At 43.8% G+C, this 72,089-nt stretch overlaps 1 protein-coding gene across 1 annotated transcript; it reads right to left on the bottom strand.

The window, feature by feature from the left end:
* Positions 1–19,440: 19,440 nt before the first annotated feature.
* On the bottom strand, positions 19,441–67,313 carry LOC124775483 (allatostatin-A receptor-like). The gene is made up of 2 exons (XM_047250315.1): positions 67,017–67,313; positions 19,441–19,570 (listed from the first exon to the last, which is right to left on the bottom strand). Exons 1-2 carry the CDS (start codon positions 67,311–67,313, stop codon positions 19,481–19,483), a joined length of 387 nt encoding a protein of 128 aa, XP_047106271.1. The 3' UTR covers positions 19,441–19,480.
* Between the last annotated feature and the right edge of the window lie 4,776 nt (positions 67,314–72,089).

The following is a 72,089-nucleotide window of genomic DNA, read 5'->3' as shown; positions in this document are numbered from 1 at the left end:
GTGATCTCCTCGGGAGTTATAAGTAGGGGGAAGCAATATATTCGATACCTCATCCAAAAACGCACCCTCTCGAAACCTGGACAGCAAGCTACACGGCGATGCAGAGCGCCTCTCTTGCAGAGTCTGCCACTTGAGTATATTAAACATCTCCGTAACGCTATCACGGTTACCAAATAACCCTGTGACAAAACGCGCCGCTCTTCTTTGGATCTTCTCTATCTCCTCCGTCAGACCGATCTGATACGGATCCCACACTGATGAGCAATACTCAAGCATAGGTCGAACGAGTGTTTTGTAAGCCACCTCCTTTGTTGATGGACTACATTTTCTAAGCACTCTCCCAATGAATCTCAACCTGGTACCCGCCTTACCAACAATTAATTTTATATGATCATTCCACTTCAAATCGTTCCGCACGCATACTCCCAGATATTTTACAGAAGTAACTGCTATCAGTGTTTGTTCCGCTATCATATAATCATACAATAAAGGATCCTTCTTTCTATGTATTCGCAATACATTACATTTGTCTATGTTAAGGGTCAGTTGCCACTCCCTGCACCAAGTGCCTATCCGCTGCAGATCTTCCTGCATTTCGCTACAATTTTCTAATGCTGCAACTTCTCTGTATACTACAGTATCATCCGCGAAAAGCCGCATGGAACTTCCGACACTATCTACTAGGTCATTTATATATATTGTGAAAAGCAATGGTCCCATAACACTCCCCTGTGGCACGCCAGAGGTTACTTTAACGTCTGTAGACGTCTCTCCATTGATAACAACATGCTGTGTTCTGTTTGCTAAAAACTCTTCAATCCAGCCACACAGCTAGTCTGATATTCCGTAGGCTCTTACTTTGTTTATCAGGCGACAGTGCGGAACTGTATCGAACGCCTTCCGGAAGTCAAGGAAAATAGCATCTACCTGGGAGCCTGTATCTAATATTTTCTGGGTCTCATGAACAAATAAAGCGAGTAGGGTCTCACACGATCGCTGTTTCCGGAATCCATGTTGATTCCTACATAGTAGATTCTGGGTTTCCAAAAACGACATGAGACTCGAGCAAAAAACATGTTCTAAAATTCTACAACAGATCGACGTCAGAGATATAGGTCTATAGTTTTGCGCATCTGCTCGACGACCCTTCTTGAAGACTGGGACTATCTGTGCTCTTTTCCAATCATTTGGAACCCTCCGTTCCTCTAGAGACTTGCGGTACACGGCTGTTAGAAGGGGGGCAAGTTCTTTCGCGTACTCTGTGTAGAATCGAATTGGTATCCCGTCAGGTCCAGTGGGCTTTCCTCTACTGAGTGATTCCAGTTGCTTTTCTATTCCTTGGACATTTATTTCGATGTCAGCCATTTTTTCGTTTGTGCGAGGATTTAGAGAAGGAACTGCAGTGCGGTCTTCCTCTGTGAAACAGCTTTGGAAAAAGGTGTTTAGTATTTCAGCTTTACGCGTGTCATCCTCTGTTTCAATGCCATCATAATCCCGTAGTGTCTGAATATGCTGTTTCGAGCCACTTACTGATTTAACGTAAGACCAGAACTTCCTAGGATTTTCTGTCAAGTCGGTACATAGAATTTTACTTTCGAATTCACTGAACGCTTCACGCATAGCCCTCCTTACGCTAACTTTGACATCGTTTAGCTTCTGTTTGTCTGAGAGGTTTTGGCTGCGTTTAAACTTGGAGTGGAGCTCTCTTTGCTTTCGCAGTAGTTTCCTAACTTTGTTGTTGTACCACGGTGGGTTTTTCCCGTCCCTCACAGTTTTACTCGGCACGTACCTGTTTAAAACGCATTTTACGATTGCCTTGAACTTTTTCCATAAACACTTAACATTGTCAGTGTCGGAACAGAAATTTTCGTTTTGATCTGTTAGGTAGTCTGAAATCTGCCTTCTATTACTCTTGCTAAACAGATAAACCTTCCTCCCTTTTTTTATATTCCTATTAACTTCCATATTCAGGGATGCTGCAACGGCCTTATGATCACTGATTCCCTGTTCTGTACATACAGAGACGAAAAGTTCGGGTCTGTTTGTTATCAGTAGGTCCAAGATGTTATCTCCACGAGTCGGTTCTCTGTTTAATTGCTCGAGGTAATTTTCGGATAGTGCACTCAGTATAATGTCACTCGATGCTCTGTCCCTACCACCCGTCCTAAACATCTGAGTGTCCCAGTCTATATCTGGTAAATTGAAATCTCCACCTAAGACTAGAACATGCTGAGAAAATTTATGTGAAATGTATTCCAAATTTTCTCTCAGTTGTTCTGCCACTAATGCTGCTGAGTCGGGAGGTCGGTAAAAGGAGCCAATTATTAACCTAGTTCGGTTGTTGAGTGTAACCTCCACCCATAATAATTCACAGGAACTATCCACTTCTACTTCACTACAGGATAAACTACTACTAACAGCGACGAACACTCCACCACCGGTTGCATGCAATCTATCCTTTCTAAACACCGTCTGTACCTTTGTAAAAATTTCGGCAGAATTTATCTCTGGCTTAAGCCAGCTTTCTGTACCTATAACGATTTCAGCTTCGGTGCTTTCTATCTGCGCTTGAAGTTCTGGTACTTTACCAACGCAGCTTCGACAGTTGACAATTACAATACCGATTGCTGCTTGGTCCCTGCATGTCCTGACTTTGCCCCGCACCCGTTGAGGCTGTTGCCCTTTCTGTACTTGCCCAAGGCCATCTAACCTAAAAAACCGCCCAGCCCACGCCACACAACCCCTGCTACCCGTGTAGCCGCTTGTTGCGTGTAGTGGACTCCTGACCTATCCAGCGGAACCCGAAACCCCACCACCCTATGGCGCAAGTCGAGGAATCTGCAGTCCACACGGTCGCAGAACCGTCTCAGCCTCTGATTCAGACCCTCCACTCGGCTCTGTACCAAAGGTCCGCAGTCAGTCCTGTCGACGATGCTGCAGATGGTGAGCTCTGCTTTCATCCCGCTAGCGAGACTCGCAGTCTTCACCAAATCAGATAGCCGCCGGAAGCCAGAGAGGATTTCCTCCGATCCATAGCGACACACATCATTGGTGCCGACATGAGCGACCACCTGCAGATGGGTGCACCCTGTACCCTTCATGGCATCCGGAAGGACGCTTTCCACATCTGGAATGACTCCCCCCGGTATGCACACGGAGTGCACATTGGTTTTCTTCCCCGCTCTTGCTGCCATTTCCCTAAGAGTCCCCATTACGCGCCTGACGTTGGAGCTCCCAACTACCAGTAAGCCCACCCTCTGCGACTGCCCGGATCTTGCAGACTGAGGGCCAACCTCTGGAACAGGACAAGCAGCCATGTCAGGCCGAAGATCAGTATCAGCCTGAGACAGAGCCTGAAACCGGTTCGTCAGACAAACTGGAGAGGCTTTCCGTTCACCCCTCCGGAATGTCTTTCGCCCCCTGCCACACCTTGAAACGACCTCCCACTCTCACAGGTGAGGGATCAGCCTCAATGCGGGCAGTATCCCGGGCAACCACAGTTGTAGTCCGATCAGGGGATGCGTGGGACGAGCTGGCCGTCCCCGACAAACCCCCATCCGGACCCCCAAAGTGATGCCCATTGGCAACAGCCTCAAGCTGTGTGACCGAAGCCAACACTGCCTGAAGCTGGGAGCGAAGGGATGCCAACTCAGCCTGCATCAGAACACAGCAGTTGCAGTCCCTATCCATGCTAAAAACTGTTTTGCAAAGAACGTCTGAACTAATCTACAGAGAACGCAAACAAATCAACAAAATTTAAGCGGTTATTAAATTACAAGATTGCCTAGTAAACGCAGTAATGCTGCTACTTGCGCACTGCTGACACTGCTTGGCGGCGGAAGGAGACTACGCGAATTTATACTATTCAGGTACTAAAACGCGATGCTACACTCTCAAATACTATAATACGCCCGATATTTATGAATTAAACAATGCAAGTACCAAAAACACGCAAAGAAATTAAGAATTAAACTATGTAACAAATGAGTGAGCTAGGAGTATACGACTTGCTGCTCAGCTGCTTATCCAACGGCGGCAGGGAGCAGGAATCCTCATGACGTCACGAATCTCTTGCAGCCAGTTGACAATATAACTAACTCCTTTTAAAACTACTTTCCTATCATGAAATTGTTCTAGATAAAGGGAAACTCGCTTTGATTAAGTTTCAAGAAGATGAAGTGACGATATGTGTCCCAGTGGACCGCCAGTGAAGCAGTTGAACGTATGAAGTGAATCCGTCTCCACATCTCTCCGCGCACTGCCTCAAATGTGTTATACCTTGATAAACTTTAGGACTGATGTCGATGAACTTTTAAAGTAGAACGATGAAGGAGTTGGCGTGTCCTTCTTATTTGCTGTGTGCAATAAAGCAATCCATGTGAAATACCGCGCAGCAAGCTGAGGGTTTTGCGTATTATGAACGGAATTAGATAATGATAGCTGATTAATAATCTCTAGTTAGGACGAGCAGCTTTCATGGTTGAACATTACCAACGTCATCTACCAGCCGACATTTCCACTTTACGTAACAAATAGCGTTTACCGGCTCTGAGTGGCCATTGTTTGGCAGGAACATTTCTATTATTCTACTTTTACATCAATTAGAGAGTGTAGAGAAACTGGTCGTATTGGATGTGAAGTTATTAATTCAAGAACATTAACTTGTTGTTACACAGAAGTGTATTGGGGCTACTACTAGACAATATTATTCATCTTCGTAGTGTTTTATTCTTTTGCCTTTATGCTGTACCTACACAGGCCAGCATGTTTATTATTGGATGTGGCATTGTTATTATTAGACAATGGCAGGGTGCCCTTTCCGTCGCCACCTCTTTATCCTCCAGGACCAAATGTGTGTACAACAAATGTCTTCGTGTAATATTGTCCATGTGGAAGTGTGCCAACATTTTCAAAATATTTGCGAAAAGAGCAACTGAGGCGCAGCATGGGTACCAGCCAGGTATTCAGCTAGTCAGATATGGAAAATCGCCTAAAAGCTATGTCTAGGCTGGACTGCCCACAGGCCTTCGTCGTTAATCCTCTGGGCTGTTCGATCTGGGGATGGCGCGCCTGCTCGCATCCCGGAAGTGGCGCGCTAACACGAGTGACTACTGATCGGCTATTTCCCTTCCTACTAAAAATTTATGAAAATAATTTCTGTGAGGGAGCAGTTACAGTTATCGGGCAAGACACCTGAAAGGAGCATATAGTACGAAGTAGAGAGGGGTACGCTTTTTCCCAGTATTTTTCAGGTTTCACAAATGAATTTGCTGCTATTGTAGAGTGGAAAGCAAACTTAATGTCATAACGGAACAATTAGAACTCTACGAACATCACTAGATTGAAGAATAGGACTAAATACAGTTGTAGAAACGAGGAGTAAATCTATAATCCTCCCACCGCAACCCTACAGTGCGTACGCAACTTGTAATGATGGCCATAGTACTGAGTCAACAGTGCTAGTTGATTTGAGGTAAGATCACATATTATGCTAAGATCTCCCCTAATAACTCTGCTCTTGCACTGCAAAAAAGCGAAGAAGGTTCCAAAAAGAAATGTAGTGAGAAATGAAGTGTTTCATTAGCCTTGAAGAAGGCTGCCTGCTGTCGAGGAACACACAGCCGAAGGACGAATGTCAGTATCTCTTCTATGGCACTTGGACGTTTCGCCAGCAGCTGTTCCGGAAACTGTCGGTTTGGGCTACATTATCTCGGCTCGGAGTTCCCCCCTGAAAACGGCGGATGCTCGTCTCTGGCGGCGGGGCAGTTTAGCGTGTTTGTGTGGAGCTGTCGGGGACGCGGCGAGGGTCGTCGTCGCCGGCTGAGCGTCGGCAGAAGACGCCCGCGGCGGGCCGCACAATGGGGGCCGGCGGCGGCGCGTCGCCCCATTGTGGCGCCGTCAGCCGCCGCGTCAATACAGCCACGCGACGCCACGCTAGCCACGCGTAGCCGGCCCCGGCGCGCGCTCGTTAACAGCCGTGACGGCCGTACGCGCAGCGCACCGCGGGCCGGCTGACATCCCAGGGGCAAAGGCTCGCATCCGCCATAGCTTCCCTCAGTCGCACGCACGCTTGTCGTAAATCGGCCGTACACCGGCGGAAATTCACGTTCCTTGTACAACGTCACATATTTTATTTCTATAGGTTTCCCGTCCGAGGGATATGAAAGGGAAGCAGTGGTTGGGAAGGGAGTGAGACAGGGTTGTAGACTCTCCCCGTTACTATTCAATCTGTATATTGAGCAAGCAGTAAAGGAAACGAAAGAAAAGTTCGGAGTAGGTATTAAAATCCATGGAGAAGAAATAAAAACTTTGAGGTTCGCCGATGACATTGTTATTCTGTCAGAGACAGCAAAGGACTTGGAAGAGCAGTTGAACGGAATGGACAGTGTCTTGAAAGGAGGATATAAGATGAACATCAACAAAAGCAAAACGAGGATAATGGAGTGAAGTCGAATTAAGTCGGGTGATGCTGCGGGAATTAGATTAGTAAATGAGACACTTAAAGCAGTAAATGAGTTTTGCCATTTGGGGAGCAAAATAACTGATGACGGTCGGAGTAGAGAGGATATAAAATGTAGACTAGGAATGGCAAGGAAAGCGTTTCTGAAGAAGAGAAATTTGTTAACATCCAGTATTAATTTAAGTGTCAGGAAGTCGTTTCTGAAAGTATTTGTATGGAGTGTAGCCATGTACGGAAGTGAAACATGGACGATAAATAGTTTAGACAAGAAGAGAATAGAAGCTTTCGAAATGTGGTGCTACAGAAGAATGCTGAAGATTAGATGGGTAGATCACATAACTAATGAGGAGGTATTGAATAGAATTGGAGAGAAGAGGAGCATGTGGCACAACTTGACTAGGAGAAGGGATCGGTTGGTAGGACATGTTATGAGGCATCAAGGGATCACCAATTTAGTACTGGAGGGCAGCGTGGAGGGTAAAAATCGTAGAGGGAGAGCAAGAGATGAATACACTAAGCAGATTCAGAAGGATGTAGGCTGCAGTAGGTACTGGGAGATGAAGAGGCTTGCACAGGATAGAATAGCATGGAGAGCTGCATCAAACCAGTCTCAGGACTGAAGACCACAACAACAGCAGGGTTCCGTCATTAGACCCCTTACACCTGACAGCATAAAACTAATCTCTAAAGTTGATCAGCAGTCATTTTGGTCAATCAGTTCCTCTAATTATTGTAAATATTTTTCAGTTTACATTATTTTTAAAAAAAGAAACGTTAAAAGACCTAGGCATAATCTTGGCTGAACATCAAACTATTGTAGCGTTACAGTAAAGCTCTTTCCTGCCTCTAAGCAAGTCAACGATTTTGTAAAAGAGATTTGTGCCAGGAGTGAAATGAAAATTAGTTCAGTCCTGTCTACTGCCAAATTTGTACTATTATGATCTGGTCCAACACTCATAGATACGACGTCTCCAGACATCTCGAGATAGCTATGTGAGTTTCTCAAACACTGGGCTGTTTGATCAAATTTTATTTATTAATTAATTTTTGGCTTTGGTCAGCAAATATCATACATCCAACAATAGGTTACAAAAGTACCATAATAATATAATCGCCATTTCCACAGTACATCGATACAAAAGGTTCTAGATGTAAAATAAAAACATGAAAAGACGAATACCAGAAAGCCAGCAGTAGTTACAACAGAGCCAAGTTAACACAACAGAACAATGATAACTTTTGAAGTACAAAGATAACTCCGTTACTAAAAAAAGAAACTACACACACACAAAGAATTACAACCCAGGTTTCGAATCGGGCCGGTTCCTTAGGACACAGCAACTTTTAATTGGAAACCGTACAACCACGTAGTTTTTTTAATGTAAAGTAAAACTGATCACATTCGGATGCTCCTATGTCCATCCAGGCACATACAAACTGGTAAGTGAGTTGATTGTCACACACTATGTTTACGCTATCGGCTTTATAGTTACTAGAGCCTCAGTACTTCTCCTCAGACGTAAGTATCTATCACCATTCCATATCAGCGATATAAGTTCCGTTACGCTCAGAATCCTGACTACGACCGAGCAGTAACACTAAATCTTTCTGCAACAGCTCCTTCTCCATTTTAGACACGCGTGTCTTGAACGAAGTACCCCGTGACCTGCGTCTTATCCGAAACAACCATGCATTCAAGGGGAGGTAAACAGTTTATGTGTTGTTATCGGCGTAGCTTCTCTTTCGGCGTATCAAAGCCGTTTTCTTTCTGTCCCGAGTTCGAGTCTCGGTCCGGCACACAGTTTTAATCTGCAAGGAAGTTTCACATCAGCGCACACTCCGCTGTAGAGTGAAAATTTCATTCTAGGGTACTGTATCTTTTACACTTTTCGCATTCTTCATGTTTTTTCCTTTCATTCTACCTGCTAATTTTATCCTATTAATTCTCGCTCTTCAGCCGACCACTTAAACAGTTGTCCACATTGATTCCCCCTGTATTATAGCCTCAAGTTTCTGTTATATGATATTACTCAAATTCCAGCAGCACGTAATTGGGAAATTGGTTAAGAAAATGTTAATGAGGTTAATATTCTCCCAGTCTCCACACAGTCATTACTGTACATGGTGGCCAGAAACTGTATGAAAAACTTGTAAGAGATTTGCAGGAAGGCTGTGTCGAGAAATAATTGTAAAAAAAAAATCGATGTACTGCACCATTCCTATTTAATTTAATTAGCACTGAAGTTTCCTCATCAGGTCGTTGTACGTGTAAATTGTAGCACCCTGCCAGAGACAGTGTTGCTAAATGTTTTCTTCGTTTGGCTTTCTCAAACTGATCTTGTGTGATTTGGTGAAACCAAACGAACATGTACAGCAACAGTCTGTGACAGCCTGCTTGAGTTTACGTGCACGACGACCTCCGCTATCGGGTGGAGAAATGTAGGGTCCCCCTGCACTACACCCCGGAAGCGGCTACAAGGGTAGCGGAGTACGTGTGGAGTGCACATGGGGGTTTTTTAGGTTAAAGAATTCCCTCCCTAGGCCCGACAAGATGCCTCCTGAGACGCGGCAAGGTAGGAGTAGGCAAAATGCAACAGGGAATAACAATATTAATGCGCTAATAGTAAACTGCAGGAGCGTCTATAGAAAGGTCCCAGAACTCCTCTCATTAAAAACGGTCACAACGCCCGTATAGTACTAGGGACAGAAAGTTGACTGAAACCAGGCGTAAACAATAATGAAATCCTAAACTCAGATTGGAATGTATACCACAGAGACAAGGCGTGTTTATAGCGATAAGAAGTGCAATAGTATCGAAGGAAATTTACGGAGATCCGAAATGTGAAAAAAATTGGGTGAAGGTCACGGTTAAAGCAGGCTCAGACATGGTAATTGGATGTCTCTATAGGCCCCCTGGCTCAGCAGCTGTTGTGGCTGAGCACCTGATGGATAATTTAGAAAATATTTCGAGTGGATTTCCCCACCTTGTTATAGTTCTGGGTGGAGATTTTAATTTGCCGAATATAGACTGGGAGACTCAAACGTTCATAACGGGTGGCAGGGACAAAGAATACAGTGAAAATAGTGCTTTATCTGAAAACTACCTTGAGCAGTTAAACAGAGAACCGACTCGTGGCGATAACATATTAGACCTTCTGGTGACAAACAGATCCGAACTATCTGAAACAGTTAACGCAGAACAGGGAATCAGCGATAATAAAGCGGTTACGGCAACGATGATTTCAGCCGTAAATAGAAGTATTAAAAAAGGTAGGATGATTTTTCTGTTAAGCAAAAGTGACAAAATGCAGATTACAGAGTACCTGACGGCTCAACACACAAGTTTTGTCTCAAGTACGGATAGTGTTGAGGATAAGTGGACGAAGTTCAAAACCATCGTACAGTATGCGTTAGATGAGTATGTGCCAAGCAAGATCGTAAGAGACGGAAAAGAGCCACCGTGGTACAACAACCGAGTTAGAAAACTGCTGCGGAAGCAAAGGGAACTTCACAGCAAACATAAACATAGCCAAAGCCTTGCAGATAATCAAAAACTACGCGAAGCGAAATGTAGCATGAGGAGGGCTAAGCGAGAGGCGTTCAATGAATTCGAAAGTAAAGTTCTATGTACTGACTTGGCAGAAAATCCTAAGAAATTTTGGTCTTATGTCAAAGCGGTAGGTGGATCAAAACAAAATGTCCAGACACTCTGTGACCAAAATGGTACTGAAACAGAGGATGACAGACTAAAGGCCGAAATACTAAATGTCTTTTTCCAAAGCTGTTTCACAGAGGAATACTGCACTGTAGTTCCTTCTCCAGATTGTCGTACAGATGACAAAATGGTAGATATCGAAATCGACGACAGAGGGATAGAGATAAAATCGCTCAAATGAGGAAAGGCCACTGGACCTGATGGGATACCAGTTCGATTTTACAGAGAGTACACGAAGGAACTTGCCCCCCCTTCTTGCAGCGGTGTACCGTATGTCTCTGGAAGAGCTTAGCGTTCCAAAGGATTGGCAAAGGGCACAGGTCATCCCCGTTTTCAGGAAGGGACGTCGAACAGATGTGCAGAACTATAGACCTATATCTCTAACGTCTATCAGTTATAGAATTTTGGAACACGTGTTATGTTCGAATATAATGACTTTTCTGGAGATTAGAAATCTACTCTGTAGGAATTAGCATGGGTTTCGAAAAAGACGATCGTGTGAAACCCAGCTCGTGCTATTCGTCCACGAGACTCAGGCGGCCATAGACACGGGTTCACGGGTAGATGCCGTGTTTCTTGACTTCCGCAAGGCGTTCGATACAGTTCCCCACAGTCGTTTAATGAACAAAGTAAGAGCATATCGACTATCAGGCCAATTGTATGATTGGATTGAAGAGTTCCTAGATAACAGAACGCAGCATGTCATTCTCAATGGAGAGAAGTCTTCCGAAGTAAGAGTGATATCAGGTGTGCCGCAGGGGAGTGTCGTAGGACCGTCGCTATTCACAATATACATAAATGACCTTGTGGATAATGTCGGAAGTTCACTGAGGCTTTTTGCAGATGATGCTGTGGTGTATCGAGAGGTTGTAACAATGGAAAATTGTACTGAAATGCAGGAGGATCTGCAGCGAATTGACGCATGGTGCAGGGATTGGCAATTCAATCTCAATGTAGACAAGTATAATGTGCTGCGAATACATAGAAAGATAGATCCCTTATCATTTAGCTACAAAATAGCAGGTCAGCAACTGGAAGCAGTTAATTCCATAAATTATCTGGGAGTACGCATTAGGAGTGATTTAAAATGGAATGATCATATAAAGCTGATTGTCGGTAAAGCAGATGCCAGACTGAGATTCATTGGAAAAATCCTAGGGAAATGCAATCCGAAAACAAAGGAAGTAGGTTACAGTACGCTTGTTCGCCCTCTGCTTGAATACTGCTCAGCCGTTTGGGATCCGTACCAGATAGGGTTGATAGAAGAGATAGAGAAGATCCAACGGAGAGCAGCGCGCTTCGTTATAGGATCATTTAGTAATCGCGAAAGTGTTACAGAGATGATAGATAAACTCCAGTGGAAGACTCTGCAGGAGAGACGCTCAGTAGCTCGGTACGGGCTATTGTTAAAGTTTCGAGGACATGCCTGCACCGAAGAGTCAAGCAGTATATTGCTCCCTCCTACGTATATCTCGCGAGGAGACCATGAGGATAAAATCAGAGAGATTAGAGCCCACACAGAAGCATACCGACAATCCTTCTTTCCACGAAAAATACGAGACTGGAATAGAAGGGAGAACCGATAGAGGTACTCAAGGTACCCTCCGCCTCACACCGTCAGGTGGCTTGCGGAGTGTGGATGTAGATGTGGATGGGCTACCTTCAGTGCTAATTAAATCGGAAACTGTGCAACACATCGAATGTTTTTCTTAAAAGTTATTTCTCAGGACAACCTACCCTCCAACACCCTTACAAGCTTTTCAGACTGTTTGTGACCACGCTATATATACTGCATGACAATATTGATAATAATAGCAATGATAATAACAGATATAATAATAATAACATGTTTTGATGGCAGATGGTTTGCTTTTCAGCGCAATCTCCCAAAGTAGGTAGCAGTCCCTGGAAGAAGGATAAACGCACACTAACACTTGTCAGAGGTCGACAGTCACAGGTTGGTGGCCTATATTTCATGGTTCCGCGATAATTGGTCGGTTTGCACCGCTGTCATGTCAGTGTAGAATAGGTAGGTTCAAGCAGGCCCTAACGCCACGCAGGATATCAACGGTCCCAAGCGACCAGTGCCTAAGAAGACGGAAATATTGTCCTCTCGGTTGTATGGGATCGAGTAACCTCTGAGAGTGCGATGACGTTTGGAACACCATCGACTGCTAGCGGCGACTATCGTTGCAGGTTCCATTCGTCAACAGAGACGTCCCAAACAGTGGTGCACCACGTCTAATTTTCAGACGAGTTCCGATTCTGCGTGGAGCATCATAATGCAGGTCTCCGTGTGTTGCAGCTATGACGACAAAACGAATTCACCAGATTCAATTCATCGTCGTTAGACGGCCGACCACATAGTCTGATGTTGTGAAGTGTCACTGGCTACAGAACACCCCAGCCGGCAGTTCGTACAGCAGTCGTTAGGTTTCTCACCTGTTACGGTGGTAGCTGTACCCTATCTTCGACGTCTCCGTGACGCTATCGTTCAAAAAGAAAACGCAAGACCGCAAGTTGCCCGTGCTGTTCTAACAAGCCTCGAAGAGAGGATATTCGACTGTTTCTCTGACCTGCAAGTTTTTAGTCTCTCACCCATCGAAACCATCTAGTCATGCGCTTACCAAAGTATGTGAGCCATCGCTGACCATCCAGTACGTTTGATGAACTGTGGCATAGAGCTCAAATAGCACGGAATGGCACACACTCATCTGTTGGTCTTCTCTCAGTTGGAGTCGATGGTCAGTCAGGTTAGAGGAGACAGCTGTGTGTACTAAATTTCGCGCCCAAATGCCACCAAGCAATCTAGAAATTCATTCATATATATATTGTGCTACATTATGTACGCATTATACTTAAAATTTCATTATTTTGTGACATACCGAACGTGGCAGTCTGAGTGGTAGAACAGTAATTTACTCACCTTAGAAGTGACTTACAAACTCTCCTCGATCAATAATTGCTCTTTTAACTGTTACATTTATCATGAGGCCACCTTATGCCTATGGCAGGGATACAGCAGAGAGTTGTTCATCACGAAGCAGAAGCAGACTACTGATGCAGTTCAGAAATCATATGTTTCAAGAACCATCTGGCAATTAATTGCCTCCTTCCCCACAGGTCTCGTGAGTGAACTAGACGACGAAATACGGGAAATCGTAGTTCATACGCAGGTTAATCCACTCTTGGATTTCCATGCGTCATTCGCGAATGTAAAAGGGAAAGGGCGAATGGTAACAGATCAGATGTACCCCCCAACAAATATCGTAAGATGGCTTACGAGGTATAGGCGTAGATACAGAAGAATATTATATTGTTCACTTATAATTCACTGCGGCTCCTGATCGCTCATTTCCGCTCTTACCCGTTGAAACAGTTTTTTTTTTTTTTAATATCTGAGAATCCGCCTAATTAAATATTACCTGTTTCTCTATTTATTTGACGAATATAGCTAGTCTGTGAGTGCCAAAGCAATAAAAGATTATTAATTACCAGTAACCTGGGCACATGTCTTATTTAGGTATTTCAGTTGAAAAGATATCTTATGGGTAGCTATGTGTGTGGTTTTTTTTTTGTTTTTTTTTTTTTTGGTATTTCTGTCGATGAGAGTCATTTTCATTCAGGCGTAGTTGGTTTGTCTGTCCTCTATGTTCTGCTACATGTGAGTCCTCGATCTCTGCCTGCCTTTTGTTTCTTCAGCTTTGATAATGGTTTGGAGATTTATATATATATTGCTTTCATGATACTTTATAACGCTGATAAAGAGCTCATTACGTACGAAGATTATGACCTTATCTCCGGCAAATACAGTCCGAGCTGATCTTGGAAATACCACTGTGCTGAGGTGAAGTTCCATTAACTTTCTAATGCCATTTCAAACTATGAAGGATGACATAACGAAGACTAACAGTTCTGAAAAAATTATATAATGTGCAATTTGCAGCCTCAGCTACTAGATGGAGAGCTTAGCAGGTGAATGTTAGTTGGTATTTAAATTACGTATGTTATACCACACATGCAATCTAGTATTTCGTGAACTTCAGATACGATTTGTTGCAAAAAGGAATAGCGTATCAAAGTTATTTTTTATTTTGTGGCATGTAGCGCAAAAGTCCGAACATTTTGATAATTTTGTACGTTTTTGAGGGGGGGGGGGGGTGCATGAGTATGAGCAAAAGCATCAAAAATCGTTTGTAACATGACTGTTCCGTTATACGGTGGTTAGGAACTGTGAGTAAGATGAAACTGAACGTCTTTGGGCAGCGCTAGCTGCATAATGGGGTAAAAATAGTACTAGTGGCGTGAATTTGAAGCTCACAGTGAATAAGGTCGCGAGTACAGAACCTAGCTTCTTCCCGTGTGATAATAAAAACGCAGCCTCAAGAAATTCTAAGGGAATTCGGTTCCATGAGGGCAGAGAGAACTACAATATTGTAAGAGCTAAGACGAGAGAAACAAAAAATTTCCTATGGTTAGAAATAGCTTGTTACATTATGGCCGATATTGGTCCTGTATGTACCTGTGATGCATAAGGCTCTCACCAACTGCTCCATCAAGAACATATCAGTGCTAAACTCAAATATTCTATGGTCGGTTACCTCTCTGCTACACTCTCATTCCTTAATTATTAAAGAAATTTCATTACTAATTATACTCAATAATACATTTTAAGTTCCATTTTGAGAGACAGACAAGTTCTATGGCTGCGGAGAATAACATGTTATTTAAACCTTAAATGCTGCACTCCGTGATCTAGACGGCCGCGAGGTGCCGAACGGCTGCCGTGTCATCCTTTGCCATGCAGCGTCATTTGGATGCAGGTTAGCGCATCGCTCTGTCGGCTTTTGCCAGCTTTCCACACCGTGGAGCCGAACTTCTCGTTCTAGTAGTGCATCAGTTGGTATCACGATGTTGAAAGGACACCGTTCCAGTACCCCACCAAGGAAAAATACCTGGTAGTACCTGGAATTCAACCAGGGTACTCCGTATGTTAGCAGATAAGCTAAGTAAATAATGAGACTGAATTTATGGAAATTAAAGTTTCTCTACAGGCATTAAGGAAGGCGTGGGCTATGTCATCTTCTCTCTGTCCATCTGTCATATCTAGCACACTACACATAAGTACGAAGAACTTCGTTAAAATTTTATTAACTGACGAATTTACCGCACCATAATCCTATTTCACTACAAAGAACAAAACTGTAAAATGGAATCAGCAGGCTGCGATATAAAAAACCAATAACTGTGCATTTTATGAATATGAATAGATTTTGGTGTCCATGCAAATTAGCTAGACTGTACAATACACTTTAGATAAATCAACTTAAGCTATTCCTATGCTACGATTGCTGTATCCCTTTACATTTTCACTACTTTATAATCTCAGTCTATTTTAATCTGTAATCCTGTTGCGTACCAAGAATGAAAATTTTTGTTACTTCGGACTTCAACGAACACTTGCAAATATGAAAGCGGTCTAATCTGTTTTTAAATTGGAAGTCAGGGACAGCAACGCACGGAAAAACAGAATTAGGGAGAAACTGACTAACGCAACGACAAATAAGGTTACGTACATTTCAGTTAGTATAGTATTTAGCTTATAACTGGAAATCTACCGTCAGAAGGTAAAAATATCATGTGTTTCACAACGAGCGTCGAATTTTAGCTAATGAAGCTAGATGTTTCACTGGAACACAAATAAATGTTAAACTGGGTGACGTTGAGGCATGGGGCGTGTCTCGATAGAATGACTGAGAATCTGACAGGAAAATATTCTTATAGAAGCTGCTTCTGCATCTGCCTTTTTTGGCTAGAAGAGCATTATTGGGCCGACCATAGTCTTCGGTTTTCAGTAATGAAAAAAGCAAAAAATACTGGTGACTACTGACCGTGGTGGTTTATCGGATGGAGCACTAGACTCTGGCAATGAAGGTCCCCTGTTCAATCCCAGATGATGGGAACTTTGCCTCATTCCAGTCCCTCCAGGACGACTCTTCGTCCACTCGACTTTTTATCAAATGTAGCTATGCCGTAAACCAGGTATACTTTGACCACTGTGGTTACTCTGACCTCTCATACACCAAACGTCTTACAGCTCTGCTGGACCTTAGTTGGGTGTTTAGTTTATACTTTTTTGTAGTACAATTCCATCAATACACGCTAAATGGCGCCATTACCTGCTGAAGTCCTTGCGCAACAGTTGTCGAACCTCTTTCAACTTGTAATTGTATACGAAAATGTGTGTTAAAGTCTGGTAGTGAAAATCCACCGATATTATTTAGCTATAAAGAGATCAGTGTTTTCAACTATACCTTTTCCATTAATAAAATATTCTTGGGTTTCAAGCGACATCGAGTGGTTAACTGTCCACGAGCTTTCGGCGGAAATCTTCTCTCCCATTGTCAAGTGGCCACCGTGTGAGTTCCTTTGACGTGCCTGTATACCCACGCCGACGCCAGTGACGTCACTGCTGCCCAGTCGTGCACCACATTTGGCAAAGTTTTGGTTGCGAGGCCGCTGGACCAATTCAGCTCCCCAATAACAGGTTCAAATGGTTCAAATGGCTCTAAGCACTATGGGACTTAACATCTGAGGTCATCAGTCCCCTAGACTTAGAACTACTTAAACGTAACTAACCTGAGGACATCACACACATCCATGCCCGAGGCAGGATACGAACCTGCGACCGTAGCAGCAGCGCGGTTCCGGACTGAAGCGCCTAAAACCGCTCGGCCACAGCGGCCGGCCAATTAAAGGAACCAAGGACGTACTCAGCTGCACTCTACCATCATTATTGATAGGGTTGTCCGATATTTTGATCTCTATTGGTACATTTATTACGCTATCCCAGAAGCCCTTGGTCCGTTTAATAATAAAACTATCGTCAGATGCAAACCGGTGTCCATTTCACAGTGCATGCTCAGCTACAGCTGATGTTTTCGGGATAGTGTAGGCGGAAACACCTTTCATCTTCTATGCAGTGCTGTTCCAGAGCCGGCCATAGTGGCCGAGCGGTTCTAGGCGCTACAGTCTGGAACCGCGCGACCGCTACGGTCGCAGGTTCGAATCCTGCCTCGGACATGGGTGTGAGTGATGTCCTTAGATTAGTTAGGTTTAAGTAGTTCTAAGTTCTAGGGTACTGATGACCTCAGATGTTAAGTCCCATAGTGCTCAGAGCCATTTTTTTTGCTCTCCAAGAGTACGGACAGTCTGACCGTTATAAAACTGGCCACCCACATGGATCGTTATTTGCACGCTACCAATTACCAATACCGAGCACAGAAACGGTCTGTTCTGAGGACCTTGGCACAGCGAGTTGAAACTACCTCGGATTTGGGAAAGCTGAAAAGGGAAGTGAGCTACTTACGTGAAAGTTTCAAGGAAAACGGGTAAAAAAAATAAAGTAAAGGTACATTTCGCAAGCAGTTTCATCTAAGCGGCGAAAGCAGAAGGCCCTCGAAGAAGACACGAGCAAGATTGCGTTTTTACCGTTTTGTGGCTCGATAACAGGGAAGATTAGCCGTCTCAACGGCACTCTAATTAACAAACGGACAAACGGGTTCTGGGATGGTGTAATAAATAAAGCAACAGAGACCAAATATCGGGCAACACCCTCATTAACGACAATGGATTTCAGCTGACCCGAGATTCTATGGTTGGGGAGCTGAACCGGGTGCGGCGGATGCGCAACCAAAGTATTGCAATACTCGTATATGGTGTGATACTGGGCACCAGTGACGCCACTGGCGGCGGCGCGGCTGTAGAAGCTCGGTAGCTGCATTCAGATGGCAGTCAACCACCTGACAATGGCAGAGGAGATCTCTGCCGAAAGGTCGTGGGCATTTAACAACTTGACGCGTCTTGAAACCCGAGAACATTTTATTAATGGATATCGCCACCGGACCACGCATTCATACACATACCATTTTTGTTATTGAGTTAATTCTGAAAACATACAACTCATCCGTTTTTTGTTCACATGTATGAATCTGCCAGTATATTACCATTGCTGAGGTCATGTGCATAATTTACCTGTTTAGGGTTACTTTGACCATTGGTCATTGTTACTCTAGTATTACGGAAACACGAATTTTTGAAACAGTTTTGATTCCCCAGACGGGGTGGAAGTACAGAATACATACATTAACCATTGGTATGTAGACAAAGGCTCATGTGTAATTTTTAATGTGCCTACAACTAAGAAATACAAATGTCAGTCATACATTGCTCAAATTGCAAGTTGTTGTGGATCAGGCAGTGCTTCAGGTGTAACCTACAATGTCAAATAACTTCGGAAGCAAGGAATGAAGTTTGGCTGGTCACAAGTACCAGACATTGTTTCAATAAATGGAGAACAAGTTACCTTAATTCTAACGGAAACTGATATTATAAAACGAGGATTTAGGTCGAATATAGGTGAAACTGAAGGTGTTACGCTCAACCAAATTCGAAACTATATGTGTATGGTACTCAATCCTAGTACCTTTCGTATAGTTACGATTCTGAAGTTGGACCACACTGATTAATTTATGTACACTACTAGATTTTTCCTTCTATGAGCTTTAATGAAGCCATTACGAAAACTTTAGATCGATGTGTTTATTCCCGGGTGGTACAAGTTTCATTATGTTCTGGAACTGCTGATCACATATAGAATGGTACCTGACAGGCGTTGTGGAAGTATAGGCCTGCCAATGTATTCTCGTGCTAATTTTGACCACATTCCGTTACTCCTCAGCATATTAGGAAATGTGTTGTGCTAATTAGTATGTAACCCTTTCATACTGGCCCGTAAGTTCACGAACATAAATATCACAGAAATTAAAAAAAACACTCATAATAATCACATACGAATTTGAAAATCGGTCAAAGTATGTACGGTTAACGGTACTGGGGATTTTTCCCCGGGATTAAAGACAGCCTGCACTCTGGGCCCACCACCCTCCCCCTCCTAGTGCCACAGCGAAGAAAATCTGCACTGTGCCTGCAATCAGGCCAACAGCCCATTGGCAGGGTCGGCAACTAATTCAAGGAGTAAGAAATTAGAAATTATCTTCTACTCATGTTTTAAAAGATTTTGTTGTTGATACTTAGAAAACATTCTGGTAAAATACTGTCACCAATGTATTCATTTTTACTTTTTTATTTTTTTATTTTTATTTATTTATTTTTTATTTTTTTGCTGTTGTTGTCGACATTCAAACATTACACTGGTGATTTTATGTCCTGGCTCCTTTGTAACATCTACTCCGACTACTTTGATCTGCATGCTTGTAGCTTAGTATCTTGCTGTATGTCTACAATCAATCTTCCGTGACGTATGAGACTGACACAATGTGCCGTGTGCAGGGCAGGGCCGTGCGGCGACTGGGCGTGGTGTATTCTCGCAGAATCTGTAAGACACAGATGAGTCATTAAACAGCAGACCACTCTGCTGTAAACCGAGCGAGGTGGCGCAGTGGTTAGCACACTTGACTTGCATTCGGGAGGATGAAGGTTCAATCCCGCGTCCGGCCATTCTGATTTAGGTTTTAAGTGATTTCCCTAAATCGCTCCAAGCAAATGCCGGGATGGTTCCTTTGAAAGGGTACGGTCGGCTTCTTCCCCGTCCTTCCCTCATCCGATGAGACCGATAACCGCGCAGTTTGGTCTCTTCCTCCTAAACAACACAACCCAACTCTGCTGTAAGAATTTAGCAGATGCTCGTAAATCACAGAATAGGATACTTTCACTGACGTTTCCATATCTTGTATTGTATTGTATGGAATTTGGGACCTAGAAACGACGGAGAGGCTTCGTCCCCCCATAGCCCTCAGTGGTACACAACCCCACAACAGGCCACAGCAGTCCGCCCACCCCACCGCCGCCTCACACCGAACCCAGGGTTATTGTGCGGTTCGGCCCCCAGTGGATCCCCCTCTCCCCGGGAACGTCTCACACCAGACGAGTGTAACCCGAATGTTTGCGTGGGAGAGTAATTACGGTGTACTCGTACTTGGAGAAAGTGTTTGTGCAGCAATCGCCGACATAGTTTAACTGAGGCCGAATAAGGGGAACCAGCCAGCATTCGCCTAGGCAGATGGACAACTGTTTAGAAACCATCCACACACTGGCCGGCACACCGGACCTCACCACTAACCAGCCAGGCGGATTCGTGCTGGGGACCGGCACACCTTCCCGCCCGTAAAGCAGTGCGTTAGACCGCACCGCTAAGTGGGCGGGCTTTCTACATCTTACTAACACAATATTATTGACTGTTTCACTATAAATATCAGCGGAATTCAATCATCTCAGGTTTGGGGAAGGAAGTAAAAACGACTTTTGCTAATCTCTAGTACCCCACTGGCAGCAGTAACACGATGTCAGAGACTTATGTGAATCAGTTCGCTATGCTTCAGAGAGTAAACTTATTTCTTGAGATTATAATTTAAGTACTATTTTATCCACGCTCCGTCTTGTTAAACACAGCGGCCATTAGGGATTGGTGGTGAGGAATGCAAACAATTTAAAAGATTTATTTTATCTCATTATTGATTGTGGACTAATTTGACCATCCTCAGATGACAATTTCTTCCAGTTAGTGCATTCATCAGCAGCTTGCCATTAATTCCTGCTCTTCATAAGAATATTTGCGTATTTAGCTCCTCTTTATATATTGTGTTAATGGCAAATACATGCTAGTGTGCCTGGACTTATAACATATGCAGTGGAACAGTTATATACAGGCTGTGGTTTGATAAGACTCGTAAAATTCCATGAAAAATTGAGAATTTTGTAGTGTCTTCAAGGGTGTTAAGCTTGGTTATTTCAAGGATCGTATAAAGAGTTTCAACAGTGTACAGCAAACAGTTCATTGACGACAGCTGTCTGAATAGGTCTGTGTATCTACTGCGATTGAAAATGGAGAAATCCGAGTTCCGTACTGATCAGAAACATTTTCATTTGATGGGTTGGACTGCCGCACAACTCAAAACAGAACTGGATTGAATTCAGACGGATTCTGCACCATCACTGAAAACCATTTACTTTTCGATTAACAAAGTTAAACGTGGTCGGACAAGCACCGAAGGCGACGCACGCATTCCGGCAGTCCTATTGAGGTCACCACGAAGGAAATCATTAACAAAATCCATGATACGGTAGTGCAAGACAGCGGAATAAAAATGCGTGAGATTGCTGAGACTATAATCGTCTGAACTGAGCGAGTGCATAATATCTTGCACGGACAATTTACTATGAAGACATTGCGGGTCTGACGTGGGTGCCGCGATTGCTAACAGTCCACCAAATGTGAATCCGGCACAATATTTAAACAATATATCTGGCGATGTTTAATCGCAATCCGCAAGACCTTTCTACCCCTGTTTGTGACTGATGATGAAACATGGATCCATTATTACACACAAGAGTCAAAACGGCAGTCAAAACAATGGGCAAAGGCTGGTGATAGTGCATCGAAGGATGCAAATCCCATTTTTTCTACAGGCGAGGTGATACCCACTGTATTTTTTTTTTTAATTCCCAAAGGATATGACAAAAGCCGGTCGCTGTGGCCGAGCGGTTCTAGGCGCTTCAGTCTGGAACCGCGCGACCGCTACGGTCGCAGTTTCCAATCCTGCCTCGGGCTTGGATGTGTGTGATGTCCTTAGGTTGATTAGGTTTAAGGAGTTCTAAGTTCTAGGAGACTGATGACTTCAGATGTTAAGTTCCATAGTGCTCAAGCCAAGACTCTCTGACAATATTTGGAATTTTGTCTTTTATGGATATCAAATGTTTGCTGTAAGCCGGACAATGAAGAAGAAAGTGACGCCACGAAAGTAAAAGAAAGGCGTTACTGAATGAAACTTGGAAAAAGGCCCTTTACGGCACACATTGACTAAAATAATGGGTAGACGTAAAGGCCAGTTCCTGAAGCATGTAGGAACAACATAATGTTATAGGCGAATGTGGGGATTGGAGAACAAAATACTATTTAAATGATAGATCAAGATTTGAGAGTAGTGACCATATTCCAGTGGATGCAGGACGCAATAGCTACACAGAAAAGGAAAGACGTGCAAAACGTAGACGTCTGCTTCAAACCAATCTCAAGACTGATGGCTGCAGTACCTTATGTATCTGCCTCCACATGGGAGGTCGTGCTGATCTCTCCAAGAATATCGAACAATATATTGAAAAATAAACTAAAAGTCCAAAAAGTGTTTAGTTTTACTAAAAAAATTCTTTAAAGATATATATTTCTCTTAAATATAAACGATAAATTTACAGTAATATATAAAAGGCAATGTTATGACTGAATGACTCATCATTGTCCAGGCCAAATCGCCAAGGATGGGAATATGAAATTTGGAGGGAGTGTTATATTATACTGTCGGTCTCGTTTAAGATGGAATTTATGAAATTCCGCCCCTAACGGGATGAAATAGGGAATGAAAATTATTTTTTTTTTTAATATGTCGCTATTAAGGCAATTTTGAAGCTAAATGTACCGTAATGCTATTTGGCTTCTCGGTCATAAAAAAGAAATCCGTGTTTCAGTACTTTTGGAAATTTAAATAGCAAAATAGCGGTATAAAGTTTTTTAAGAAATCATTATTAAACAGATAATGAAGTATTTTTAAGGCTACATCTATGACCTCTTTGTTACAAATAAGAAAATACCTGTTTCAGTGCTTCTGGAATTTCACAACTGAGGGGGTGAAACGCGGCATAAATATTTTTATTAAATATTTCATTATTAAAGCATTTTTAAAGCTAAATCTATGAAAATTAGTATTTTGCTTCTCGGTTGGAAACGGAAAAACAGTGTTGCACTATTTTTGGAAATTCAACCCCTAATGGCGTGAAATAGGGCCAGAGAAATTCATTGACTCGTCATTGGCCAGCCAAAAACGCTGAGGACGGAAACTTGAAGTTTGGAGAATCTGTGGATTTTGTACTGTAAACATCGTTTAACACGGGAAAGTTCGAAGTTCTTTTTGTAAGGGGGTAAAATAGGCAATGAAGAGCTTCTTGGAAACATTTCACCATTTTGACCATTTTGAAGTTAGAAGTACGAAGATTGGCATTTGCCTTTTCAGTCAGAAATAAAAAAAAAAATCTGTTCCATTACCTTTGGAAATTCAGCTACTAAGGGCTAGAAATAAAAAGAACGTGTTTTATTATTTTTGGATCTTCAACCTTCTAAGGGAGTGAAACAGGGGAAGAAAAGTGTAACGAAATTATTTCACTATGGAAACATTTTCAAAGCTAAATCTATGAAAATATTTATTCCGCATTTTTTTTTTAGAAACTAAAAGAATACACCTTTCACGGTTTATCGAAATTCAAGCCCTAAGGGGATTAAATAGGGGATGAAAGTTTTTAAAGAAATATTTCATTATATTAAAAAAAATTTGAAGATATTTCTATGAAAACAGGTATTTCACTTCTCGGATAGATATAAAATAGTTTGTGTTACGAGGTGCAAGTTTCTAAGGAATCCAAAAACCATGATCAACAAACACCTTGGATTCCAGCTACCAGAATCGTTTTCTTTTCAGAAGTACGTTCAGAAAAGACCATTCTTCTATGGCCTTCATTGACGTGAAAAGTTTGGAAGTCGTTGCAATTTCTGAACAATATAAAATTTCGATCAAGGAAAAAAAGAACAGTGCACGTGCGAGGAGCAGATGGCGCTTAGTGTACAGTAATGAACCATTTCACACTCAAACGGTTAAGAAACAAACTACTTTTAGGAGAAAACGAATGTTCGTAGAATATGGGATCTTCACTAAAAGTCCTTCCGTCTTTAGTATATCTATAATCATTGTGCCTCATAGGTCACATGGTAGTAATTTAATTCAGTAAACTCAGCACTTCCGCATTCGGTTACACACGAGCAGTTACTGACTACAATTGTAGGCTATTGTCGTTGACTTGCCGATGGCGTCAAAAAACGACTGTGAGACGATTATTCACTACACCTGTCATTAACGGATAGCACTTGGAGGCAGCTCTTTCTAACCGTTACTACGTGATATTTTACTGGCAGTGGATTAAAGGGTCGCTGATTGCCTACTAAGAGTAGGCTACGAGTCGGTACAGAGTTTCACCCTTCGTTTTCTCTCGTCAACAGTAACACTAGACCCTACTTGAACTCATCTCCGTTTAAGTTTAAGACACCTGACATACTAGACGCTCATCTGTGTCGGAATACAAACGCTTGCCGCAAGGTGTGAAAAAAAAGAATGATACCTTTCTTGCACCTAAGAAAAAATGTCAGAAATAGTTTGGCATAAGCAAAGATGACTGTTTACAATATAACAAGCATACCTGTCTCAGTACTAACAAGACCTGAGGAAGACATTTTTCAAACATTACATCTGTCACGAAATTGTATGGAAGGGGAATGGTGATTGTGGATACCCGGAGGAAAATGAAGGAAAAGAAAAACTACAAGGTGGTGCTATGAAAAGGAGTTACAAATTTGGCTAGATAAAGTTTGTAGCACAGAAATGGTAAAAAAGAAAAGATTACGAATGACATCTATAGACCAGTGCGAGAGACAGAGTAGTGGGCCATCGGCTATGGTGGACAACGCGATGCTGTAGTTTGCAGTCCAGTAGAACATAGATGGAGACGTAGGCAAGAATATGCAAAACAGACAGTAGAGACACTGAATGTAGTATTTAAAAGTTTAAAGTCGGGACACTGCTTGCCGACAATGTTAATATTCCAGAAGGGTAGCAAAAAAATTGTGGTAAGGGTCCCCACGAAGTTGTGTCTATGATCTTTCAGAGAAATACTCATGGGACTCAATTTGGAAATCAGAATAGGGAACAGCTTCGAAAGGATTAAAAATAAAACTACAGCAGATTAAAGGACTCATTGTGCCGATGGGGAAAGGAAGTTTGATCAGAATGTGAATGTTCTGGTAAGAGGAAACCATTTATTATATTACAGATAGTCTGGCCAGCGACTCGTTTTCATCACTGACACCAAATACAAAGGGATTACAAAAAGAAGAAATTTTTGTGATGTTTGTGATGATCGTCCTTTTGGCTTTGTATGATCTCTTTATTAGTCATTGTGATCAAATACGATTTGCTACACTTTCCCCTAAATAATTAAGTAATATGGTCAATTACGCAGTGCCCTTTTAAATAGATATATGCCGTTCCCAATACGTTTATAGGATGGCACAAGCATCCGAAATGGAAATAATCATGTGCGAATCAATACTTATATCGATGTAAGGAGGCTGTGGTGGATGTTTATCTGTCGCTACTGCAGTTAAAGGTTTCGATCTTCTCGACATAAATAAGCATTTCGGTGGTTTCAGTTACTAGCTGGCTCAGTAATTTAGCAGAAGTAGCTCGAGCGGTAAAATATGGACCAGGATCTCAGAACCTGCTAAGTTAATTTGTGGTGTATAGCGAAACCACCTTACTTGCAATAATTACTGATTTCACGGAAGCGTGCCACCACGTGAAGTGAAGCGCAGCTGCGAACATTTTGAGATACGTGACGAAGTTTAATTTAAGCGCTGTGCTTCGCAGTAGGGCGGATGCGTTAATTTGAGCGTCCCCTGGCGGAGCGCAATCAGGAAATAGCGGGGCTGTGCGACTGCTGCCGCCGTTACTGGTGTAATATTCGGAATAATAACCCGAAACGGATTCCACGGCGTGTTTTCACGGAATTTCAATGAGATGAAACCTCCTCGTATTTGAAACCGCGCCGTCGTAGCCAAGATACGTGATTACACGAAGTTTGTGCCGCCAACGAAATTTACAGCCAAAACAATACTGTCCCGCAGCTTCGCCACATGTTACTGACGAAATATCAATGAAATTGTCGAACTAACCATGGTGTTAAAGAGTTGGTTAAAAATAATGTAATCTTAGGTTAAAAGGTACGTAAACTCTACTTCTTGCCAAAACCGAGAACAAGTACAAAAAATCTGCAATAGGGGTGTGTGAAAACTTCTTGAACTACCACTTGGGATTCATCACAATTCGTTATTTACCTACAAATGTTTTAGTCACTTTCATTCTCACTTAGCTGTTGTGGAGCTTCCACCCGTATTATCCGTAATCTCTTCAGACAACTTGAAAAAGTCTCCAACCATAAAGGCAGATACAAATGTTGTGAATGGATTACATTTTCCATCAATTAGTCCTTCATACTCCGTAATGCCCTCACAGCCAAAACAACTTCGTGAGAAAATGTGCCGATTAAAATATTTTTTCTTATTTTGAAATGTAGGCATCTTCTCACGCATTTTTTTCTTAATGACAGTCCAAAAACCTTATTTAGCGTTCGACGTTCTGTACTATCCCAACTTAGCTAATCAATATGAGCGAAATGCACTGACAGCAATTAATACAACTCTAAGGATAGAAAACAAGGAAATTTCAGTTGTTGAGCATATAGAATATGATTGAAAAAACAAGAAAAGATTTCAGTTGTTTATTGCAGACAAAGAATGCAAGACAAATACGTTGCGCATGACAGAGAAAGTTTCGTGTTCACACAGACGCTGTACCATACACTCAACAATCGTTGCTCGGAAACAACGAAACGGTAATCCATTTTATTTCCCGCGCGAATCAACCGGTACCTGCTTACACAATCGGCAGCTTCAGCTGTTCGATTTCTCTACCCTTGAAGGAAAATGTTGAAATCTGTGTGAATTTCTAAGCGACCAAACTGCTGAGTTCATCGGCCCCTAGACTTACACACTACTTAAACTAACTTACGCTAAGAACAACACACACACCCACGCCTGAAGGAGGACTCGAACCTCCGGCGGGGTGAGCCGTGCAACTATTCAAGAGTAGCTGCCATAGGGGTTACACTGGTTCTGACTTGTATGCACACGAAAAAAAAATCGCACGTAGCGAGGTTTGGTGACCTAGGAGGCCTAAAGTATTGAACAAGATCTTACTGACCACCTCTTTAGTCCAACGTTCTGGGTGTTGTTGTTAAAATAGCGCCGCGCGTCAACGTGAAAGTGAGGCGGGTCGCCGTCACGCATAAAAATCACTGGCATCCTCGTAACATTGCGGAAACAATTAATTTTTTAAGAAAAAGTTCCAGGTATGAGATTTCTGTCACAGTTTACTTCGCAACAATTTAAGGTCGATATACACTCCTGGAAATTGAAATAAGAACACCGTGAATTCATTGTCCCAGGAAGGGGAAACTTTATTGACACATTCCTGGGGTCAGATACATCACATGATCACACTGACAGAACCACAGGCACATAGACACAGGCAATAGAGCATGCACAATGTCGGCACTAGTACAGTGTATATCCACCTTTCGCAGCAATGCAGGCTGCTATTCTCCCATGGAGAAGATCGTAGAGATGCTGGATGTAGTCCTGTGGAATGGCTTGCCATGCCATTTCCACCTGGCGCCTCAGTTGGACCAGCGTTCGTGCTGGACGTGCAGACCGCGTGAGACGACGCTTCATCCAGTCCCAAACATGCTCAATGGGGGACAGATCCGGAGATCTTGCTGGCCAGGGTAGTTGACTTACACCTTCTAGAGCACGTTGGGTGGCACGGGATACATGCGGACGTGCATTGTCCTGTTGGAACAGCAAGTTCCCTTGCCGGTCTAGGAATGGTAGAACGATGGGTTCGATGACGGTTTGGATGTACCGTGCACAATTCAGTGTCCCCTCGACGATCACCAGTGGTGTACGGCCAGTGTAGGAGATCGCTCCCCAAACCATGATGCCGGGTGTTGGCCCTGTGTGCGTCGGTCGTATGCAGTCCTGATTGTGGCGCTCACCTGCACGGCGCCAAACACGCATACGACCATCATTGGCACCAAGGCAGAAGCGACTCTCATCGCTGAAGACGACACGTCTCCATTCGTCCCTCCATTCACGCCTGTCGCGACACCACTGGAGGCGGGCTGCACGATGTTGGGGCGTGAGCGGAAGACGGCCTAACGGTGTGCGGGACCGTAGCCCAGCTTCATGGAGACGGTTGCGAATGGTCCTCGCCGATACCCCAGGAGCAACAGTGTCCCTAAATAGCTGGGAAGTGGCGGTGCGGTCCCCTACGGCACTGCGTGGGATCCTACGGTCTTGGCGTGCATCCGTGCGTCGCTGCGGTCCGGTCACAGGTCGACGGGCACGTGCACCTTCCGCCGACCACTGGCGACAACATCGATGTACTGTGGAGACCTCACGCCCCACGTGTTGAGCAATTCGGCGGTACGTCCACCCGGCCTCCCGCATGCCCAGTATACACCCTCGCTCAAAGTCCGTCAACTGCACATACGGTTCACGTCCACGCTGTCGCGCCATGCTACCAGTGTTAAAGACTGCGATGGAGCTCCGTATGCCACGGCAAACTGGCTGACACTGACGGCGGCGGTGCACAAATGCTGCGCAGCTAGCGCCATTCGACGGCCAACACCGCGGTTCCTGGTGTGTCCGCTGTGCCGTGCGTGTGATCATTGCTTGTACAGCCCTCTCGCAGTGTCCGGAGCAAGTATGGTGGGTCTGACACACCGGTGTCAATGTGTTCTTTTTTCCATTTCCAGGAGTGTATATAGTCCGGCACGAAACAGATTCAGCTTCGGTGAGCCTCTGTCATGTTCAACGACTACGTCAAGACTTTGTGACCGCCAAATTCTTATATTATGGCAGTTTACTTTACCCGGTACATTCGTCCGAAAAGATGAGCCATTCGGAAAAAGTGTCTTCTGCCATATCTTGGAGAACTGAAATACAAAATTCGTAGCTTTTGTTACGGTCGCCGGGACGTAATTGGTGGAGAAACTACTACTTTTAAGGCTTCATACGCAGGCGGCATTTCAGAACAAGCCACAGCGTTGCCTGAGGAAGTTTAAGTCCCTCTCTTGCCTCTTTTGTGGACTTCCGAGGACCCCGTGTGAACGTATCTCGGATAATCTCCACACTTTTATCAGACATGCGTGGTCGACCAGTGTGTGTGTATGCAACCAGTTTCCAAGAATTTTGTATACCAGTGCAGGGGCGACCTGTTGCTGAATCGACGGCGGAATGTATGTTGCGCACAAATAATGGACTGACTTCGCGAAAATTTCAGCGCACAAAATTATGTCTCTTTTGGTGCAGTCGCCATGTTGCTAGAAAGAAACAACATTGCATCTGTGTCAGAACTCTGAATATTCCTCTATCCAGCGACATGCGCAATGCGTTTCTACTTTTTATTGTTTGCCTGCTATTAGCAACTGAAATCTGTCCTTTCCTTAAGAATCTTCCCGTGTAGTATCGTAGGAAGAATAAATTATGCAATTTGTACGTGATCTGGTGGTACATAGGATTCCACATTTAATGCACTGAGCTGCCACCTCTGGAAGAACAGCAGATCTCACCCGTCTGCACTTCGAGTCGAACTGAGTTTGTATTACAGAAACGGGTACGTAATATTCCCCTTCTTCAGCTCCATGCAAAAGCTCATCAACCGCATTGGCTAGCAACTGATAGCGTGCCAGTCTTTTTGCACAAGTGTTTTTAAATGGCGACAGATATGGAGAATCTGCTGGACATAGCAACAGCGGAACACGCCCAGTGTGGGACAACACTGTGGTCATGCGGTCCTCCGTTACCTTGTAAGATAATGTGGCAGGTATAGATAGAGAGGCCCACTGGCCTTGAAACGTCAGAAATGTAACATCTGCTGTCAAAATCAGTATGCCAGATATTCGAACCAGAGGTGATCATTTTGCGGTCCAAAATGTTCAAATGTGTGTGAATTCCTAATTGACCGAACTGCTGATGTCATCGGTCCCTAGATTTACACACTACTTAAACTAACTTATGCTGAGAAACACACACAGCCATGCCCCGAGGGAGGACCCGAACCTCCGGCGGGAGGCATCGCGTAATTAGTGAAATGGCGCCTCAATCAGCGCGGCCACTCCGCGCGGCTTTGTGGTCCCAGTGGCACCCCATAAAATTACTCCAGGGGATGTGCCCATGTGCCGATGACGATCGCCACGTGCAGCGATCCAACGAATCTTCACTTGCGGATGCGTCCATCAGGTCGCTGTACGCGGAAACGGGATGCGTCTGGAATGCCGTCGCCGTTGGATGAACCACTGTCGGCGCAGCTCGCTCTTCGCTAAACTACAACAGTGGTCTTCGATCTGACACTCCATAGTGCTCCAGACGCTGTCACAGTGTCCATGTGGCCACTGCCTTATTTGATAAGTTAATAAAAATATGGTACACGAGATTTCATTTGCCACTTTCATCAACCGAGATGTACAACAACCGTCTCCTAGCAGCGACAGTGGGGCATGACTGCAGGCTCGTTCTGGTGAGGCCGGTCGTGACAGTGAGAAGAACAGATAGGAACGTTATCTTGCAATGCGTCGGAGCAAATGACATGACGCCCACTGTTCGATTGTTAGTTATAACGTCGTTTTGACCACTGCTGTTTTTAAGATAGAATGCGACCGTGTACTGGCTAATGAAAGGAATTTTGATAAAGCAACACAAATAAAGGGTGTACCTATAGAGATGTATGGCAACGGCCTTGCCGCAGTAGATACACCGGTTCCCGTCAGATCGCTGAAGTTAAGCGCTGTTAGGCGTGACCGGCACTTGAATGGGTGACATCTGGGCCGCCAAGCGCTGTTGCCATTTTTCGGGGTGCACTCAGCCTCGTGATATCAATTGAGGAGCTACTCCACCGAATAGTAGCGGCTCCGGTCAAAGAAAACCATCATAACGACCGGGAGAGCGGTGTGCTGACCTCACGCCCCTCCTAATTGCATCCTCAGCTGAGGATGGCACGGCTGTCGGATGGTCCCGATGGGTCACTTGCGGCTTGAAGACGGACTGCTGCTTTTAAGGGCGTAAAAGGGTTAAAATCAGAACTAGAGAACTATATCAGATACAGTTTCAACCACCTGACACCATAATTTTTCTCCAAATGCCAGTGAAACACTGAATATCAAACACTACCAACCAACACAAGGGGTGGTACACTTTCTAATTGTACATGGCTCGTATCCTTGGTATTTGCATGAGATAGGAAGGAGACCATGTGGCTGTGGCGCTCCTGAAGGGACGCCTGAGCATATGATCTATGACTGTTCAGATTTCGCACAAGCTGTCTCCGAGGAGAGGCGACAGTTAGGGACAAATGACACTCGGGGTGTCATCCTTGACCCAGATAAATATCTGACCTTTCAAGGGTCCGGAAATACATTATCTATAAAAACGAAACAGGTATTGGTGCAAAACTATGGGGGATGGAAAACAAAGGTGAGAAAAGCTTAACCTCTCGGCACAGTCTGAGATGTATCGGCATCTAGAAAGAGGGCACCGCGAGAAAAGCTGCCACCGTCAGTGGTACAGTAGATCTTTGGCCTGGCCACCGATGCTGAAGTGGGACTTCGCCAGCCGTCATCAATGGTCCGGGGGGCCTCTCGCCTGAAGGCCACTGAGCGAAACCCATCATGACTTACCTTTTATGACAGAACATTGCAGGGGGCAAGACAGAAGAGTAAGACAGACTCCCTTATCTTCTGGAAGATAGATAAGAAGGATGTCTTGAGGTGAGTTCGTGTTGACGATCGTCTTCGCGCTCGTCCACACTAAAATACCTATTCATGACAAAGATACCTACCTCGACTAATAAACTAACATGATAGAAAAATTTTAAAAAATGTAGTTAAAGATGTAAGCAGGAACCGCAAAAAGCGCTTTAGAACTTGCAGAAGTGTTACGGCGTTAAGTCAAGTGCCGGCAATCCAGCCGGGAACGAGACAACAGAGAGGGCTGTGAAGAAGATTTCAGCTAATTGTACGGTGACCAACCCCTCTCCAGGACGACAACGCGACAACAGCGGCCTCTATACGAAGAGAACATAAGAGCCGCGCCCGACCGGTCGCGGCCATTTCTACAGCAGCTTGAAGACTAGCAACTAGGTAGAAGCGTCAAAGCTCATTGTTTTCCTTGTACATTCTATGTAGCTCAAACTTGTAAGTGCTGTACTGAAGAGATTTATTATTTTGTCTGTCGCCCTTTGCTTGCAACTCATCTGTTTAACACAAAGATAAGTATCGTCATTTATTTCTCGCAATAAATTCCATTAATACGATTTGTTTGAACTGTTTGTCTAGCGATCAGAGAAACCATGTTTCCTAGACACCCCATATTCGACGACTAGGCAGGATTCAACATGATGTAGTATTGTAGAATTTTGGTTGGTATTCTTGCATTCTTTAAGGTTGGAGAAGGGATTTAAAATAAGACGTTTACCTGGCAGTGGTATTTGAGATAGTAGGGCGTTCCACCTCTAAGTTGTTTAGGGATGAGCAACGTCTGGGGATAGCCCAGGGCGTCTAAGAGGCCAACTGAATGTTATTGTAAAATAAAGATGTAAGTACCTGTATTCTTACTGTCGTAAGAAAGAGATAGTCTTGTTAGTCATCTTATCATTACTAACTTAATTGTATCTTGGTCTCAGGTTTTTCTATATAGTATATAATTTTGAAAAGAATGAAATTGGCCGTATGGATACTCGTCTTGTTTTAGACGCCCGTTTCCTAACACAATGCACGTGGCATTGCTGTAGATTGCAGACGTCCGAGCGAACAACTCATCTGTCCTCTGGGGCGTTGTAGACCGTTCGACGAACTATGACAATTGAAGCAGGTAGAGACGCGGACGTTGATTGCATTGTTGTCGTTTCCAAGCGACGGTTGCTGTACGGGTATGCACGAGCTTTACGCTTGATTGTAAGCGTGTCTCCTCCAAATTAGGTGTCATACCTTCCTGTGTAGAATCTGCGCCTACTACCACCATCATCCATGACATCTCGCTGTAAATAGAATAAAAATTCACTAAATAATTCGCTGCGACCACTCGTAATACTGGAACTGGCTACGGCATTCACAGCAGAGTGCTTAGATCACCACTGAACGCTCATTGGCTGTCAAATATTGCGTGACGTATGTATGCAGAAGAAGCCTAAACTCGACCGCCATCGTTTGTGACACCTAAGCTCACCAGACGTTTACGTTTAACATGAAATGTATTGGCAGTGCAGGTGTGGACTACCATCAGCCGTCATTCCATGACGATAAAGAATGACCGAAGGAACTTAACATCGTAATTTGGAATAACACAGCCACTGCAATATCGTATTTATCCGCCGACACCAGGAAAGCGACTTTCAAGTAAAATGTCTCGCCTGTACGGGAATATACATAATGGATGTACGAGTACAAGTTGTAGACGCATGGCTGACGACATACGGAAGTTTGGGTCTAGCGTGAGTCGTGCTCGGATAGCCAAATGGAAAGGCAACTGCTCGCGATAAGCTGAAAATCCGGGCTTCAATCCCGGTCCGGCACAAGTTTTCACTGTCGCCATTCCATTCTACAGCTGATGGCTATCCTTATTCTCAACTGCGAATACGTTTCATGAACTTCACGACGGCTGTAGTCGCCGTAGTGCCTGTACCCGCGTGTGTGTTCAAAGGAATGTCACGTAGTAATTTGGAACACCACAGGCACTGCAGTATCGTGTTCATTTTTCAAGCGGACTTTGTTGTAGGTAAACACGGGCAAATGTAAATGTGACAGAGCGGCTGAAAGGGGCAACTGTGTTTGGCCATGCGCATAGATATACTGTGCGAGATGTTGCTGGATTTGTTGGTGTTTCGCATCTGCAGGCCACGAAACGCATCTGCTTGCCACGAAAAATATTGTGGTCACGTAACACGGCGTCAGAAGTGTGGTCGGAAAAAGTTCCAAATTGGTGACGCATTTCATAGCTTGTGAATCAAAACTGCTTCCAAACCCGACAGGAATTTCTGCAGGCATTGAATGAAGATCCATCCCAACCACACAAGCGGCTCGTAGTGAAATTGCGTGCTTATGGAATATCGTCTCAGTTATGTGACTGGATTTGCGATTTCCTGTCAGAGAGGTCACAGTTTGTAGTAACTGACGGAAAGTCATCGAGTAAAACAGAACTGATTTCAGGCGTTCCCCAAGGCAGTGTTATAGGCCCTTCGCTGTTCGTTATCTATATAAACGATTTTGCAGACAACCTGAGCAGCCGTCCTCGGTTCTTTGCAGATGACGCTGTCGTTTATCGACTAATAAAGTCATCAGAAGATCAAAACAAACTGCAAAACGATTTAGAAAACGTATCTGAATGGTGCGATAAGTAGCAGTTGAATCTAAATAACGAAAAGTGTGGGGTCATCCACATGAGTGCTAAAAGGAACTCGTTAAACTTCGGTTACACGATAAGTCAGTCGAATCTAAAAGCCGTAAATTCAACTAAATACCTAGATATTACAATTACGAACAATTTAAATTGGAAGGAACACATACAAAATGTTTTGGGGAAGGCTAACCAAAGACTGCGTTTCATTGGCAGGACACTTAGAAAATGTAACAGACCTAATAAGGAGACGGCGTACACTACGCTTGTCCGTCCTCTTTTAGAATACTGCTGCGCGGTGTGGGATCCTTACCAGATAGGACTGACGGAGTACATCGAAAAAGTTCAAAGAAAGGCAGCACGTTTTGTATTATCGCGAAATATGGGAGAGAGCGTCACAGAAATGATACAGGATTTGGGAAGAAAATCATTGAAAGAAAGGCGTTTTTCGTTGCGACGGAATCTTTTCTCGAAATTTCAATCACCAACTTCTCCCCCGAATGCGAAAATATTTTGTTGGCACCTACCTACATAGGGCGGATCGATCACCGTGATAAAATAAGGGAAATCAGAGCTCGTACGGAAAGATATACGTGTTCTTTCTCTCCACGCGCTATACGAGATTGGAATAATAGAGAATAGTGACCGTGGTTCAATTAACCCTCTGCCAGGGACTTAAAGTGTAATTTGCAGAGTATCCATGTAGATGTAGATGTTAGCGAGATAACGCTGCGACAGAAATTGAATGCAGTTGACATTTGGAGCCGGTCATCTCGTAAGAGGCCATTGCTGGCACAGGCATATATAGCTACGCCTCTTCAGTGGGCTAAAAATCTTCGAACATGGACATTAGCTGGCTGTCGGAACGTAATGTGCGCTGATGAACCATGGTTTTACCTATATTCATATGAAGTACATCGTTGACAGCACCGAAGGCCAAATGAAACATTTCGTCTTGAACGTGTGTGAGGTCATATGCAAGCAGAAGGCGGGTCTACGATGTTGTGAAGGAGTTTTTCTTATCGTGAATTGGAACTGATCACCGAGTTGACCAAGAAAATGAACCAAGACGTGTATTTAAACATATCGAATGATGTCAACACATGCAGTAAGCACATGCATGATGAGTATGCTATTTATACCCCTACTTTTACCACACTGTAGCAAAGTTCATCGCGTTGCAAAAATATGTGACTGTGTTTCTGAACACAACGCCACCGTATTACATCCCTTAGTGCCCTACAAAATCACTAGACTTGAACCCCATAGGAAATCTTTGGGACAGATTGGAACAGGTGGTTAGACACCGACATTACCATTCATTTTGATCCTCAGCGAAAATCTTAACTTGTATGCGACGTACATGCACAACCACGTGAACTCATTTCCTGGTAGAATACAGGCAATTATCAAGTCCAGAGACGAAATTACACGGTGTAAAATGATGCTTGTAATGATATCCGTAGGAGCTGAGGAGCCGACTAATATTTTGTCCAGTGAACTTTCTAGGGTGGCACTGAGTATGGTACTCCTCAATCCATCGGTTAGATGTTTGCGTGGCGGTCGTGGAATCCCGGATAACGCGAGCAACATTATCACCGAACGACGAACTGCAGTTTCGACAGGTTACGATGCTGCCTTTGTCAGACGCCAGTGTATGCTAGTAGATGGAGCCTAACACAATCTTCTCACCAGCAACGGTGTCCGCGCACCCGTCAAGAACCATCTTTTGAAAAAAATTATATGGGTTTCGGAACTAGGCATTCCACTGTTACAGGAGGTGCGTTTTGCAGCGCTACCATCGATAGCAGAGAATGAGTTCTTTACATCTCGTGGAGATAATCTAGGCAGTGGTGTGACGGTGTATGTTCGCCAAGGTATCCTGACTGACGACATCACGTATCTCCCTCTTCCAGATGTATTGTGTTTACGATTCATTTTACGCGTCTCATTAATGTCTATGCGCATTCTGGTACTCGGCGTTGGCGTGAAAGGGCACACTGTCCATAGGTCAACATGAACATCGTCTCTTTGGAGGGGACTTTAACTGTGTACTAGGCCGTAAAGACCAATACTCAAATTTTACCACGTGGCAGGAGCTGCGTCTCATTGTTGCGATAGCTGGGATACCTCGGAGATATGGCGCTCAGACGTTTCACCCGAGTAATTCAGCAAGTCGGTTAGACCACATTTATGTCTCCCGTGGGCTGGCTGATGCGGTGATCGACGTAGAAGGCTGGCCTCTGTCGTACTCTGACCACTGCGCGTATATGTGTACACTGCTCCTTCCCCGCCAGGAGGTCAAGAGGAGTCGGGCGCCATGGAAACTCAACACTCAGCATCTGCAGGATCTTGATTGTTGCCAACGTATCGCTTGGACGTAGATAACGTGCGAACGGCGTCTCCGATGCTGAGCATCAGTGATGGGCTGGTGGCTGGAACGTGCCAGACCGATGCTCCGTCGCACATTCATCACTTACAGCACGGAGGTGACCGCTTGGCAGAGGCGCACTACAGACATCTACTTCAGCGCCCTCCACTACCTTGATGGCCAGCCACCTTCGCATGAAGTGTAAATTGAACGCATCATGATGATCTCTCCATTGGCAAAAGATTCCGGAATAGTCCCCCATTCGGATCTCCGGGAGGGGACTGCCAAGGGGGAGGTTACCATGAGATAAAGATTGAATAATCAACGAAAGGATAACGTTCTACGAGTCGGGGCGTGGAATGTCAGAAGCTTGAACGTGGTAGGGAAACTAGAAAATCTGAAAAGGGAAATGCAAAGGCTCAATCTAGATATAGTAGAGGTCAGTGAAGTGAAGTGGAAGGAAGATAAGGATTTCTGGTCAGATGAGTATCGGGTAATATCAACAGCAGCAGAAAATGGTATAACAGGTGTAGGATTCGTTATGAATAGGATGGTAGGGCAAAGGGTGTGTTACTGTGAACAGTTCAGTGACCGAGTTGTTCTAATCAGAATCGACAGCAGACCAACACCGACAACGATAGTTCAGGTATACATGCCGACGTCGCAAGCTGAAGATGAACAGATAGAGAAAGTGTATGAGGATATTGAGAGGGTAATGCAGTATGTCAAGGGGCACGAAAATCTAATAGTCATGGGCGACTGGAATGCAGTTGTAGGGGAAGGAGTAGAAGAAAAGGTTACAGGAGAATATGGGCTTGGGACAAGGAATGAAAGAGGACAAAGACTAATTGAGTTCTGTAACAAGTTTCAGCTAGTAATAGCGAATACCCTGTTCAAGAATCACAAGAGGAGGAGGTATACTTGGAAAAGGCCGGGAGATTTCAATTAGATTACATCATGGTCAGACAGAGATTCCGAAATCAGATACTGGATTGTAAGGCGTACCCAGGAGCAGATATAAACTCATATCACAATATAGTAGTGATGAAGAGTAGGCTGAAGTTCAAGACATTAGTCAGGAAGAATCAATACGCCAAGAAGTGGGATACGGAAGTACTAAGGAATGACGAGATACGTTGGAAGTTCTCTAACGCTATAGATACAGCAATAAGGAATAGCGCAGTAGGCAGTACAGTTGAAGAGGAATGGACATCTCTAAAAAGGGCCATCACAGAAGTTGGGAAGGAAAACATAGGTACAAAGAAGGTAGCTGCGAAGAAACCATGGGTAACAGAAGAAATACATCAGTTGATTGATGAAAGGAGGAGATACTAACATGTTCCGGGAAAATCAGGAATACAGAAATACAAGTCGCTGAGGAATGAAATAAATAGGAAGTGCAGGGAAGCTAAGATGACATGGCTGCAGGAAAAATGTGAAGACATCGAAAAAGATATGATTGTCGGAAGGACAGACTCAGCATACAGGAAAGTCAAAACAACCTTTGGTGACATTAAAAGCAACGGTGGTAAAATTAAAAGTGCAACGGGAATTCCACTGTTAAATGCAGAGGAGAGAGCAGATAGGTGGAAAGAATACATTGAAAGTCTCTATGAGGGTGAAGATTTGTCTGATGTGATAGAAGAAGGAACAGGAGTCGATTTAGAAGAGACAGGGGATCCAGTATTAGAATCGGAATTTAAAAGAGCTTTGGAGGACTTACGGTCAAATAAGGCAGAAGGGATAGATAACATTCGATCAGAATTTCTAAAATCATTGGGGGAAGTGGCAACAAAACGACTATTCACTTTGGTGTGTAGAATATATGAGTCTGGCGATATACCATCTGACTTTCGGAAAAGCATCATCCACACAATTCCGAAGACGGCAAGAGCTGACAAGTGCGAGAATTAACAGCTCATGCATCGAAGCTGCTTACAAGAATAATATACAGAAGAATGGAAAACAAAATTGAGAATGCGCTAGGTGACGATCAGTTAGGCCTTAGGAAAAGGAAAGGGACTAGAGAGGCAATTCTGACGTTACGGCTAATAATGGAAGCAAGGCTAAAGAAAAATCAAGACACTTTTTCATAGGATTCGTCGACCTGGAAAAAGCGTTCGACAATATAAAATGGTGCAAGCTGTTCGAGATTCTGAAAAAAGTAGGGGTAAGCTATAGGGATAGACGGGTCATATACAATATTTACAACAACCAAGAGGGAATAATAAGAGTGGACGATCAAGAACGAAGTGCTCGTATTAAGAAGGGTGTAAGACAAGGCTGTAGCTTTTCGCCCCTACTCTTCAATCTGTACATCGAGGAAGCAATGATGGAAATAAAAGAAAGGATCAGGAGTGGAATTAAAATACAAGGTGAAAGGATATCAATGATACGATTCGCTGATGACATTGCTATCCTGAGTGAAAGTGAAGAAGAATTAAATGATCTGCTGAACGGGATGAACAGTCTAATGAGTACACAGTATGGTTTGAGAGTAAATCGGAGAAAGACGAAGGTAATGAGAAGTAGTAGAAATGAGAACAGCGAGAAACTTAACATCAGGACTGATGGTCACGAAGTCAGTGAAGTTAAGGAATTCTGCTACCTAGGCAGTAAAATAACCAATAGCGGACGGAGCAAGGAGGACGTCAAAAGCAGACTCGCTATGGCAAAAAAGGCATTTCTGGCCAAGAGAAGTCTGCTAATATCAAATACCGGCCTTAATTTGAGGAAGAAATTTCTGAGGACGTACGTCTGGAGTACAGCATTGTGTGGTAGTGAAACATGGACTGTGGGAAAACCGGAACAGAAGAGAATCGAAGCATTTGAGATGTGGTGCTATAGACGAGTGTTGAAAATTAGGTGGACTGATAAGGTAAGGAATGAGGAGGTTCTACGCAGAATCGGAGAGGAAAGGAATATGTGGAAAACACTGATAAGGAGAAGGGACAGGATGATAGGACATCTGCTAAGACATGAGGGAATGACTTCCATGGTACTAGAGGGAGTTGTAGAGGGCAAAATCTGTAGAGGAAGACAGAGATTGGAATACGTCAAGCAAATAATTGAGGACGTAGGTTGCACGTGCTACTCTGAGATGAAGAGGTTAGCACAGGAAAGGAATTCGTGGCGGGCCGCATCAAACCAGTCAGTAGACTGATGACAAAAAAAAAAAAATGGTTAAGGCGAAGCTACTAGCGATTACTCGCCGGAAACTATAGGGAGCTGTGGTACGCGGCCGCGTGACTTGATATGACGTGATGGGAGAATCCCTCCATGCATCATATTATGCACGATCGCAGACACCGCAGACAAAACTTAATCACTGAACTCTTAGATCACGGTACACAGCGGGTCACCTGCCAAACGGACACAGTCGATGACTTTGTCAAACATTATCGCCGGCTCTACCGTGCTAATGATTGGGGCGCCCTGGACTTCAATCCTATCGCCGTGGACGTTCCACGCACTGTCACAGTTGAGGAAGGATTTAGGTTCATGCAACCTTTTACCTCTGAAGAGGTCACTGTCGCTATCTTGATTGGTGCACTTTGCAAGTCGCCAGGCGTCAACGGACTACATAATGAATTTTATTGTACGTATTGTGATCTCATGTCTACACGATGGACGGAGTTGTATCATGAACTGATCATATCTGCAGCTGCTATTCCACAAGTTTTTGTCGAGGGCATTGTTGTTCCAGTTCATAAACCGACACCTGGAATTACGTTTCATTACCACGCTATTACCTTACTAATTACTCACTACAAAATTTTTGAGCAGTTATTTGTGGCGCGCTACAGTTACCTCTTACCAAGTGACCTCTCAACACAGTAAAATACGCCAGGTGCACAGTTAGCGTCCAGACAGCCAATGGAGATTTTCGTGACGTGATTCCGCTGACAGAGACTTGCAGACTTCTTGCGGCGATCCAAGCCGTAGATTTGACGTCAAGCTTGACGAGGTCATCCACGGGTAGGCTTCCTGGCCCGGTTCATCAGTGTCATTCGGCGGCTCTTATGCAGCGCATGTTCGTTGGTCCAGGTCAATGGGCGAGTGGTGGTTGGCTCTGAGCACTATGGGACTTAACATCTGATGTCATCAGTCCCCTAGAACTTAGAACTACTTAAACCTAACTAAGCTAAGGGCATCACACATACATGACCGAGGCGGGATTCGAACCTGCAACCGTAGCGGTCGTGCGGTTGTAACGCCTAGAACCGCTCGGCCACCCCGGCCGGCGTGTGTGTTGCTTCCGATACCGATCCAACTGTCAGTCCGCCAAGGCTGCCCCCTAACCATGCACCTTTATGCAGTGGCGCTGAAACCGCTCGTAGGTCTGCCGACGGCGCTGTTGTCCGGAATCTCCATATGCGGTTATGTATGTCTGCATACACAGGTGATCAACTCCTGCTGGCTCGTTCTCTGGAGGAGATCGCACAGATCCTCGACATCATTACTGTTAATAGAAGGGCTGCTGAAAGTGTGACGACTGTGCACATATCCACGGCACTGTCTGTTAGTCGCTGACTTCCCCAGAAGATCTGTCGCCCCTGCTCTATGTCCAACTTCTCTGCTATCTTGTTATCACCTTCATGTCGTCAATGCACCTTATAGCGGTGGTCAACTTCCGTCAAGTTTTGAGAATTAGCCGTTTGATGATCAGTTACTACGCCCTACGCCTCCTCCACCCTCTGCTTGCGTGTTGCCTACCTGCACGCCTATCTGCCAACCAGAATAGTTCATATTGCGCAGGGTCTGCCGACGATGATTAAGACAGGACGTGTTATTCAAGAGGCATTCTGATATTTTCTGAAAATTGGGTCCATCTTCAAAGTACGCTGTGACACACTTACACATTGGCCTTAAGAACGTACGCTATTGTGCGGAGGCACTTTACATGGCACGATGTACACTCCTGGAAATTGAAATAAGAACACCGTGAATTCATTGTCCCAGGAAGGGGAAACTTTATTGACACATTCCTGGGGTCAGATACATCACATGATCACACTGACAGAACCACAGGCACATAGACACAGGCAACAGAGCATGCACAATGTCGGCACTAGTACAGTGTATATCCACCTTTCGCAGCAATGCAGGCTGCTATTCTCCCATGGAGACGATCGTAGAGATGCTGGGTGTAGTCCTGTGGAACGGCTTGCCATGCCATTTCCACCTGGCGCCTCAGTTGGACCAGCGTTCGTGCTGGACGTGCAGACCGCGTGAGACGACGCTTCATCCAGTCCCAAACATGCTCAATGGGGGACAGATCCGGAGATCTTGCTGGCCAGGGTAGTTGACTTACACCATCTAGAGCACGTTGGGTGGCACGGGATACATGCGGACGTGCATTGTCCTGTTGGAACAGCAAGTTCCCTTGCCGGTCTAGGAATGGTAGAACGATGGGTTCGATGACGGTTTGGATGTACCGTGCACTATTCAGTGTCCCCTCGACGATCACCAGTGATGTACGACCAGTGTAGGAGATCGCTCCCCACACCATGATGCCGGGTGTTGGCCCTGTGTGCCTCGGTCGTATGCAGTCCTGATTGTGGCGCTCACCTGCACGGCGCCAAACACGCATACGACCATCATTGGCACCAAGGCAGAAGCGACTCTCATCGCTGAAGACGACACGTCTCCACTCGTCCCTCCATTCACGCCTGTCGCGACACCACTGGAGGCGGGCTGCACGATGTTGGGGCGTGAGCGGAAGACGGCCTAACGGTGTGCGGGACCGTAGCCCAGCTTCATGGAGACGGTTGCGAATGGTCCTCGCCGATACCCCAGGAGCAACAGTGTCCCTAATTTGCTGGGAAGTGGCGGTGCGGTCCCCTACGGCACTGCGTGGGATCCTACGGTCTTGGCGTGCATCCGTGCGTCGCTGCGGTCCGGTCCCAGGTCGACGGGCACGTGCACCTTCCGCCGACCACTGGCGACAACATCGATGTACTGTGGAGACCTCACGCCCCACGTGTTGAGCTATTCGGCGGTACGTCCACCCGGCCTCCCGCATGCCCACTATACGCCCTCGCTCAAAGTCCGTCAACTGCACATACGGTTCACGTCCACGCTGTCGCGGCATGCTACCAGTGTTAAAGACTGCGATGGAGCTCCGTATGCCACGGCAAACTGGCTGACACTGACGGCGGCGGTGCACAAATGCTGCGCAGCTAGCGCCATTCGACGGCCAACACCGCGGTTCCTGGTGTGTCCGCTGTGCCGTGCGTGTGATCATTGCTTGTACAGCCCTCTCGCAGTGTCCGGAGCAAGTATGGTGGGTCTGACACACCGGTGTCAATGTGTTCTTTTTTCCATTTCCAGGAGTGTATAATAATCAATGGCGCAGTGTTGAGGCCTCCATTCCGCACTAGTCTTCTTGTGGCAGTGTCCCTCTCCCCAACGGTCACGTGTTTGCACTCATCTTGGCATTCATTGTGGAACTCAGTTATGGTCGCGCCCAATATCCACGAATGCGCTGGCCGCGCGTAGTGTCAAACTAACCAGTGGCTCAGTGCCATATGACTGGCGGACCCTCCCGTCTCCGCCTTTGTCGTAGTGTCGATGATGATCATCACCATTTCAACCGTGTAACCGTTGCGGATGTCTGGTTGTTGAGGCGACAAATGCCTCCGCATGTTATTGACCCAGAATCACTTCTTTACCCAGCGGTGGAACATTTTCCTGCCACAAAGCCTCAGGTGGTTCTCTGGATAAAGGGCCGAACCTTGGACTACCTATACGGAGATACTCATCACTCGCGCCTTGATTTTTGGCAATACTGCACATGCGGAGGTTTCGCAATATATCCATTACAGCACGTGTTTTTCCAGTCATCTTAACAGCGTTTTTATCGCACCCTCACTAAGTTGACGTGTTCTCGACGTGGCAGGCGCCAGCCCGATTCGAAAGGAACATGGCGCGCCAGTACCTTGGACTGGGCCCGCCTGCCATCCTTTAGCACCTCGTGGCGTTACCGGTGTTCCGGATGGGTGAATTAGTTTTAATTTGTTTTCACTATATATATGTGACAAAGAAAATAAATAACTAAAATAAAAATGACGGGTGTTAGGGTGCTGCACAGTGATGGCTGGGGGGAGGAATCGTGGCCAGGCCTTGGGATTCGACCCCAGCCCACTTGTCTCCTCCAGCCTGTAGCTGACTGTGACTCTGATACGATAAATAGAAAATAAAAAAAGTCATGAAAGAAAATAAAACTAAAATGAAAAATAAAAATGTAACTATACAGACGGAAATTTACTTCTTTCAAAGCATAAAAACAGGGGTGGGGGAGGGGGGAGGGGGGGGGGGGGGAGAGGGAGCATCTTTGATAAGAAAATGTCGGTAGAGTACTTGCCCGCCAAAGGCAAAAGTCTCTAGTTCGAGTCTCGGTCTGGTACACAGTTTTTATCTGCCAAGAAGTTTCATATCAGCAGAGACACTGCTACAAGTGAAAATTTCACTAAGGGGGAAAAAAAACTTTTTGATGTCACGGCGACAATGAGATTATTAGTGACGAATCGTAACTACGGATTGGGGAAAGACCGCGAAGGAATTCCCACTGGTCTTTTTCGACGCAACCATGCAGGTTTTTGCCTTGGGATACGGGCATCTATGCGTCCAACCTTTTAGCTTACGTGGGCCACATTCGAAGAAGACGCGTACTTTTGGGCCGCTGAGAAGAGAGAGAGAGAACGGGATATACCAATGAGAGAACAGCACCGTGTGGCGTGAGTACTGAATAGGAAATATTCAATTTATCAACAGTTTTCATCAGCAGAATTTTACGGATTTTGTAGATTTTTTACCTATTGTGTGACAGATGCTCCCTTCTTGGGCCCCACTGGTGCCACATTGTCCGTCGGGCCGCGGGTTCGACACCCTTTCCTTAGAGGGATCACGGAAAACCTAAATATGGATGACCGGAAGGGGACTTGAGTTTCTGTCCCTCGCTATCAACTACGACAAATCTGTCCATGTTCCAACACAACTCAAAAAAAAAAAAAAAAAAAGAGCTAACATCACAACTAATGAACGTGGCAGTAAATTTGTGAAAATCCATCTCATACGGAGGCATATTGACAGTGCTTCAACCCGCTCATCTTCCGCGAATGGCCTAAAAATACGAGAGACTGGCACTCTTGTGATAATCAGTGTTCGTCGTCCTACACACACATGCATTGAGGACGACTCATTAGCAAATATCGGAAACACTCCACTCTTGCGACAAAGAATGGCAGTAATTAATTCTGCTAATTAACACAGAATCATATTCCGCAGTATGACGGCATGGCGATGTTAATTTCAGTGACATTCTCTGAGGGCATTCTGTGAAGTTGACTGACGCGTCGCTGCGGATGTTTGTTACACCGTCACGTCGGCTGTACCTCGCACTGTGTGGCTGTAACGCCCATAACCACACCTGGTAGTGGCTAAAGCCCGTGCTGCGACACTACCGTTCTGCTGCGAATGTTTTCATTATTTTGAACATTTACACCCAGCAGCATATGGACGCTGACATACGGACAGAGCGCCTGCCGGGCCTCATAAATATTGGCTGCAGATTATTATGCATGGAATAAATCTAGTCCGCCGTTATTCAACGCCAGCGACATTAGGGCTCCCATCATTCACGTATCTCATTTTCAGAGAGCTCCAGCCAAGCGCTTTGCGCTGTGAATCTGAGTTGCAGTAGGGACGTCGAGACCAACTGCACAACTAAACTCGTTTGTACAAAACTCTTGCAAGTCGTACATTTTTCGGTTCTTATATAGCTATTAAGGAGTACTTTCCACATCGGTGTGAAGGTATTTTACGCTGAAATATATGTTAAGCGCTAAAGTTAGTCAGCCAAAGTCAGGAATCATGTGAAGCACATATTACCAGGTTTCTAATGTATTAGGTTTGTAATGTAGCCTTTTCGCCAAGCATCGATCACTTTTCGTTTCTCCTTTTCTTTTCTTCCCTACACAAACTGGGATAAGTAGCACCCCTTGACGTGGAAAGTACCGTGAACTTAGGAATCAACGGTAGTAAAATGTTATTTGGGTGTTTTGAAGTTGAATAATGAGCGATTCCGACTTGAGGCTCAGTTTTCCCTGTGTTATTGAGATTTTCGTTGTAAAAAAAAAGCGAGGACATTTATAAAGAAACTTGCTACCCATCCTTACTTCATACGGGTAGCACAAAGCATCTATGACAGGACACCTTGTCTGGCATAGCGGTAATTTTGTTTACGGGCCATGGCATAGAATTATGCGTGAGATTCAGAGAACAATGTTAGCTAAATGAATACAGTCACTCACATATAACGTAAAAGATCTAAGCAGCGCACACCAGAAAAGTTCTTACGAGGCATGAATCTCAAAGGCTCCATATTTAATTGGCGTTTGGAGTGTCAACTCGTGGCAACTATAACAGTAACCCAGTGTGTGTTCGTTTGTATGTGTGTGTGTGTGTGTGTGTGTGTGTGTGTGTGTGTGTGTGTGATGTGTGTGTGTGTGTGCGTGTGCGTGTGCGTGTGCGATTGGATATATTTTTGTTTGTAGTATCTGATCTGTCGGAGGCTGCAATGGTCACATAATCTGATTCATAGGTAAAGGAGGTGTGAGGCTTCGATTCATTTGTAAGATACTGTCTAAATCCAGTCAATCTATAAAGCTGGTTAGTTACAAAATACTCGTCTGACCCTTTCTGGAATATTGCTCAAGTGTGTGGGACCCATACCAGATAAGCCAGTCAGCGTGGCCGAGCGTTTCTAGGAGCTTCAGTCTGGATACGGGCGACCGCTACGGTCGCAGGTTCAAATCCTGTCTCGGGCATGGATGAGTGTGATTTCCTTAGGTTAGTTAGGTTTAAGTAGTTCTAAGTTCTAGGGGACTGACGACCTCAGAGGTTAAGTCCCACAGTGCTCAGAGCCATTTGAACCATTGAACCCATACTAGATAACACTAACATGGGGATACTGGCGGCGTACAAAGAAGGACAGCAGCAATACTGAAAAGTTTATCTGATGGGCGGAAGTCCGTTACGATAATGCCGAAAAAGTCTGAACAGGTAGACGCTTGAAGGTAGAAATCAGTGATTTACAAATCAGATTCCAGACCAAGAAGTGCCACTGACTGTTACGGTAGCTGTGTTGAAGTGTGGAGGCAGTATTAGTTCCTCTGGAAAATAGAAGAGAAAAGAGTGTGAGAGGATAAAATGATGTGGGCGCCAATAGAGGAACCGGTCACAGGACATAAGTACTGCAAAAAACATATTTAAAAATGTCATGAATTATAAGGCAAGTATTATATGTAAAATGATTACTAAATGTTGGGAAAAATCGTTAGGAGCAGTTGGTTCATCAAAACATACTTAATAGCGGATAAAATAATTTCAAAACCATTAATGACGGCACATTTTGATACCATGATTAACTCCCTGATGAAACGACGCGAGCAAAACCTGTGGTTTCTTCTTCCCTTTGGAACAGAAAAACCGGGAGTACGACAACGTACGACAGACAGAACACTGGCCCCACAATGCCAATGGATCCTACGAATATGTTCTCCAGAACACACAATCACCGGGAAGTTCCGGTCTCAGCGAAAGTCTCAGTAAGAGAATGTGTATTGAGCTGGGAAACACTACACAGGATATAGTGACGAGATTCTGAGCCCGTCACTGGGATTTCCTGCTAGGGCTCAATGGTAGCGTACTATGTGGCAGTAGCACTATGCAGCATCCGGTCATGTACAAAGGTTCTCACATACTGTCCTTGTAAATGCACCTGAAACCTCACAAAATATCGAATGAAATCTTCTTTATAGCACGTTCATTTGGTACAGAACGGTGAGAGGGATGTAGGTGGATTGGAAGATATTATCGTCGGGGGTGAATGAAAGCCATAAATTCGAAGAAAATATTCACGTATATTGAAGTTTATGGTTTTCAGACGGGACAAGAGGGATGTACTTTATGCCGTATGCCAGTCGTATGGGCAGTATGAGTAAGTTGCCAAAAGTTAAAAGATAGTTGAAAGGAGTAATAATATTTCCGGTAAGAGATCTGAATAACAGAGATAAGGGGAGACGCAAGTTACAATGGAGACAAAGACCAGTGGAAATCTTTAATAACAGAGACGCTAAATAAAAGTTAACATAATTCAGAAGTCTCTCTGTACAGGCAGTCACATGGCCCTTCTTCCACGTCTCCTCATTGGTTATTGAAAGAACTCTGGGCGACGCTGTTTATCAGTACTGGATTTGCGTTGCCGTTGGACTCTGGTCTATCAATACAGCACCCTTATGGTGGCACGTGTAGGTGACTGGGTGGTAAATGTAAGATCTTACCGAACTAAAAACACAACAAAAACCATTAATTTGCAGGGGGCCACGTTTCAACTGACAACTAGGTTTGGACAATGATTATCGATAGCCGATGGCGTTTTTCAGTCAAATTATTGTCAAGTAATCATTCACGTACACAAATTCGTTGACTAGTGAAAATCAAGTGAAGTGTCTCGTGTACGGTTCTTCATGAACGTTAATAGTGGTTAAGACGGCTCCTCGTTAAATATAATCTGTATCGTAGCTTAATATCCTAGTAGCCGGCCGATTTGGCCGAGCGGTTCTAGGCGCTACAGTCTGGAACCGTGCGCCCGCTACGGTCGCAGGTTCGAATCCTGCCTCGGGTATGGATGTGTGTGATGTCCTTAGGTTGGTTAGGTTTAAGTAGTTCTAAGTTCTATGGGACTGACGACCTTAGATGTTAAGTCCCGTAGTGCTCAGAGCCATTTTTAATAGCTTAGTACAAATTGCTCCATTTTGCTCTGGTTAATTCCGGTCCTTCCTACACGCCCAATTACTGAGTTGTGTCTATACCCAATCAGTTCGGCCCCGAGTTTATATTTGTATTGTTGGTTTTTGACAATAATAAACGTAAATGTTTCCTTGTTTCGTCATTAATTTGTATTTTCATTACATTTTCGCAGCCGATGGGAGCCATTTGCATTTCAATTCATCAATTCTACTACATTTCGACGCCCAGCATGTAGCCATTTGCATGTCATTATTTCCTTTGAGTTCACTATTACAGTTCCAACCGAATGAACGTTTAGGTCATAAATCAGTTTAAATATTACCCCTCGCTCAGGGAGGCACACACAATTGCAGAATACAATAACTATTATTTCTGTAATCATTAACAAAAATAATTTAAACATCAGTGGGAATGAGTTTGCAGGTTTAAAAAAATAACATGACAGAAATTACATGTAAATCTTACACTGTAGTGTGAAGATGTCCCTAATGATTATAACTACGAATTTATTTTTGTCACGATGAGGTTACCTTTAAATTTTCTTTAGCGCTTCAAAATGGCTCTGAGCACTATGGGACTTAGCATCTAAGGTCATTAGTCACCTATGACTAAGGACTACTTAAACCTAACTAACCTAAGGACATCACGCACATCCATGGCCGAGACAGGATTCGAACCTGAGACCGGAGCAGCAGCGCGGTTCAGGACTGAAGCGCCTATAACCGCTCGGCCACTGCGGCCGCCTTTAGCGCTTCACACGGGAAATACGTACAAAGGGTGTAAAATCGGGAATGTGTATTCTTTATAGCACAATGATTACTCTTCTAAAGAGTCTTCAAAGAAATTGTCTAGGCGTCCCAGTGCTTAATTACACACAATGATTATAAGGGAAGTTTCCTAATTGTAGTAGCAGTTTTCACATTCACTGCGATAGGTTTTTCCGAAAGCAAATCGCTTTCGTAGCGGTCGAATCACACATACCTCGGTCGCTGGGGTAGCGATAACAAGGGAGGTTGCAGCCAAGCTTGAAACTCACCATGGAACTGCTTTGATGCAGATATGTTGGACGAGGGAAGGGATATGGAAGCCGCAGGAGTCTGGAATTAGGAAGCCTCATACACGCTCCTCTGTTGTTGTTGTGGTCTTCAGTCCAGAGACTGGTTTAATGCAGCTGTCCATGCTACTCTATCCTGTGCAAGCTTCTCCATCTCCCAGTACCTACTACTGAATCTGTTTGGTGTATTCATCTCTTGGTGTCCCTCTACGATTTTTACCCTCCACACTGCCCTCCAATAGCAAATTGGTGATCCCTTGATGTCTCAGAACATGTCCTACCAACAGATCCCTTCTTCTAGTCAAGCTGACTCTCTCCCCTAGTGGCCTGAAAGCCGCTGCCCGGTCTACTGCAAACGGGCGCTCCACGAACCTCTCCCACACGTTCGTGGGTCGTGTAGGAATGGCGCTCGCAATCGACTTCCTGTGCAGTCACGGGGCAGGCGCTCCATAGTAGTGTCAGCTAATCCATCCGTGACAGCGGATGCACTGATTACCAAGGTTACACTGTTGTACTGAAAGGCACATGAATCAGCGATAATTTTCGGCATGACCAAGACAGAATTGCGTGTATAACTCGTCAGTCATAAATGACAAGTTACGCACAGTTTGTAATCTGGATAAAAGTATCATCTTCAGTTTTGAGAAGCTCAAGCACTGTATGCAGTGTGGGTGATTCTTGTTACTCTCTGATGAAATACGTAGTACCGCACAGTTGCTGCGGGAGTTTACTAATATCCTAGTAATCATTATGAGAGGAACAATTTAACGGTTCATGCTCAACAACTTCAACAACTTATGGGTCATCAGTTGTTACCCAATGTAAGATAATATACAGTAGTGTTTATGACAAGGTAGTCCAACTGTCCCTATGGTCAAAGCACGTACAATGAACTGCTTTCAGGAAATATTAATTTGTGGCATCACCCTCAGGCAATCTTTCGCCACAGGAGTGTGTAGCACGTCCACCTACGTAACTGTGCAGCTCGGAGCTAAATTAATACCGGTGTAGCGTCCTGCAACACGCCTTTCTACCGCAAGTGGTGAGCTGGATCGCTACGTGCTATAGCGCAACGCTGCAGCCACGGAGCCGTGTACGTTATAGTAAGTGTACTCTGTCACACGAAACCCAGCAGGAGGAAATGCAAAAGCTTTCAACGCAAGCATTTGCCGCATTTCGGTTTGGATTCCGACTTTCACCGGCGAGGTGACAGTCTCCAGGACAGCCATCGGTCAAACGTTTGGCTAAGCAGCTAGAGAAAAATCGAGGAGAATCATCAAATAGCTGATGCCGCTGGTCTCCGAGTCGTCTCTGTGGTGTCACCGCCAGACACCACACTTGCTAGGTGGTAGCCTTTAAATCGGCCGCGGCCCGTTAGTATACGTCGGACCCGGGTGTCGCCACTATCAGTGATTGCAGACCGAGCGCCGCCACGCGGCAGGACTAGAGAGACTCCTTAGCACTCGCCCCAGTTGTACAGCCGAATTTGCTAGCGACGGTTCACTGACTACAGACGCTTTCATTTGCAGAGACGACAGTTTAGCATAGCCTTCAGCTACGTCATTTGCTACGACCTAGCAAGGCGCCATATTCAGTAATTAGAATGAATTCTGAACAGACAATATTGTGAATCATGTACCGTCAAGAGCGGCGTTCATCATTAATGAATTAAAGTTACATATCACACTAATTACGTCCGCTTTCTGAATTCTCATTCCTTGTCATGTTCCAGACCTCACGTCAGTATAGTTCTTCCTTCCTCACGCCAGCCTGCGTGAGCTAAAACGCGTGCATTTCGGCCTCCTCTAGTAACACGGTGTTGGCTCTTCTGCCAACACTACAGTCTCCTAGCCCTGATGATTCTGTACTACGAAATGGTGCCACTGACGCAAATCTGCCCATAGTTCGCCACAGCTGGACGCTCCAGACGGTCTCCGGGGGTCCTGGGTTCAATATGGGGCATCGGCTCACCTATTCCAGCCACTTGTGCTGCTTTCATGACCTTTCTGGCTTTGTTCTTGTAATAGCGCGCAGTTAGTGTGGTATGATATTTGTTGAAGGTATTCACTGTCAAAGCTGTGTTGTCGTTGGGTATAATCTGTCACTTGAATTGTGCCCAAAGTACTTCTGTATCAGGATACTCGGCACATAAATAAGAAATTATTTTGTATGTATAAGGGGCAAGTCCTTGGACTCGATTTCTTGTTCGTGTGCAAAACGAAAGTAATTAATTCCAATCTTTCCAACTCCCAAGCCAAAGTTCAGAGTAATTTCAATAAGATGTAGCTACTACAGACAGGATACTGATGTTGTTTAAATATTGGGATTTTAATTTTCTTTTGGAAGAGTGAGATATAATATGAATCTCAAAAAAAGTTAATCCTCACTCCGGTTCCCAGAACTGCTGAAGATAGACGTTGACTGTGGATATTGTATCACAGACACAGTCCCTTTGACTGTTCAGAGGTGTCGCTAAACTCGCCCAAAGATGTAAACAACCATGCATGAGCAGCGCCTATTAAACGGAGAGGTTCCGACGGACGATCATTTCCAGTCATTCCACCAGGAAGGAGGTACACGGCTCGTGTTGTCTGTAGTTCGACCATGCCTAGTCAGACAGTACCGCGGTTCGATCGCGTCAGCATTGTTACTTTGTGCCAGGAATGGCTCTCAGCAAGGGAATTGCCCAGGCGTCTCGGAGTGAACCGAAGCGATGTTGTTTTGACATGGAGGAGATACAAAGAGACAAGAAGTGTCGATGACATGTCTCGCTCAGGCCGACCAAAGGCGGATGACCGCTACCTACGGATTATGGCTCGGAGAAACCCTGACAGCAACGCCACCATGTTGAATAATGCTTTCCGTGCAGGCACAGGACGTGACGTCGCGTTACGACTCAACTGTGTGCAATATGCTGCATGAAGCGCAACTTCACTCCCGACGTGCATGGCGAGGTTCAGCTTTGCAACCACGACTCCATGCAGCGCGGTACAGACGGGCTCAACAACTTGCCGAATGGACGGCTCAGGATTGGCATGACGCTCTCTTCGCCGATGAGTGTCGCATGTGCCTTCAACCAGACAATTATCGGAGACGTGTTTGGAGGTAACCCGATCAGGCTGAACGCGACACACTGTACAGCGAGTGGAGCAAAGTGGAGGTTCACTGCTGTTTTGGGGTGGCGTTATGTGGAGCCAACGTACGCCGGTGATGGACATGGAAGGCGCCATAACGGCTGTACGATACGGGAATGCCATCCTCCGACCGATAGTACATCCGTATCGGCAGCATATTGGCGAGGCATTCGTCTTCATGGACGACAATTCGCGACCCCATCATGCACATCTTGTGAATCACTTCCTTCAGGATAACGACATCGCTCGACTAGAGTGGCCAGCATGTTCTCCAGACATGAACCCTATCGATGTGCCTGGGGTAGATTGAAAAGGGCTATTTATGGACGACGTGACACACCAACCATTCTGAGGAATCGCCGTTGAGGAGTGAAACAATCTGGACCAACAGTGCCTTGATGGGACTGTGGATAGTATACCACGAGGAATACAGGCATGTATCAATGCAAGACGACGTGCTACTAGGTATTAGAGGTACCGGTGTGTATAGCAGTCTGGACCACCAACCCTGAAGGTCTCGCTGTATGGTGGTACAACATGCAATGTGTGGTTTTCATGAGCAATAAAAAGGGAGGAAATTATGTTTATGTTGATCTACATTCCAATTTTCTGTACAGGCTCCGGAACTCTCGGAACAGAAGCGACGGTAAACTTTTTTGAAGTGTGTGAAAGGTTCAATTTAAAAGCCAAAGGTCAACATAAATATGTGGACTGTAAATTGTATATGCCTGACCACTGATAACAGAAGTATCGTTGGCTAACGCATCAGGTTAGATTTCAGCATAGTTTCTTGTTCTTTTAAAATTTATATCTAGCGAATTTCCTATGGCAAAATTTATTCTTAATGTAGTGGTAAGTGAAAAATTGTAAAATCTGCAAGTGTTATCTTATTTCAAGGACAGAGATAAATATTTTTACAGTTTTTTCAAATAAACTGTGGCAACCCAGGCGGTCTCACTGAGGTTGGAAATGGTAAATTCTGGAATTATTGTAGTATTCTAAGAAAAGAGGAAAATATTTGTATTTTTTTAACTTCTTGTTATTTAACTTTTTTCCAGAATTTGGATTCCTTTTGTTTTCCAATTCAGTTTAGAAATTGCTGGAACTTAGGTTGTGTCACTGAGATTTGGGCCCTGGACCGCTACAATATGTATTACAGAAATATGAGAACAAAAGTGACAATAAAGGTAAAGAAATAACCTTTACACTAGAGAAAAACGAGAAGAAACTGAATACATTACCTTACCCTTTTATGGAACCGTATCAGATAGAATATCCCATAATTCCATAATTTTCAAAAGAATAATGCACGAATCGTGTTTCGCACGATCAACAAAATAGGGACAGTAGTCAGACAAACCACCCACAAAACAAAACCATTTACATAATCAAGAATTTATAAAATCAGATGTGAGGAAGATGAAAGTGTCTTCGTGGAGCAAACAGGCAGATGTTCATCCAGCAGAGAGCACACCAACATTAGCGAGAATTTTAAATTTCTATTCTATACACATCTATCATACTACAATCATAGCGCCGGCAGCATCGAGGAATCTTTGAAAGTACTACGTACGGAGGTAGAGAAAGACAGAGTAATGGACGCTCTAGAAGAAATTGAGATTTGCAGCTTTTTCACAAAACAAACATAATTTATATTCAATGGACAAACGGGCCACAGGAATGACGATTTTCTTCGTTGTTTTAGATATTTACTCTAATGGATGATAAGAGCACACTTTTGATGCGTAAACCTGTTGTTATATACTTACATTGCACACTCAAAATTACAGTATGCAAATTAGAATGTCATGATCGATAATCGAGTTTTATCACTAACTGGCTGCTCTTTGACGTGTACGCAATTATGTTGTAATCCCTGCGCAACGTCAATCTGCATGACAAATACTAGTAAGTATATTAATGTCAACAAACGCCAAAAGTGGTTGTATGTGTTTCTAACCCCATATTACATTGTCTTCAATACGTTGTTTTACCTTTTGTAGGTACTCGAAAATTCCGCAATCGCCGAAATTGCAGTAGTAAAACAAATGAAATAACAGCCCTACAAATATTAGTAGTTGGGTTGGGGTTGCTTGGGGGAAGAGACCAAACTGCGAGGTCATCGGTCTCATCGGATTACGGAATGAAGTTCCGCGTGCCCTTTCAAAGGAACCATCCCGGCATTAGCCTGGAGCGATTTAGGGAAATCACGGAAAACCCAAATCAGGATGGTCGGACGCGGGATTGAACCGTCGTCCTGCCGAATGCGAGTCCAGTGTGCTACCACTGCGCCACCTCGCTCGGTATTAGTAGTTATTAATATAAGTTGTATCATCAGAAACCGTAAATTATTTTATTAATACTTTGAATAAATCTCGCACACAGTCATTACACGCACATAGTGCATATTGTATTTTATTTATTTATCTACGAATTTCCGTGGGAGAATGCCAGCCAAAGCCAGCTGGTCTTGGAAAGAGTCAATACGTAGTTTACAGCACACTAATTAGAAATGAAAATATATAAACGAAGGATTTAAATTTAATATAACACGGAAGAAAACCGAGTGTACAAATAAACCAGTGCAGCGAAAATTTCTCAAGTACTGCGAAGAGCTCCTATACAGGATAGGAGAAGCGTGCCTCAAGAAAGCCTTTCAACTTTTATTTGATACTTGGTGCTTATCACCCTTGTCTTCAGTTGTTCTGGAAACCTGTGGATATGGAACCTGCTGAATAGTGCACTCTTTCTATACAACGCTGAAGTAAGTGTTATCCAAGTGCAAATCATTTTTCCAAGGATCAGTCTCTGAATAAATGCTGCAGTTTATTTCAGAACTAGTCGGTTTTGTCAACAAGAAAGCCGATGATGGAATGTATGTACAGGGACGGTGGCCTCAGAATTTCGAAACACCTTAATGTCCTACACGAAGTTGATGAACTCACAGTTTGGATCAGTCTGACCTCCCGCATTCTTGGTGATTCTACGCTATACGAGATATCAGTATGGAAGTAAGGAAAGTAAACAAGTATTACTGTTGCAGTGTCACAGACAGTAGAGATCATTCTTACAGTGAAGACAGTACCATTCTGTTTGTGACAAGGTGTTCAACGTAGTACTTCCAAGTAGGCTTTCCATCTAAGAAACTTGCAGAACTAGCACGCCTGGAAGAAAGGATATTGCGGAGACATGGATTAGCAACAGACACAGTCTGCAAGGTTCGCAGGAGAGCTTCTGCGAAGTTTGGAAGGCGGGAGACGAGGTACTGGCAGAACTGAAGGTGTGAAGACCGGTCGTGAGTCGTCATTGGGTAGCTGAGTCGCTAGAGCACTTTTCCGCGAAAGATAAAGGTCCAGATTTCGCGTCTCGGTCCGGCACACAGTTTTAATCTGCGAGGATGTTTCATATCAGCGCACACTCGGCTGCAGAGTGACAATTTTGTTCAAGAGAACAGAAGTTTTAAAACATGGTGCTCCAGAAGAATTATGAAGATTAGATGGGTCGATCAGGTAACTAATTAGTAATTCCTGAATAGAATTGAAGAGACAAGAAATTTGTGGCACAATTTGACCAAAAGAAGGGACCGGTTGATTGGATACATCCTGAGCCTTTATCGATCAGCAGTTTAGTATTGGAGGATAGTCTGGGGTAAAAATCGTAGAGGGACACCAAGAAATGAATACAGTAAGCAGATTCAGAACTACGTAGGTTGCAGTAGTTACCCAGAGATCTAAAGGCTTACACAAGATACAGCAACATGGAGAGCTGCATCAGCCCAGTCTATCGACAGAAGACCACCACCATTCAAGTTACTGGAATGATGAATAAGAACACATGTCTTCAAAACGAAATGGATTTTTTTTTTGTTCCGAAATTGTTATCAGCTTTGAAAAGAACATGAAATGGATAACAACACTTAATATCTAATGACAAAACATAATGTGCAGTAAGAAACAATGTGAAGATACCAATACAGCAGGATCAGGTATACTGGCACCCATTAGTCGATGTTCTGGCATGATTTACGTATGACATTTGTTGGAATTGGCGTTTTATACATTGAAAAGACGGCGATCACATTGTCTGAGATGTGCTTTTACAGACTGATGTGGACTGAAAGATAAGAAATCAGTAGGTTCTATGCAGAAACGGGGAAGAAAGGAATGCAAAACACTGATTAAAACACGGGACATGTGTTCACACATCACGCCACGAAATTACTTCCGTGGTGCTAGAGAGGGTCGTAAACGGCGGAAGCCATAGGGAAAGAGACAGGCTGGAATATATCAAACAATTAACTTGGAGTAAAAGTACTCCTCTGAGATGAAGACGATAAAATCCTGCTACCTTGTGTTACAGAACCAACCACTATTGACAAGTTCATCAATATTTCACAATTTAGCCAAGGGGCAGTGTAATCCAGTACCGAGTTCGTAGTGTTAAACTCTTTTTTGTAGTACCAAACAAGATTAGCTGATGTAGTAACGTAGATTCTTATCTGTTTTACGGATATAAACCATCAAGCACTATTGATCTAATACGTTTCATAGGAAAGAGCTGCTCGGCAAATACTGTACATATAGACCGATACACGGGCTGAATTGCGATTTAATTTTACGACTATTCCCCGAAACACGGTTCATGCTTACGCCAACCTTATGATACCAATATCACAAGAAACGGTTCATGAGGAAAACGTTGATGTGCAGACATATAATTGTTTAAATTATCAGTCTGTAGTTAGTAGTGGGAATAAGTTCTTATATTGCATCGCGGAGAAAACTAGAAGTGACCTAACGCCCTAATGTTCGATTATGAAGAGAGTGGCTAAAAATCTACAGTCTGAAAAGCTTATGTGTGAAATGGGAAAAATGGGAGACCGATTGAAAAGCTATTTCTCTAAAGACGCATTTAGTCACTGAGTACGTCAGTTCATTGCATATGACTTTATTCGGTGCTAGACGATTACTGCAACCATAATCTTTTCGGTAGACCAAGAGAAGTAATGAGGATGTTTTTGGGTCTGTAAGAGATTAAGTATGGGTGATAGGATGGATTCTTAGCGCACATCAACAACTAGGTGGAAAATACGGAACGCATGCTGTTAATCGTTTCGTTGGAGACATGAAAACGTAGACACCCTGCAATGAGGTGGTTGCAATTGTTTTGTAGTGATTACCAGAGAAGTTTCAACAGGAGACCGAAATGCCTCACACTCTCATAGGCATTTTCGAAGGCTAGGAACAGGAATAGGGAGTGTCGGTGCTTTTTATGCTGTGAAGGCCTGCAAGGTAATAGTCCCAGAAACAACAACAAAAAGCTTGGCTACTATCACGATGTTTCTTGAACGCGCTTCCTACAGAATATTTGGAACTGAAACGCACAATACAGAACAGGCTCTCTAGCAGATAAGCACCAATCTGTCGGAGACTTGAGGGAGGGAAACTACGTCATTCTCGCGTCTCCCTGTGTCTCCGCCATTTGTTAAGTAGACGCAGATTGTGTTACTGGGCGGTTCTGCTCGATGCCTTAGTCTGCTCTCAGACAACGACTTTTGCGAGCGTTCAACACAAAAATATCTTAGCAGACACCCCTGGGCTTTTCAGCTGCAGTTACAAACATGAGCGAAAGTTCCTATTGATGCGTAATTAACTGAAGCAGCGAAACTGCAGTGTTTAAGTTCAGAGCGCCGTTTATCACTGTGAGTGTCGGAAACAAAATAAAATAAACGCGGAAGTCCTCTCGAAGCCCCATTAACATCACTGTATGATAATATCTGCAAGAACAAAGCTGTCTCCTAAGTCTGCACTATCGTACAGCGACGATTATTAGTGATTAACGTTCCCGGCTTAAGGCAAAACTGGTAACTACCGAGTATGGTACATCAAATTCCTTAGCATGGAGTTTCAACTGTGGGGATAGCTTAAGTCACGTCCACATGGCAACTACTGCGGCTCGGGAAGAATTAAACAACGAACGCAGGACTTTGGTCAACTGTTGCGACGTCTTCCCGCAGGTCGAACTAAATTATTCCGTGTGGACATGCAATGTCTATTATCTTTCCTTTTAACTGTTTAGGAACCTCACATGAGTCTTAATATCACTTGCAAAAGTGCTACCTTGCATCACACTGAGAAGGAGATGAATGTGGAGTGACTCAGGTACACGTCTGTTCTTACTGTTTCTGCATACAGATACGATTTATGCCTGGTCACTATGTCACAAATGACAGCTTCGTCAAAGTAAATGCAAGATGTGCAAGGGATTGTGAAAATATTTAGATTTAATAAAACTGTTAACTCTAAAAGTATTAAATTTGTTGTGCGCGACGTTATTTATATAAAGGCTAAAGGGATGAAACGATAGCTCCCCGTATAGATTTATTTGTATTCGAATCAGTGAGGGGGAGGATATACTGAATTTCAGCTGAAGTGCTGCATTAAAAATCGGACATCACGGTGGTGAATCGGACGAAAACATTGGCAGGCTACCACGTGATTCTCGGTAAAAACAGTGAAATTTTGAACGAAAGTCTAAAAAAGTTAAGTCAAAAACTATTACATGTGTTCATCTCTTTCTGTAGTGGCTATTTTTAACTATTTATATTTCCTTCTTGCACTGCACAGCAAGTAGGACTCTTCTGTTGGTAGCTTCATTCTCAGTTTGGTCAGCAAATGTTTTTCTAAGCAGTAACTGTGATGCAACATTGTCTTTGTTTTAAAGCGAAATATGTACAGTGCAGTGAAGGATTTCGATTACGAACTGATACGCAAAAAGAAGTAGCTGGGTTTCTTATTTGGGAAGAAAAATAGCTAATGACGACGTGTGGTTGTACCTATGTGCTGAATGATACATTCTGTGTACGAATCTGGCACGTGGCATCTAAACAGCAGGTTTGTCTAATTCAGTGGAACCCTATAATGACCTTGTTATTGCAATTTGTCGTTGTATAATGTGAAAACGAATTACTCTCTAGTCATTGTATTAGTAAAAACCTACATGGTGAGATACATGTAACGAGATTATACGATTTCCACAGTCTAGTAATATAATGCGTTTTGATATCATTTCTGAGAATGGCTCAGGAAACTCTTTCAGTCATATGCTACAGCTGGGCGCAAGGCTTTACACAGTTACGAGAAAAAGATACAGCTAAAATGCTTATTTGTCTTCAAGAAAGAAACTAAATTGCATTACGTCGAAGCACGTGTTCGTTAAATATGAATGAGGCAAAACACTTATAAGTTAAAATCTTTTGGGTTATTAGGCCGCGTCATATTTCTTCTAAAATGCTCGACGTTTCGACCCCTCTGCTGGGATCTTCCTCAGGATCTTTTGGTGTCCACTACTGCTAGAACACTTTCAGAGACGAGTGTAGCGTCCACTTATAAAGGGGGAATTTTCTGACGTTCGTGCTGGAGAAGTGATAGTACTGGTTAAAATACATGTGGCTACCATTGGTGGGCCATAGTCATAGGCTAATACAGAAGAAGAGGCATTGGTAGCTCATCTCCTGTGGATACCATTGGTGGTCATCGTCATTGGATAGAAAGGAACTGTTCCACACTTATGCTGGAGAAGGGTTATTGGTTGAAATGCCTGCTAGCACTATTGGTTGGTCGTCATCAGTGGCTAGATTCGAAACGACGACCAACCAATAGCGGTAGCGGTAGCAGGAATTTCAACCAATAACCCTTCTCAAGCATAAGTGTGGAACAGTGCCTTTCTATCCAATGACGATGACCACCAATGGTATCCACAGGGGATGAGCTACCAACGCCCCTTCTTCTGTATTAGCCTATGACTATGGCCCACTAATGGTAGCCACATGTATTTTAACCAATTCTATCACTTCTCCAGCACGAACGACAGAAAATTCCCCCTTTATAAGGGGACGCTACACTCGTCTCTGACAGTGTTCTAGCAGTAGTGGACACCAAAAGATCCTGAGGAAGATCCCAGCAGAGAGGTCGAAACGTCGAACATTTTAGAAGAAACATGACGCGGCATAATAACCCAGAAGATTTTAACTTCAGTGACAACGGCCACGAAAGCCTGCAGAATTACATAAAACATTCATATTTTCTAGTACAGCAAATACAATCGTGGACTCGCATTCATTCCTCTTATAGTTGGCAATAGATAGTGCTTTAGCGTGGAATGTTTCTAACCTCAAGCGATACCACTGAAGTGATGTTGAATGACCTGCCAACGATGGAGTCTGTCTTTTCCTGCCAAACTCCGTGAATGGAGGAACGGAGCCGTAACAGAAGCAAATCACTGAAAAACGTGCTAACTGTTCATATGAAATAATGAAGACTATATAATTGAAAAAAATTCGATTAAGGAAAGATAATTTTCGTTCTCTTATTCAGAACCACAACTGCAACTGAAGTGTTAATAGCAGTGGCAACTGACACAAGACCAACGAACATTATTTTGTCCCCAGGCAGGTAACTTCCAAACGCGTGAAACAATGCACGCCTTATTCTTTACCGTAACTTCGAAAAAACTGAGAATTTTCGTACTGGAAAAGATTCTGAGGTAGTCTAAAGTCAAGGCAACTGCTCGCAAAGAGCAGGACATCCAGCACAGAATGCTGCTCCTGCCCCAGAATTCTTGTTTTCACTTCACATAAACTGTAGATACAAGTGGTATCAATAACAGCTTCCCATGATAGTGTGGAATGAATGATCACTTAAACTAAACTGATTATCGGCTGCTCCTAATCGCATTCTAGTACGTTATTTTCGATGGTTCAAGCTAAGTACAGGTTACCCATAATTGGAGTTTAAGTTTCAAAACGCTGCTCAGAATAACGTCGAACTTGAACAGCATATTACTGACGCAGCGGGAACCATTATGGGAAAAAAAGAAAAAGAAAATTCCATAGATTACGCTGTAAGCGTCAGAATATGCATACCAACAGACGCCCGGCACACGGCTGTCCACAGTTTGTATCCGAGACGCAGAACATGACTGTTTCCATTATGGATAGCGCAATGCAGACAAAGCTCTTTTATAAGAACGGTGACTGTGCGCCAGTAGCCCTGCAGTTGTTCTAGACGCTCAAGGATATGGAAGAAAAGGCACTGGTGCGATGTCTGTAAAGGACCTGGAGAAACTGGATTACAAAATTTGGAAGTCATGTTTTTTAATTCAAAAGTCATGTTTTTTTTAAATGCAATATGGCAGAGGCAGACAAGCAGTTAATCCGACGTCTGTCGAAGATGTGACCACAGCATTGCAGGTAGGGTCGAGCGGTGGTGTACAACCATACAGTGCATGGGGCCGGCCAGGGTGGCCGAGCGGTTCTAGGCGCTACAGTCTGGAACCGCACGACCATTACGGTCGCAGGTTCGAATCCTGCTTCGGGCATGGATGTGTGTGATGTCCTTAGGTTAGTTACGTTTAAGTAGTTCTAAGTTCTAGGGGACTGATGACCTCAGAAGCTAAGTCCCATAGTGGTCAGAGCCATTTTTTTGAACAGTGCATGGGGAATTGCTCGAAGGTTGGACATGCCTGCCAGCACGACGCGTAAAATTCTATGAAGAATCCTGCATTGCTAGCCATACAAAGTAACTCGTGTTCAGGAGTTGCTTTTTGCTGACCTGCAAGCAAAATAAACATTCGCTCTGAAATTTCTTGCTCGCTTGGAAGTGGAAAATGAATGGCCATGAAACATTACGTGGACAGACGAAGCCTATTTCCATATCCAAGCACATGACGATGTCAGAAATGCGAAGTATGGGCAACGGAAAATCCTCACGCACATCAACCGGTACTACTTCATTCTGCAAAGGTATCTGTGTGGTGCGGGTTGATGGCACCGTTTACTGTAGGGCCGCATTTTTTCAAAAAGAGTCACGTGGGTTTTATTACCGTCATTAGTAAACGCTACCAGAATCTTTAGCGCACTAACGTCATTCCAACCGTTCAAACAGCGTGCATATGCGGGTAGGATCATTTTTATACTAGATGATGTTCCTTCGCATATTTCATAGCCAGTGAAGCGGCTCGTGCAGAGGCATTTCAAAAGTGCTAGAATTATCAGCCGCTTTTCCCTGAAGCGTAGCCGTCCATATCACCTTATCTTAAAGCCGAGTGACTTCTGGATGTGGAGTTATCTGAACGACGTTGTGTTCAGGGCTCCAATTAGGAATGCAGCTGAATCGAAGACAAGCAATGCGCAACGCATTCTGGTCGTGAACCGCGACACACTCCGATCTGTTGCGGAATATTCTGTCTATTTCAACTTGTAGGTAAACGCTGGACACCAAACTGGACACGTCTTGCGCCAGTCGCACGACAGCAAACGACGTCGTTTTGTTCTTTATGCGGGTTTTGGCCCCTGGACAATAATAATCCGATGTTGTTTTGCTTCTTATACGGTTTTCAGCCTCACAACAATTAAAAACCGATTTTTCCCAGCCGATGTGATTTGACCTTGCCGTGGTGGATATCTCTACCAAACTAACAGTACGGATGAAGTAATGTGTAGCTCAAATCATTGCTGTCGTACTGCGATTCGTCTGTCACCTGTAGCCGACCCCATTCACGTTAAGACGCTTACAGCGACATCTATTTGAAATCTATTTGAAAATTTTTCGTTAAGTTTATTTTTGTTCTTTATTTTTTACCCTGAAGCAATAAAATGCTGTCCAAATTTAACGTCTGAACAGTGGTTCTCATTCTGCAGCGTTTTGAAACTGGAACTTTAATAATGGACACATTGTACTGTATAAATATTCTACTCATCAGTCATCTTTATTCATAGTATGAAGTAGTAATGAACGATAACTCATCAGTCAGTAGGGTATGATAATGGTTCATATTCCTAGAAATTCCTTACAAACTATTTGTACGGTAGCAATTGATACTTGTTACATTTTTGTTTTAAAAACACTAATTTGTAAATGGCATAGAAACACAGTCATCAAGTAAGGGCTTACATTATTCGCCACAGTATTTCAGCTTTTGCTACTTTGTTTATAGTTCTCTACAGCATTAGCTTCTAAGTTAAGTTTCAACCAACTGCGTCCATAGGACAGCTGCGAGTTCTAAGCAACATCACACCCGGAATAGTTCGATTCAGGGAAATGGTTGCGATATTTCTAGGCCAAGCTCCAGAAATCAAATCAAAAATGGTGTACCACCGTCGATGACTATAGTAACTGTAAACTGCGTGTCTTTAGGATTAAAGAAAATCCGTAACTGAGTTGTAAATGCTGCTATGTGAATTATTTTCACTGTTCGTTACATATTAGAGAAAACTGTACAGTTTTGTTTGTTGCACGTCCGATATCAACTGCATACGTTAATAACGAACTGGTAGAAAAAAAATGAATCGTGTGGGATAACTGTAATCCAAAATTTATTAATGATGTGTAACTCATAATACTTACTTTCGATGGTACGAGTAGAAATAATTTTACGCTCAGTGTTTACGTTAGTTAATCCTTCATTCGATTCGCTTTTCCGCATAATGCGAACTGTGTCACGCACAACAGAGTAAATAAACATGACGCAAATGAGTGTATTTGTTGCCGCAAAGACGTATTGTACGAGTAAATTACTTATGAACAATTCATTGAGGGAGCTGAAACTTGCGCAAGAATTGCAGAGGAAACCCTACTGAGGGAACTAATACATGCACGGTATAAACTGTCCCGAGATGCTTGTATACTGTAAAAAGTGCTTTATATAGGTACATACCACCGCAGTGAATGTGAACTGTTTTCATAAATTCATTCTACTGAACTGTAAATTATACTGCGAGATGTTGCAACAAGAATGGACATCAGTATCGAACCTGTTGAGTCAGCCATAAAGGGGCAGCAACCTTTATGTGTGCAATGCATATGTCTATCCATCTCATGTTCGATCAGCAGTTGGGCCATAACAAGGCCCTTGACCAAACTCTGAATCTGTGATGAACAACAAATGCACTTTTTCATCTCAGTGATTAAGCGAAGTGATATGGAGTCAATGAGAGAATCAAATCGCAGTGCACTATTGGGAATGAAGTGTTAACAAAGATCTGGGATACTGAAGTTTTCGGTCATACGGATTCTTTCAAACAAGGAACCACAATTAATGATGAACATTATTGCAATATGAAAAAAAGACATGAAACTTCAACAGTAGTGCGAGTGTTATGACTTCTGGACTAACATCAACGTCAGCCCCTGTTAAATTTCAGACACTGACTCAGTAATCATCAACGAGAAAACGGAAAACAGGTTTCCGAGACATATGAAGCATTATAGGCCTGCGTCTTGAAACAGGTACAGTGGCAGACGACAGTAAAAGACGACGGTCATGCGTGGTGTAGGCCATCACATGTTCCTGGCCACTTTCTTTGGAAACCAGTCAGACAGTCGTTAATCACTGCAGCACTGACAATGTGATTTTCTCTTATACAGTATTTGAGTTGACCGGTGTCAGGCAATTTTCGAATTTGTTAGGCATTACGAGAGTGGCGGTGGTGGTACGTTGAACAGTAATCGATAAGAAATACGAAATTAAGGTTCAGGATGAGTAAGTAAGGGAGAACCTAGTAAGAAATATAGTAGATAATTATTTAATAATGTAGGTTAAGAGATTATTAGAAGACACTTATTACAGGAACAGTGTTCTGATTAAAGTGGCTCAAATAGTTAAAGCTGACAATTTCGCGTGAGTAATAAGAAATAATAATTATTATATACTATGGTTAAAATATCGTGATCATATTGCCGGCGTTATACGACTGGCTCTTCACTACCAGTCGTCTTCTTGTAGTCCTCTGGCATCCATCGCGCCCCCGACATCTTGACTTAAGCTCCTCCTAGGTCGATCACGCTTTCTTCTTTCCACTGTGGTCCACTGCCACGCTTCCTTTGGTCATCGGTTATCGTCAATTCTTTCCAGATCACCATAACACTTCAGACGTTTCATCTTTATGGCGTCAGTTACTGATTTATTAACACTCATACCCTCTACTATGTTGGTATTTGGTACACGGTCCAGCTTGAAGATGCCATAACTTCGCCTCCAAAGTTAGATATCTAGTGCAAGCAACCTCTTACTCAGACGCTTTTGTGCTAACCATTTTTCTGCTCCGTACGTAGCTATGTTACAACAACTGGACGATATACCATCTGCTTCGAAGCCTGTGCTCAGCATCATCTTGGTCTCCTGCTTCAATGAGCTGGTCATCAGCGAAATTCAGCATGTATAAGTTTTCGTCCACCAAGGCGACTCCTATGTCTACCCGCTTGCTCTTCCATGCTTCAAGTGCTTAATCCACATACATTTTAAACACCGTCGGTGGCATTGGATTTCCTACTTTCAAAGATGCCATAACTTCGCCTCCAAAGTTAGATATCTAGTGTACTGTTTAATTGCTTTGCTGAAAGCAGTTGACACGTCAGTGTTCTCCACACTTAACCACCGATTGTTTTGTGGGTCCGTATCATATGACTTCTGCAAATCCACGAAGAATAAAGTGTCTCTAACCCTCTGATAATTCTTCTGCATTAAGTAATGTGAATATTCCATGAAAGAGATTTTCGTAAATTTCGTGGGGAATAATGCAAATGACACATACCATAATAGATAAGGTATAGTGACAACAGTGACAAGTGGTATAACGAACTTTTAACTGTGAGGGTTGTTACTACTTACTTGTCAAAGATACAGTAAGGGATTTACGTATTTCGATCGGTTGAATTATACGGGATAAACCATTAATATACGATTGTCTGTTTCATTAGAACATTGAATAATGCCAAAACTATATTTAAAATAGAGAAAGGGACATAGAACAGGCACTAGGCAGTTGGGTACAACTCCGTAAGTAACTACTGTTCCTCTCCTCCTCTGGACTAAATAAATTACGATCGCCCTAATTAAACTTGCAGCCGATAATATGCTTGAAATGTAGGACAAGTGTGGCAGTGAAAACTTGTAGTGGACACTCATGATTAATAATTAGAAAAGCTAGACTATTTATTGGATGTATCTCCTTCCATTTCCTACTTTATGACGAAAGTTTTCGACCATGTTAAATAACACTTGACTGTCATCAGGTCAACTGTAAAGATCAGAAGCATTATTTCGTTGACACCGTTAACGAAACAGCGGAATATTTTCTGGATACACATCTTAATGTCGAAAAGTAGATTCAGGGTTTGGAAGTAGGAGATTCAAAACGCTGTTCCATTTTGTAGCCTGTTTCGTTGCATCCGCGGAATTGAGCTGGCGTTAAGAACTTTGGTGCGGTACGCGGAGCAGGCGGACTTACCTGGAAGGCGGGCTTGTTGTGAGTGGCCTCTAGGAAGACGCAGGCGGTGTGGTGTATCTTCTCGAAGTCGTAGCCGACGACGCCGTGGCTGGTGTAGACGGGCGCACACGCCGCCAGGATGACGACCCAGGTGACGGCGATGGCGGACAGCGCGTGCCGCTGGGTGCGCAGCCCCATAGACGACACGGGGTGCACCACGGCCAGGTAGCGGTCGAACGACATCAGCACCAGCGTGTACACGCTCGCGTAGCACGTCACCACGATCAGGTACTGCACCACCTGCAACCGAGCAACCATCCAGCGTCAGCACCACTCGCAGCAAAGTCATCGGCAGATGGGTGGGGTGGTGGGGGAGTGGGGGAGGAGGGGGGGGGTTGCACCTGGGTAACGCACTATTCACTGGTGTCCTAGAGAGTCACTGTTGTTGAACACACAGCTGAAAGTGGGTTAAAAAGGTTTTCTAATAAGACTATGTAGGAGCAAGAAATCAATTCTTGCATGTGATTCGCAATCAATAAAACATCCATAATACCTCGTTGGACGCTTAGGGATAGCAGTTAATTTATTTCTGGGAAAACATATGACACTCCTATTCTTGCATTTGTATCTGACTGTGTATGAGAGCGTAGTACAAAATTTTCTGGTAATTTCCAAGAATGTTTGCCTATCGAAGCTCCAAACGGTAGATATCGAATTTGCGATTCTAAATCGATCACGCCACTGTGGTGGCGCGTATTATGAGCATGTTTATAGTGGTCACTGCAGCAGCAGCAAAAGCAGAGCGTTACTGAAATAGTTGTAATTGCAAAGGAAACCCGACATCACTCGATGTCGACGTTGTCGTCATGAGGAAGTCCATTTGATGTGTATGCCACGGGAAGAATTCCCTTTTTGCCGTAACCTGGGTAGACTCTGCAAGTGTCACGCAAAAATGCGGGTAGAGTGTGACAATTTTCTACATTGTGTAAGCATGGAATTATATTCTTCCACCTGAGGCAATCGGCCGAAGAAGCGTCTACATTACCAGACATCCCACACACTACCGTCATAAATCGGTTGGGTTTTCCTAGCATCTCACAAATAATTTATCATAACGTGCGCCACCATAGTTGCGTGACCGATTTAGAATCGCACGTTCGATATCTATCGTATGGAGCCCGCAGCTTAGATAGGAAAACATTCTTGGGAATTACCTTTTCGACATGTTTAGCAACATTTTTAATATACTTACTTTCGTAGATATACCATTCCCTAATGGTGAGAGCAGCACGGCTTGTAGTATAGCTTCGTTCTTATCATCTAAATATACCAGGAGCCTGGAAGAGGGGCAGAAGGAATCCAATTGTTTGAATATTTGTGAGGGATTTCCAGTTCCGGCATTCGCATTATATCCAAGGGAAACCTCGCAGGAACCTTCATCGAAACTAAGCGATTGTAATTAATTTTATTTTATTTTGCGGTAGTATTATCTATATTAAAGCCAAAAATAAAGTGCGTTTGTTTGTTCAGTGCAAAAGTGTAAAAATTTGTACCAGACTCTACGACAAACAGACGCGAAACTCTATAGAGCAACAAAAGTCAGTCTCTTCACAGCTGAAGTGACATTAGCGCTCCAAGAGGTTAGCATTTCTAACAGAAGAATGGCACGATATAAACTAGAAACTTGCTATTTTTAATGCTGTTTCTTCCATAATATTTGCGAGTCACTAATCGTTTTTTCCAATACGAAGAGGAAAACGTAATTAAAACAATGTATGGTCTCTTGTTGATGTCAACATATAACAATACAAAACTAAGTGCACTATAAGATAGCCTACAAGGAACACAGTGACAAAGGCGTAATCGTATAACCTAAAATTGTTTAAGACGGGACGTGAGTAATTCTAACGTGGTGTGTTTATGTTAAAAGGTAACTGGGTACGAATATATCTGCGTGCTTGGAAGGTACTTTGTGATGCATTGGGCCGATTGTAGTTCGTATCACGAGTATCTTCGCAGCTTTCAAGATCGTTCCAAAACATTCAAAACTAGACATTATTTTTACAGTCTTAGAGATCGGCTGCCTTAGCTTGTTGTAAACACGCATTTGGCCTTGTCCTTGCTTTTATGCCTTGCGTGTACCTATCATGTTCATGTACTCTGATTTCCAGATTTGGAAATGTATACAAGGTAGTCAGTTAGAGTGTGAGAAGCTTGTTTGGGTGTTTCAGAGTAGGTGGTACTGAGAAGTAACTGTTAAGAAAAAAATTCGATACGTTACGCCGTTTCCGAGTGAATTAGCGTTGTAGTTAGCCAGTAAGACCGTTGCGCGCGCAAATTCAAGCGGTCCGCCAGAGATGGCGTCGGCAAGCGTGTTCTTCGTTCGCTTTTCTAAAACCGAATAAGAAAGCGCAACAAAAATTGTACATGGGAAAGGGATTTAGGATCTAACCCGGGGCCAAAGGCTGAGCCGTCTCTTGCGCTATCATCTACGCTATGATAAAAACTATCACTAATTGTATCTGGCGGGCCGCTTCAATTTGGCTGCGCAACTGCATTATTGGCTAACTTCAGTGCTAATTAAATCAGAAAGAGCAGATGTTTCGGATTTTTTATAATTATTTCTGAGCACAAACTATCCTGAAACACCCTTACAAGCTTTGCAGACTGTTTCTGACCACCATTTACACGTCTTCACATTTCGCTTTCGCGTCTGTAACATTTAATTCTCCAGAATGTCCGCCTGTGCCGTTTTCCTCTTATCGCGTGCATGTCTTAAAAGTAATGGAACATATGTTAACTGTAGTTTAACGCAAAACATAATTCCTGTTCAGTTTCGGCTACCACTGCTGCATTATCAAGTAATCGTATTTCGCTATTTTTTTGCCCGTGACAAACAAGAAGGACTTTTCTTCCCTTTTCCCATTTCCAGCTTCAAAATAAATATCAGTGGAGACAATGAACACGTCTTACACCGCTCCTGGTTTTGACTTCTCACACAAAGCTGTCAGTACAGGCTCTTATAATGCGCTTTGAATAAACAGATGCCTTGGAAATTCAAAGTTGCTATTCCCTGTTATACACTCATATTCAGAAAAAAAACAGAACACCTTGAATGGCTAGAGATAGGACATTCATACCCACAGAACATGTACGTTAGCACGTACTACAGAAATAGTTAGCATCTGAGCCACGTCCGCCCGCAGCGCTACACCATCTACCACTAAAATGTGGCTGCGCCTCCAGTTGTCGCTGTAAACCGAAGGTAATGGATCAATGTGACTCCAGCAGACGTTCTGAATGACTCGCAAACTATGCGTGAACCCTACCGTCAAATCAGTGAGCACTGTTAGCATGAGAGAATGTCATGCATCCATCTGGTAAATTGCTTCTCGTGTGGGACGAAGTGTTTCGGCAGTGAAACGGGTGTGCTCCGAATGGTTTATGGAAGGCCATAACACACGACGAAGTGGGTCAGGTCGCACCACCCAGAGCCCCCCCTGCCCCCTCATCCGAATGGCACTGCAGGACAGATCTGCGTTCCCCTCGGCTCTGGTGCAACGGTGGAACAGTGTAACACATCGTATACTTTCAGGGATGAGAGTCGGTCGCTGTTTATTATGTATAATGGTCGCCTAGTCGTAGATATTGCTATAATCGCACTATTTCACTCCCTTTTACGGAGCTTGTTAGCACTTGATGTTAGGTTGGCGCCATTAAAATGCATTGTGGTAATCGCTGCTGCTTGCTGGATCGCTGCTGTGTCTCGATGCCAATGCTGGCTCTAAATCTGGTTGTCTAGGGGAAAAAGATGAGGTCCCGTGTTTTTGATGTGCTTTTGATGATAAATAATGAGCGAAACCAACAACTATTTAAACTTCAAATATTTATTACTCTGGTGGCCATCTTAATTCCAGTGTCCACCAAAGACAATGACACACACACACTTTACCAAAGTGACATTCAGACTCCACTCCCGACCCTTCTTGCTGCTTGTATTTATAACCTACTCAAAGAACTACTAAAAAGAGGTATGGTTTATAAGTCACTTGTACATCTGTGATCGTAATTTGTGCAGAAAAGTTATTAATTTATATCGAGTGACATAATTTAACAGGTTATTAAAATGACAGACAGATTTGTTGACTTGATAGAATAATTCTTTGTTACAAAAAGGCCGTTTTTTTAGGTTTGTCAACTGACTTCTCTAATTTGCATAAATAAGTAAATAACATGAATTATTAAGAATTACATTGGTTTTCGTGTAAAATAGGAGTGTTTACGTGAACACTGAGTGAAAACGGTCCTAATAGCAAATAGGTTTCACTGGGTGATTTTTATTTAAGGAGATCCAAAATGCGTAAGCTTGCCACTATTTTTCGTACTTGATATTAATTATATAAGAGTAACTTAGTGTTTTTACATGGTGAAATTTGCTGTATCAGTGATCAAGTGATATTAACTTCTGTGCGGGTCAGTTATTCAGTATAATTTAATGGGTTGACTGTTTATGGAGGCATGCTATGCAATCATTGTTAACATACACAATAACTTTTCTATAGTACTCGTTAAACTGGTTGAATTTGGAGGGTATCGCATTCTTCGGTAAAGTAAAGCCTTTAATAGGTTCCGTTACATATGGCATGGGTTTCGTGCGTGTCGTTCACTTCTCCATCTGCCATTGACAAATGTGCAGAAACATGCTGGCGGCAACGGTGCATGGAACGACGTCACTGGGAACACGAACGGCATCAGGTAGTGTTTCCGGACGAATGCAGGTTCTGTTTCTTGGAAAATGGTGGCCGAATTATGGTTCGCTGCAGACAGAGGGAGCGGTATCATGGTGACTGCATTCACTTGAGGCATACAGCGCCAAATCAAGGCAGTATTGTGTGGAGTGCTATTGGGTACAGCCTCATATCACCGTTGGTTCGTGTCCAGTGCACTGTGACCAGTGTGACCTACGTCAAGAACACCCTGCAACCCGTAGCCATACCCTTTTTTCCTGCACAACACACCAGACGCCATTTTGCTGTAAGGCAATGCAAGATCACATGCTGCTGTACAAATCCGTGCCTTGTTGCTGTCAAGGAT

Source organism: Schistocerca piceifrons, chromosome 2, assembly GCF_021461385.2.
Source record: "Schistocerca piceifrons isolate TAMUIC-IGC-003096 chromosome 2, iqSchPice1.1, whole genome shotgun sequence".
NCBI lineage: Eukaryota > Metazoa > Arthropoda > Insecta > Orthoptera > Acrididae > Schistocerca > Schistocerca piceifrons.
This window is presented reverse-complemented; position numbering and strand designations above follow the sequence as displayed.

Excerpts from the sequence above, each read along its gene's own strand:
- LOC124775483 (XM_047250315.1), bottom strand. The coding sequence starts at position 67,313 with ATGGTTGCTCGGTTGCAGGTGGTGCAGTACCTGATCGTGGTGACGTGC. Across the intron at positions 19,571-67,016 it reads ACAACAAGCCCGCCTTCCAG|ATTCTGCGAGAATACACCAC; the intron begins GTAAGTCCGCCT and ends TGTGTCTTACAG.